The sequence below is a fragment of the Hevea brasiliensis genome, chromosome 11 (genome assembly GCF_030052815.1).
Source record: "Hevea brasiliensis isolate MT/VB/25A 57/8 chromosome 11, ASM3005281v1, whole genome shotgun sequence".
Classification (NCBI taxonomy): domain Eukaryota; kingdom Viridiplantae; phylum Streptophyta; class Magnoliopsida; order Malpighiales; family Euphorbiaceae; genus Hevea; species Hevea brasiliensis.
The window spans coordinates 69665525-69737613 of NC_079503.1; the positions used below are offsets into that span (position 1 = coordinate 69665525).

The window sequence follows — 72089 nt, forward strand, 5'->3', positions numbered from 1 at the left end:
TACAGGGGGGAGGAGAAATAAGACTTTGATATCGGAGAGAATAAGACTCTAATATTGATAAAAAAAAATAATAAATTTGTTCATAATAGATACAAATATATGAGGATAAAAGTCCAAATTTATTCTTCATTGACATAAATACACAAACTTCTCATAAGGGAAATAAAATATAAATATAGACAATTAAAATTTTCTATTTAAAGATTATTTGAGTATAGGTAAATAATCTTTCAATCATTTTTTATTTTGGATAACTTAAAAAATTTTCTATAATTCTGCACTTTCAAAAATTTGTTACATTTGTAGCCTATAAAAGAACCTATTCCAATACTGCAAAAAAGTAAATAAAATCCCATTAAGGGAGGGGGGAGGAGAAATAAGACCTTGATATTAGAGAGAATAAGACTTTAATATTGATAAAAATATAATAAATTTGTTCATAATAGACACAAATATAAGAGGATAAAAGTCCAAATTTATTCTTCATTGACATAAATATGAGAATTTATTAAAAAAAGCTAACAAAACAACAAAAACAAATAAAGGTAAAAAAGTAGCTACAGGTGAAAAACTTATAAGTGACAGCTCAAAGCAGATATTAAAAGAAGTAGAGGAAAAGAGGAGACAAGAGGAGGAAAGTAATCATAATATATTTAAGCTTATAATGAGCTAATCATTTAGAAAGTGAAGTAATAAAAAAGATAGATAAATTTTATTTTTAAGTGAGATAAATTTTATCACTTTTATTTTAGAGACTGAAAAACCAAAATTAATATGATGTTTAATTTTTTTAATAAAATAACTTTTATCACTTTTATTTTATAGATGAAAAAATAAAATTTGAGTTAATATAATTTTATGAGTTTTTATTGGATAATTATTCAACTTAATTTATATAAAGATGTTGATATTGATAGTAATTTACTTAAAATAACTTAATTAAATTGACCTTGAAATATAATTACTTGAAAAATAAAAAAGTAAATTATAATTAGTTCATGAGAATTGAGATATGTCAAAACTTATAAGTCAATTTCTATATTTTTTATGAGAAATAATTTAGTTCTTAAAATTTGATTCCATTTACATATTACTATTTGTTGTTGAAGTTAATTCAATCTAAAATAATTTAGTTCTTTAAATAATTGATAAAATAGCTCTACAATCAAATTTTATATTTAAATAATTATATATTTTATAAAGTATTTTTTTAATTATAATTATTTAAATATAAAATAAAGCTTATAATTATTTTAATGTAAAGCTTATGATCATTTAAATATAAATAATTTAAAAACATTTAAAAATTTCTTAATTATACATCTAAATTTTAAATTAATTATAAAAATTACAGGAGAAAGTATTTTTTGTATTTCTTATATTAACTGGTGTAATAGTATTAAATATAAAAGCTTTTTAAATGATAAGTGATTCTTACCTAAATCTAGTGTATATATCTATGTAATTAATCTATGTAATTAAAAATTAATACATTACTAAACTATGATTGATTTATTACAAAATGTGATTTTTTTTTTAAATTTTTGATGAGTTGGATGTATAATTTTTTTTTATGCACCTGATATATCTAAGATTTTTCCTTAAATAATATCTAAGAAAAAATATTCTAGAAAAATTCAAAACAATTAGAGGAACTTATTTGTAAAGGGCCATTAGAAAACACATTTGCAAAAGTTTTTTATTAAATAAAAAAAATTCAATTGATAAGATTAAATAATATCTAAGAAAAACATTCTAGAAAAATTCATATAATTAGAGGAACTTATTTATAAAGAAATACTCAAAAACACATTTACAAAAGTTTTATGTCAAATAAAAAAAATTATAATTGATAAGATACACAATGAGCATCATATTTATACGATTTTGTACTTTTTAATAAATATAATCAATTGCAAAACACCTTTTTTATTTTTTTTCTCTATAAGATAGATCTATTATTTCAATTTATTATTCATTTTATTGTTGAATTTAATCAATTTACATTTTTATAAATAAATTTGTAGAAAAAATTTTCATTTAATTATTTTTATTTAAAATTAAATATAATTTAATTTTCAAGTAATTATTTTAAAAAATTAATTGAAAATATAATTTTTGACAATATTTATAAATTATAAATAAATTATAACCTTAAATGATGTATATATGGTTATATATTATCAAAATAAATTATATTAGATGATATAAAAATAAACTTTTCTGTTATATTACCATAAATAAAATAATTTTTTTACGAAATTATTGATCATAATATAAAATTTAAGAATTTAATAAAATCTGTTATTTGTTATTAATTTAATAATATATTATTATTTAATTAAATATTTTAAATATTTGGTATTTAAATAATTATAGTTATAAAAAATACTTAATATTTTATAAAATATATAATTATTTAAAAATAGAATAAATAATTATTTAAATATAAAAATTTAAATGTAAAAACTATGTTGTAAATAAAATAAAATTTTAAATTAAAACAAAATAATGAAATTGAATTTAAACAACAGGAATTAATCAATTAATAAAAAATTATAATTAAATTATTTTTCTTAAAAAATATATATAAAAATTGAATTATAGTTTTAAGATACTTTAAAAATTAATTTGTAATTTATCCAAAATATAAATATATTGACGAGTGGCAGGTCTGAGACGATACCAGTATCAGTTGCTCAAAAAACAGAGAAGCCTAAAAGGATTTGCCAATTGCCATGGAAACAGCTTCATGTTCGATTCTTAATTCTCTCCGTTTCTCAACCACCATAACCAACTCTAACAAATTCTACTATGAATCTCGTCCAAGAAGTAATTACAATTTCTGCTTGCGTCCTTCATGTGCTTTCACTTCCTCTTGGAAATTCAATTTTCTGGGGAAATACTTGCAACCCAATGAGTTCACTCCATTTTGTTCCCCCCCTAGCTTCCCAAACGAAAACCCATCTCCAGAACTTGCTGTTCTTCTCGAAGTTGATGGGTATTATTCTTTTATTTATTAATTCAACTTTTTTGTTGTGTGCTAGTTTTCCTTGCCATTCCCTGTAGGTGCCTTGGTATTGGAAATTTGAAATTAGTTTTAAAATTGCTTTTTTTTTTTGGGTTAAAAATTTTTTTTGATGTATGCAAGTTTGATACTTTTTTACTTTTGTGTTAGAGGTTATGGTTTATGATGAATTGCTGACCTTGTTAAGGGGATAATTGCATTATTTATTTTCATTCTACATTTATGTCACTAGTTGTATATGGCGAAATGTTTATTTAGTCTTTAATATGTTGTAGCCCTGCCAATGAGGGCAGGTTGAGTTTGGCAAGACCGCTCTCATTAGCTTGATAAACAGTGATTATCGTAAACTCTACTGCAGTCCCTCATTACTGGTATGCCCAAAAAAATGTTGTAGCCCTCTATGTTTGATTCCTTGACACTGTACCCATTTACTGGGCGTATGCATATTTATGTCTATTTGAGTTGTGGTTCATTGTTTGTGCCCCCTTCCCTTCCTCTTGCCCCAGAGTCTTTATTTTCTGCTCATTTTATTTCTACCAACCTAGATCATCACTGAACGTGAGTTTTTGTTTCAAATTCTTTCACCTCTTTTATTGGTTTGAATTTTCTACTTTTGACCTTTTGAGGATGCTGTTGTTTCTTATCAAGTTACTATACAGGTGCAAGCAATTCATTGATGTTTTGTTCTCTTAATAACAGTCTTCTTATGATGAATCATAGCTCAGGTTGTAGTTTTGGGTTTGGAATGTCTTGTACCTGTAATACTTAAACGGCTCAGCTCAACTGAATTCATCCTTGGTCCTAACTATATTTCTTGATCCAATATATTACAGTTAGCATTATGGATTCTCTTCCTTCATCCTGCTTGGTTTAGGGCTACACTTTCAGATCACTTCCGTGTTCTTCTTGTCTTCCTTGGTCTATGTCTCTTCTTTTCCTCTACTTTATCTTAGATATGCTATGCATTAACCAGTTTACATTTGACAAGGCAAAATCACCTTAGTTGCACCTCCTCCATTTTATCTTTAATGGTTGTACTTCCATAGTTCCACTTTTTCTACGCATGCACACATTTCTTATAATGTGGTTTTTTATTGTATATATCTGATGTGGTTTTTTATTGTATATATCTGATACATCTCTACCCGATCTTTATTGGATTTGCTCTTTTTTTTTTTCCTCACAATTCTGATGTTGCCGATAATCCAAATTCAGATCAGGATTTGTAAGTATAAAGTCTAAAAAAAGGAATAATATAAAGAAAAAAAAGTCTTTTTTCATTGAAATATATTTTTTTATTATCAATGACTTTGATTTGAAATAACAAAAAGATGACTAGTAATCCTTGTCCCTTATATCACTAAAGGGAATATCCTAGGATCCTTATCTTTGTCTAGGGGCGGCCGAACCAAATCGCTAGGGGATGGTTTTGAAGACGGTTTATGAACCGTCGATTTCGGTTCTAGCTCCGGTTTAAAACAGTTTTAAGGGCAGTTCAAAAAAGGACGCTTCAAGACGGTTTTGAGGACGGTTTAAGGGCGGGACTTAGACAAAAAAAAAAGATAGAGAAAAAATTTATTGATTTAGAATTTAAGTTATATTTGTAAAAATATTTTGATTTTTCTTATAAATCTTTCAATCAAAATAAAATTAAAAAAAAAAGAGAATGAAAATAATTTATCTCTAAGAAAAATTTAATAAGTAAAGACTTGAACTTGATTAAAAAAATTAGAGATGAAATTAATTTTTTTTAAAGAAATTAGAAAAAGGTGCATAAACCTAATTTTGCCTATGTATCCCTTTAGGATTTAGAGGAATTAAAATTTCTAGTTCTATTGCTTACCTTTTTTTTTTTTTAAATTATGTTATATGGTAGTGAGTGTTGGGCACTGAAAGAGTCGTATGCATCTAAGATAAGAGTTGCAGAGATGAGAATGTTAAGGTGGATGAGTGGCCATACTAGATTAGATAAAGTCCGTAATGAGAGTATTAGAGAAAAGGTAGGAGTGATGCCAATTGAAGATAAGTTGAGAGAAGGGAGATTGAGGTGGTTTGGTCATGTGAAGCGTAGACATACGGAGGCTTCAGTTAGACAAGTAGAGCACATTAGGTTAGAGGATAGAAAGAAAAAAAGGGGTAGACCTAAATTGACTTGGAGGAGAGTAGTACAACATAACCTAGAAGTATTACATATTTCTGAGGATTTAACCCAAAATCGTTCAGAGTGGAGAAAGCGAATCCATATAGCCGACCCCAAATTTTTGGGATAAAGGCTTAGTTGAGTTGCGTTGGGTTTATATTGATAATTAAAAAAGTATAAAAGATAATTAAAAAAGTATAAAACAGAAAAAAAATAAAATAGAGGGTATTGGAAATTTTATTGAGGATATAAAATAATAACAAAATAATTGAGATAGTGTTAAAAATTTCAATGAGCATATAAAATAATAAAATAGGGAAATTGAGAGAGTACTGAGAATTAAAAGGAGTGCAGAAAATAATTGTTCAGAGAATTTGAGAGAAATTGAAAAAGTATTAAGAATTAAAGAGAGTGTAGAAAATAATCGTGCAGAGAATTAATGATATATATAAATGAATTATGAGTGAGGTGAGGTATTTATTGAATTTTTTTATATTTAAAAGGCCAATTTGGTCCAGTTTAGAACCGTTGGTTCAATCCGGTTAGGAACCGTTGGCTCATGGTTCTTGAAAAATATGAACCTGAACCAAACTGCAGAAAGGCGGTTTCAGTCCGGTTTGAAGCCGGTTTTGACTAGTTTCGGTCCGGTTTTGACCGAACTAGTTCTGGTTCGGTTCCAGTTGAAATCGGACCGTGGCCATCCCTATCTCTTTTATTCTCATTTTGTGGATTTATTGTTTTTTCACCACCCCATATTCACTATTATAGAATGAAAGGGATCCTGTAAAAATATGATCAAATCATGTTTTGCTATTGTAAAGTATCAACCATTGAAGCACTGATTTTTCTCTCTTCTAGTTTTTAACTCTTCAACATTGTAAATAACTCTAGGGTGTCTTGCTTGTGTTGTCTATTTGCTTGCAGATTAACTTTTCTGCATTCTTTTTCTCACAGGGTCCTTATGGATGCATATCGCTTAGGAAATCGCCAAGCCTTTAATGTAGGTGCGGTGATGCATTAGTTATATACATATGGCATCATATTCGAATGCTTATGTTGTCTAATTATTTAAGTTGCATAAACTGACAGTTCTCTCTCTCTCTCTCTCATATTTATTTTAATTTTTATTTTTCAAACTATCAGCATTTATGAAGCTTGGACTTGATTGCGCAAATTGGACTGAACCTGTTTATGTAGATCTCAAAAGGTGTGAAGTCATTACATATGTTTCTTGTTCATCCTAAGTTTTCATCGTGCAAGAAATTAATTACTATCTAACTCTTATAATTAAGTTTGTTTCTAATCAATGTGCACTTCATTTTGACTTGGCTACAGTGCTAGGTCAGTTTTGGCATATGGATCACAAATTCACAGTTATGATTTTCTTTGAGTATATATATGTTCTTAAATATAATTTATGATTGATAAAAAATTAACATTCAAATTGAAGAAATATTTTCGGTTTCATTAATGTTAATTGTCCATGTTTACTAATTATACTTTTCTGTTTCTAGGAAGAGTGCTGGTGATGAGGAAAGGATGCTGATTTTATATTTTAATCAGGTGAATTTTGTCTAGAAATTATGCCTATTGTGTGATTTGTTTGGTTTATTTATCCTCTTTATTTGCTTGCAGATTGGTTGGCCTACTTCGTTGCCCACAAGTGAGAAAGGCACATTCATAAAAAATGTTTTGCGAGAAAAGGTATTATTTGAATGATTAGCATCATATTAATGAGATTCAGTTACTTGGTTTGATAAAAATATATTATCACGTCATGTTAGTATATACCTGGTGATTGATTAATGATAGAAGAAAGACATCATTACTTAGATGCTTTAATATGTACATTACTGGTTTTATCTTTTAACTATATAATGGGAAAAGAAGAAAGGTTCTAAGATTCAAAATTGTTAGAAAAATAAAAAAGGAAAATTTATTATGTTAATTATAATATATGGTCTTTAATTGGTTTGTTCAATTAATGAACTCACCTTTCTTTCTCAATTATATTTGTAGGGTTTGGCATTGGTTACAAAAATTTATTTTTATTAATACAACTCAAATAAGACATTTTTAATTGCATCTTTTTGTTTTTAATTTTATCAAATGACAAAAGAAATGCTTACCTTTATGCATTTTCAATTTTATCTAGTCCTTTTAATTTTTATTTATTTTATCCATATTTTTTTGACATTGGTGATTATTTTGGCTAGCTTATTGAAAAACAACAATTCTAACCAATCAAAGACCTATTTATTTATTTTTTGTTTCAAGTAATAAGTTAATAAATAAAGGAAGAGAAACAAAACAATTGAGTTCTACTTCCAAAAGTATTAAAAAATTTCAAAATTAAGTAGCCAACGATGCCAATATCTCTAGTGAGAGCACTTTTGAGCTTTATGTAACAAACTCCAATGTTTTCTCTCTGAACCCCATTATCGCATCCTTAACCATAGATTTTGGCATGGCCACTTTTGCCCTCACTACTCAATCAATGATAAAAGAAGTGGGGATTATTTGCTGTCAGTTTAATGGGAATGATCAATAAACTAATTTTAATCATTATCTTTTAATTGTTACCATTGTCAGAGGTTAAGGGAAAAATTTGATTAGCTTAAAAGGATTGGATGATGTTGAAATATTAGTGTGAATATTGTAAAATGGGTAGGCTTAAAATTAGCCAAGATTGTGTAGAGACTAGAATTGTGCAGTGATCATAGTTGTAAAATTAAAAAAGAGAGAAAGAAGATTGGAGTAAATTAGCTTAATTATTCCCTCAAGCCCTTTTGGGGAGTTAAATACTGTTACATGAACCCTAATTAGGAATACAATTACGTACGCTATTTAGGTCATATTTATAGGCACTATTTAGACATATAATTAGTCTACCTAATTACCATATAATTTTCTAATCTAAGGCATAATTATGGATTGTGAGTCATGTCACTTGGGAAAGAAACTTGCTTTTTGTTTCCCAAGCAAATTGATAATTGTTCTGCGTCTATTTTTGTTATTGTTTATTTAGACGTATGCGGTCTAAGTCTTGTTAATTTGACTTTGAGATTTCATACTTTTGTTACCTTTATTGATGACTATTCTTGTTACACTTGGTTATTTTTTATGAAAAATCATTCTGAATTTTCTATCTTTCAAAATTTTGTGTTGAAATTCGTAATTTCCCAATGCCCAAGCCTATCAATGAAGCATTATCCTGATGGTAAAATTGAATATCTCAAACCTCGCCTTGTTGCAAAGGAGTATACTTGGGTTTTTCAGACTTGATTACGGTGAAACCTTTTCTCTAGTGGCTAAGATTGCATTTGTTCGCTTTCTTATCCTTCTAGTTGCAATGAATCATTGGACATTTCATCAACTAGATATCAAGAATGCCTTTTTTAAATGGAGAATTAGCTAAAAAAGTGTATATGGATTATCCACTAGGGTTTGTTGTTTAGAGAGAGTCTGGTTTAATGTGTTGACTACGTCGATCTTTGTATGGTTACAAGTAGTCCCCAAGATGGTTTGGATAGTTTAGTACTGTTGTTCAGTAGTTTGGGATGCACTAAGTGAAGTAGGTCATTCAATTTTTATTGTCACACTCCTCATGGCAAACGTATCCATATGGCAGCATTGCGCATATATTGATGGTATTGTCATAACAGTTGATGATCATGAGGATATTAACCAACTCAAATAACATCTTTTCAATCACTTTCATACTTAAGATTTAGGGAAGTTGAAATATTTTCTGGGTATTGAGGTAGTACAATCCAGTACAAGCATTGCTATTTCACAAGGAAATATGCATTGGATATACTTGAAGAAGCTGACATTTTAGACAAGAAGCAAGTGGATATCCCATGGATTTAAATGTTAAACTTATTCTTGGACAAAGGGAGCCACTGGAAGATGTTGGTAACTATTGGAGACTTATTAGTAACCTCAATTACCTCACAATCACATAATGAAACATTTCTTTTTGCTATGAGTTTGGTCAATTAGTTTCTTCAGTTCTTGTGTGACAGTCATTGGAATGCAATAATTTGCATCCTTAGATGTATTAAAAGAGCCCTAGGACTAGATTATTGTATGTTTTGATGAAGATTGGGCAAGTTCTCCATTAGATAGACGATCCACTTCATGTTATTGTATCTAATTGGAGGAAATCTCATATTTTGGAAAAGAAAGAAGCAGGATGTCATAGCAAGATTAAGTGCAAAAGCGGAATATCAAGTTGTGGGCTTATTTACTTATGAACTTATCTAGTTGAGGCAACTTCAAGAGTTGAGATATAGAGATATCAAACAAATGAAGTTGATCTGTTATCAAGCAATACTACATATTGTGTCAAATTTTGTTTTTCATGAAAGAACAAAACATATAGAGGTAGATTGTCACTTTATTAGGTAGAATATTGAGTGAGAATGCATTGTTGCTGGCTTTGTCAATTCAAGTGAGCGGTTAGCATACATCCTTATTAAATCTCTCAGAGCATCAAGAATTGAATATATTTGTAATAGGATGGGTGCATAAGATATGTATGCTCCAATTTGAGGGGAGTGTTGAAATATTAGTGTGAATACTATAAATTGGCTAGGATGAAAATTAAGCTAAGATTATGTGGAGACTAGAATTAAGCAGTGATCATATAGATTGTTTATGTTTCTATTTCTATTGTAATTTATCAACATAAATCCCCTATCAGCTTAAGGGAATGATCAAGCAAACATTTCTCTAGATTTTTCTTTTATTTCTTTCTCTTTTTCTCTTTCTTTAGTTTGAAATTGAAATTGAAATAAATGTGCAAACATTGAATTTTTTTTTTTTTTTTTTTTTTTTGCAATGGATAAAACTAATAAAAGGAGCAGCTTGTTGGAATCCTACTTGATCGTAAATCCCTAAATTAAAGAGATAGTATTGTATTGTATTTCTTCTTTCCTTATTTCTTTCTTGTAGTTATCTTTCTCTTTTATTAGCTTCCTAGAATATCTAGACTTATTTTGTATTCAGGACTGTTGTATATAAATAGGAAGAGTGTATAAGGCAAATATAAAAAAACTATTTTCTCCAAGAATCCTTGTCAACATGGTATCAGAGCATAATCACTCCTTAATGGCATAATTTGCTTTTGAAAGGAACTAGGGTTTCTAAGTGGGTAAGCTTCTAATCGACCTATAGAAGGAGATTGAGCTGTCACCGCCTGCCTTAGGAGGAGGCCCACCCTTTGATCGGTATGTCACCAAAGACTCGTACCATCCGGCAAAGCGCTTGGCCTCACGCGTCGGCACAAGATCTCAACAGTCTTTCGTGTGCCCACGCATGAGCCCTCTTTTGGCAATTTTTTCCGACCGAATCTTTTTTCAGTGTTCTCCCCTGACCATCGTGCCTCTGCTCAACTTGTTCCTCTCGCCTAGTTTGCACCTTGATACCTGGACCTATTTGTTTTTGAGCTTATACTGCTACGTCTTTTTTTGTTTTTTTGGTACTGTTATCCTACCATTCTCTTTCTAATGGTTGAGGGATGTAGAAAGAGATGATTCTCATTGATTTCAATTAATCTGTACATGGGTATATATATACAATTGATTCCTATAATTGTGTTCTACTAATTAGGAAGAAATCCTAAATAGGAATACAGAATACAAAATATACAGAGAAATAATATAGTGATTGACTTTCCATAACATAGTGATTGACTTTCTATAACACTCCCCCTCAAGTTGGAGCATAGATATTAATCATGCCCAACTTGTTACAAATGTAGTCAATCCTAGCTCCATTCAGAGCTTTTGTGAAAATATCTCCTAACTGCTCTCCAGTTTTGATGTGTCCTGTTGAGATGATCTGTTGTTGAATCTTTTCACGAATAAAGTGACAATCAATCTCAATATGTTTGGTCCGCTCATGAAACACCGGATTAGAAGCAATATGAAGAGTAGCTTGATTATCACACCACAATTTTGGCAGGCAGGGAGGTCTTAAAACCTGTCTCATTTAGTAATTGAAATATCCACATTACCTCATATACTGATTGTGCCATGGCTCTGTATTCGGATTCAGCACTAGATCGAGAAACTATACTCTGCTTCTTGCTTCTCCAAGACACCAAATTTCCTCTAATAAAAACACAATATCCAGTAGTTGACCTCCTGTCAACCTTAGATCCAGCCCAGTCGGCATCTGAAAAACATTCAACATTCAAATGCCCATGATTACCATATAGCAAACCTCTTCCTGGAGCGCCCTTCAGATAACACAAGATTTGTTCCAAGGCTTCCAAATGTGCAACTGTTGGTGAAGACATAAACTGACTTAACACACTAACGGCATAAGCAATGTCAGGACGAGTGACTGTAAGGTAGTTCAATTTTCCTACCAATCTCCTGTATCTCTCTGGATCTTCAAACAACTCACTATCCCCTGCTAACAATTGTAAAGTTGGAGTCATTGGTGCGCTACAAGGCTTAGCACCTAATTTTCCTGTCTCTGTCTATAGATCGATGACATATTTTCTTTGAGACAAGAAAATACCCTTCTTACTTCTCATAACTTCGATACCCAAGAAATACTTTAACAATCCCAAGTCTTTGGTCAGGCGAGTTTGGAGGAAGGTTTTAAGAGATGAAATACCTGCAGAGTCACTCCCAGTGATGACAATGTCATCCACATAGACTACTAAGAGAATTAGACCAGCCTCAGATTGCCTATAAAATACTGAGTGATCACACTTACTCTTTTGCATACCAAATTCTTGTACTGCTTCACTGAATCTCTCAAACCATGCCCTAGGACTTTGTTTCAAGCCATAAAGAAACTTTCGAAGCCTACAAATTTTACCCAACTCCCCCTGAGCAACAAACCCAGGTGGTTGCTCCATATACACCTCCTCTTGAAGATCACCATGAAGGAAAGTATTCTTGATATCCAATTGATGCAGGGGCCAATCATATGTAGCTGCTAAAGAGATAAACAAGCGAATAGAAGTAAGTTTAGCTACAGGAGAAAAAGTATCAGAGTAATCAACCCCATATGTCTGAGCATATCCTTTTGCTACAAGGCGTGCTTTTAACCTAGCCACAGAACCATCAGGATTTATTTTTACTGTATATACCCATTTGCAACCAATAGCTTTCTTACCAGTGGGCAAAGGCAATAGTTCCCATGTACCATTAGCATCTAAAGCCTCCATTTCCTCTTTCATAGCATCACACCAGCCAGGATGAGACAAAGGCCTCATCAATGGTATTAGGGATAGGAACAGAGTCTAAAGAAGTAACAAAACACCGAGAACAAGAAGACAATTGATTATAAGAAACAAAAGAAGAGATAGGGTAAGTACATGAACGTTTACCTTTACGAAGAGCAATGGGTAAGTCTAGATCAGAATCATGATCAGTATAAGGTACATGATCTCCCAACGAAGTAGCTGGTGGAGGATCTGAGTCAGGAATCTCCAATCTCCTGGAATAAACATGAACAACAGGAGGTCGAGTTGGTCTAGAGACAGAAGGAACAGGCTGTGGGAGAGGACTAGACATTGGTTGGACAGTATATATTAAGAGATCATCCTCCTCCCCCTGACTCTCATACACAGATGATGGAGGAAAAAATGGAGTGGACTCAAAAAATGTGACATCTGCAGAAACAAGATAACGATTAAGAGTAGGAGAGAAACAACGGTACCCTTTTTGGAGCCGGGAGTACCCAAGGAAGACACATTTGAGAGATTTTGGATCCAATTTAGTAACCTGTGGACGAACATCACGCACAAAACAGGTACAACAAAAAATACGGGGTTCAATAGGGAATAAAGATTTTGTAGGAAACAAAGTAGTATAAGGAATATCCCCATTAAGGACAGAAGACGGCATACAATTGATCAAAAAACATGCCGTAGAAACTGCATCCGCTCAAAAGTGTTTAGGTACTTTCATCTGAAAAAGAAGAGCACGAGTTACCTCAAGAAGATGATGATTTTTTCTTTCGGCCACGCCATTTTGGGATGGGGTATCCACACAAGAAGACTGATGAAGAATGCCATTTTGTGTCATATAAGGCTGAAATTGTGCTGAAAAGTATTCTTTGGCATTGTCACTTCTTAATATGCGCACAGAAATATTAAATTGAGTTTTGATTTCATTACAAAAGGCACAAAAGATAGAAAACAACTCAGAACGATTCTTCATTAAATATAACCAGGTAACACGAGAGTAATCATCAACAAAAGTAACAAAATAACGAAATCCAGTTTTAGATGTAACAGAACAAGGACCCCAAACATCAGAATGAACTAACTCAAAAGGAGATGAAGCCCGTTTATTGACTCTAGACACAGAAGGCAAACGATGATGTTTTGCAAACTGACACGACTCACATTCTAGTACTGATAAAGACTTAAATTGAGGACACAGCTTCTTCATGGTAGACAAAGAAGGATGACCCAATCTACAATGAGCTTCAAGAGGTGTTAAGGTACTGGAGCAAACAAGCGACCGCGGTACATGATTTTCCAGAATGTAGAGACCACCTGACTCGCGTCCTCTACCAATAATCTGCTTCGTCGTAAGATTCTGAAACAAACACTGGTCAGGAAAAAAGGAAACAGAATAATTTAAGGTATGAGTAAGTTTACTAACAGAAAGTAGATTAAAAGAGAATTTTGGTAGACACAAAACAGAAGACAAAGACATTGTTGATGTCGGGTTCGCAGTTACAGAACCCATGACACTATAAGTGGAACGATCAGCTAAAGTAACAGTAGAGGAAGTGAGATTAGACTAAAAGCGATAGAAGACTAGAATTACTGTCATGTGATCTGCCGCACTGTAATCAATAACCCATTTGGATGAAGAAGACACAAGGCATGTAGTGGATTTACCTGACTCAGCGATCGCAGTGACAAGGGAACTGGTAGGCTTTAGAGATGCCTGATACTGGAAAAATTGTGCAAAATCCTCTGCAGATACTAAAATAGTTTTCTCAGAGGAAGATACTGTAGAATTCTCTGCTGCCATATTTGCCATCTGTGATCGCTGATTTTTTCTCTGAAGTTGCGGACAATTATATTTTGTATGGCTGTGCTCATGGCAATAATAACAAATGACTCCTCTTGAGTCTGATTAGAACTAGCCTCTCCATTACGCTGATTATACATTGCACTGTAATTCCTCCTCTACTTCCTCTTCTATTACCCTGTTGTCCATTTGGATTACAGCTAATAAGAGCACTACTGGCAGGCTGTGAAGATTGAGTACTCTCTGTACGAAGGACCCGTGTGAACGTTTCATGCAAAGAGGAAATCTCGAATCGAGAGGATCTCGAGATTTAGCGATCTCATACTCAAGGAAGGCTGCAAGAAAACTCATAATGACCATTGCTTCCGTTGGGCCTGCTGAACTTTCACATCAGGACTAAAAGGCAACAATACATTAAGTTCCTCATATACCCGTTTAAAATCCATAAAATAAGCCGTGAGAGACTTATCCTCTTTCTCAGCATGGTAGAATGCCTTACAAACATCATAAATACGGGAGATATTCCCTTTACCAGAATACAGAAAATCTAAGTAATTCATCAATTCCTTAACAAATTCACAGTGATTAATTAAACTAATTACCTCACTATGAATCGAGTTTCGAAGCTGCAAAAACAACCGAGCATCCTCCCTTAGCCAAGTTTGTCGTGTATCATCAGTGGGTGGATCTTTAGTAAGGTGGTCATCCTTATCAATGCTACGCAAATAGACCCTAACAGTCTTACTTCATTCCAGGTAATTCGAACCATTAAGTTTGTGTTCCGTGATCTTAGTCATCACCGGAATCACATCAGAAATAACATTCTTATTGTCTGCCATTTGTTGAGACAAAGAAAACTAACCGAAACGCTAATCCAAAGTGCTTATAGCAGCAAAATAACCCAAAATCACAAATCAAGCAAATACCAAAATAGGATCTGAGAGCCAAACCTCAGAAGTCCTTTAATGGTTATACTGGATCAGGCAACAGCACACAGTGGTGGAATGAGGGGGTTGAGACGACGCCGGCGATGTTGATTGGCGTTGAAACGGCCGCTCGGCGGCCAAGGTCTCTCCTGAGCTGGGTAGTGAGAACAAATAGTCACCCTAGATTGATGACCTACTCTGATACCATGTAGAAAGAGATGATTCTCATTGATTTCAATTAATCTGTACATGGGTATATATATACAATTGATTCCTATAATTGTGTTCTACTAATTAGGAAGAAATCCTAAATAAGAAATCCTAAATAGGAATATAGAATACAAAATATACAGAGAAATAATATAGTGATTGACTTTCCATAACATAGTGATTGACTTTCCATAACAAGGGAAAAAAAGGAAATTTCATAAACTAAGATGGGTACTATGACTGACAATCCTTCTTTATAAATTAGTCCTGTAAAGCTTGACGGCACTAACTATCTTGCATGGTTGAGATCTTATTGGTTGTTCATTCAGGCTAGAGGACTGCAAGGATATGTCAGCGGGGATAAAACAAAATCGGAAGCTGGGTGCCACTTGTAGTTAATGGGAATCAGAGAATTCTCTTGTGATGCCTTGGCTTATAAATTCGATGCAATCTTAGATAACCCGTGGATATTTGCTGTTGAAACTTATTCTCAAATGGGCAATGATGCACAGATCTATGAGCTTCGAAACAAAGTTCGTAGTACGAAACAAGGAGAGATGACCATTGCTCAGTACTATGCTGAATGGTGTGGTTTGTGGCAAGAACTAGACTATTACCAAGACTTTTAAGCCTCCTGTATTGCTGATGCTATTAAATTCCAAAAATTAATTGAGAAAGAATGGATCTATGACTTTCTTATTGGGTTAAACATAGAGTATAATCAGATTCGGGCCCAAGTGCTTGGTAAGGATCCTGTGCCTTCTCTAAGGCAAACTTATTCATATGTACAGGAGGAGGAAAGCAGGAAAAGTGTCATGAACTGTTCTTTACCTACTGACAAAGCAGGGTTAGAAGTTGCTTCCTCTCCAGAATAGGTCCATTAGATAAGGATTATTTACCCTGTGATTATTGTGGAAAATCAAGGCATATAAAGGAACATTGCTGGAAGCTACATGATTGCCCATCCAAAGGGCCTGAAGGTAAATGGATGGGCTCAACAAGGCCACAAGCAAATGTTTTTGAGACAATTAATTTTTCTGAAAATAATGCTCCTACTGTCACCACTGGAATCCTCATCAATATAGTCCTTGAGGCATTTTACTATCACTGCTGGAATCTCAAACTGCTATAGTTGCGTCCTCTAATTTTGTTAAATCAGATAATATTTTTCTTGCTAATCTTGAAAAATCTCTTTGGGTTATAGATTATGGAGCAAATAAGCACATGACAAGCTCTTCAAATAAATTTACAACCTATTCCCTATGTTTAGGAAAAGAAAAAGTCTGCATAGCGGACGGATCGTTAGCTAATATCTCTGGAAAAGGTTCTGTTGAATGCACTCCTACTTTAAATATTGCTTTAGTTTTGCATGTGTCCAGTTTTTTTATTAACATTTTATCTGTTAGCTCAATTGCTAAAGTCTTTAATTGCAAAATTAAATTTATTCCTTCCCATTATGTGTTTTAGGAACTGAAAACAGGGAGGTAGATTGCAAGATGACTTGTATTTGCTAAATGATAGTAATGGTTTCTCAAACCCTAAAGCTTTGGTAGGAAATTCAATAAGAGCTGATCAAGAGATCATTCAATGGCATAGGAAATTAGAATATGCTTGTTTTTCAACCTTAGAAAGGTTATATCCTATTTTTTTTTGACAATGCAAATCAGTGTTAGTTTGTGATGCTTGTGAACTTGCCAAACACGCAAGGAATTGTTCTCATTCAATAAATAATAAAGCTTTGATTCCTTTTATGACTATCCATTCTAATGTATAGGGTCCTGCTCAGACAATCTCTTTATCTGGTTATAGATGGTTTGTCACTTTTATTGAGTGTTGAATTAAATTGACTTGGGTTTATTTGATAAGATCTAAATATGAAATTTTTTCTTGTTTTCAGCAATTTTATAAAATGATTTGCACTTAGTTCAATGCACAGGTCAAAATTCTAAGAACTGGCAATCGGACAGAGTATATGAACAAAGTTTTTCAGTCTTGTTTAGAGTTTCATGGAATCCTACATCAAATTAGTTGTGTGAATACAAGTGCGCAAAATGGAGCACCTAAAAGGAAAAATAGACATTTACTTGAAGTGGCTCAGTCACTCATATTTACAATGAACTTTCCCACATCATATTCGGAGGATGCTGTTCTTACTGCAGCATATCTTATTAATCAAATGCCTCTTCACACACTAAATTGTAAGAGTCATCTGGAAGTTCTTAAGAGTAATAATTCATACACTATTCCTCCAAAGGTTTTTACGTGTGTTTGCTTTGTTCATAGGTCAAATATTGAGAAACTAGAACCTAGGGCCCAAAAATGTGTGTTTGTGGGTTATTCTAGCACTCAAAAGGGTTACAAGTGTTATCATCCTCCCTCTAGGAAATATTTTGTAAGTATGAATGTTACCTTAAGGGAATATGAACGTTATTTTCAGCCACCTCTTCAGGGGAGCATAATAAGGAAGAGATGTCTTTTTTACCTTTCTTAGGGGGGTTTTTTTGGAACCCAATCATAGCATTGAGGATAAGGACCAACCATCACCATCAGTTCCTCAACCCCAACCTCAAACCACAGGGAGATTGAATAGATTGGATTTAAGAATCTACACTCATCGGAATAAGATAAATACAACCATTGAGCAGGATATGACTGATCAGTCAAAACCTCTGGATTCAGCTTTTGAACATTTTGAGCCTGAAGAATTATGTGGTGAGTCTCCTTCTGATACTCCTTTTAATACTTCTGTTGATGACCTTGATATAACCATTACTCTCAGAAAAGGAGTTAGGACTTGCACTAAACATCTTATATTCAAGTTTTTTTCCTGTGATTCTTTATCTCCTTCTTATAGAGTTTTTGTCTTGTTTGTTTCTTTTGTTTTTATCCCACAGGATTGGAAGGATGCATTCCTTGATCCAAATTGGAAGGTAGCTATGGTAGAAGAGATGAAGGCTTTAACAAAAAATGAGACACGGAATCTTGTTACTCTTTCTCTGAGGAAGAAACTGGTTGTTTACTATAAAGCATAAAGCAGATGGTTCTATTGAAAGATATAAGGCCAGGCTGGTGGCAAAAGGATTTATTTAGACATATAAGGTGGATTATCTAGAGACTTTTGTGCTTGTTGCTAAAATGAATACAATCAGGATCTTACTGTCATGTGCTACAAACCTTGAATGGGACCTACAGCAGTTTGATGTGAAAAATGCTTTTCTGCATGGAGATTTGGAAGAAGAAGTATATATGGAGATCCCTCCAGGATTTGAGAGTGAAAAGACCAAAGGAAAAGCCTGTAGATTGACAAAGACACTATATGGCTTGAAGCAGTCACCAAGAGCATAATTTGATAGATTTAGTAAGGCCGTGATTTCCTTTGATTTCTATTAAAGCAATGCCGATTATATCCTATTCATGAAAAAAACATAGAGGTAAAATCACATTGCTTATTGTTTATGTTGATGATATAGTGATGACAGGAGATGGCAACGAAGAGATTGCTCATCTAAAGGAGCGATTGGCTCAAGAATTTGAGATTAAAGACTTGGGTTGATTAAGGTACTTTCTTGGAATAGAAGTTGCCAAATCAGATAGAGGGATTTTTAGTTCTCAAAGGAAGTACATATTAGACCTCTTAGATGAGACAGATATGTTGGGCTGTAAGTCAGTAGAATCTCCTATTGAAACTAATCACAAGCTGCAAGTTGGAATTGGGGAGGCAATTGACATAGGAAGATATCAGAGGTTAGTTGGGAGATTGAATTATCTCCCTCATACTAAACTAGACATAGTATGTGTTGTAAGCCTAGTGATCCAATATATGCATAATCCTCAAAAACCTCACGTAGAAGTTGTCTTTCGTATTTTGGGGTATTTAAAATCTACACTTGGAAAGGGATTTTTTTTTTTTTCAAAGCATGGCCATCTCCATTTAAAAGCCGTTACAGTGCAGATTGGGCTGGATTTTTCGATGATAGGAGATCGACATCAGGTTATTGCACCTTTGTTGATGACAATTTAGTCACTTGGAGAAGTAAGAAGCAAATGTAACAATAAGATCTAGTGCAGATGTAGAATATAGAGTCATGGCTCTGGGTATATGTGAGTTATTGTGGTTGCGAAAATTGATGGAGGAAATGCGATTATAAGAAAAAAACAATTTGTCCTTATTCTGCGACAACAAAGCTGCTATCTATATAGTTCATAACCCAATTCAACATGATCGGACTAAACATATAGAGATTGATCAACACTTTATAAAGGAAAAAATAGTTTATGGGTCTTTAAGTGTCTCTTATGTGACTTCCAAATAACAAGTGGCCGATGTGTTTATTGAAGGTTTAAACAGCAAGATATTTCATACTCTAGTTTGCAAGTTGGGAATATGTAACATATATGAATCAACTTGAGGGGGAGTGTTGGAATCCTACTAGATTGTAAACCCCTAAATTAAAGGGATTGTATTGTATTGTATTTCTTCTTTTCTTGTTATAGTTATCTTTTTCTTTTATTAGTTTTCTAGAATAGTTAGACTTCTTTTATATTCAAGACTATTGTATATAAATAGAAAGAGTGTACAAGGCAAACATATACTGAAATAAAAAACTATTTTCTCCAAGAATCCTTCTCAACACAACTAAAAATTAATATTTAGTTTATTTGAGTAGGAAATAAAAATATTTTTCAACCAGTTTCATTGAGTTGGATAAAATTGTTATCAATGTCAAAGTTTTAGAGTAAAATTGCTAAAATTAAAAGGTTTAGCTAAAATAAAAATGCTGAACAAAGGTCATTGGATGGAGAAATAATGTGTAGAATTATAGTCCCGCTGGAGTTATGTAGGGATGTTTTCATTGCATATGCTAATCTAGAAATTGCAGAAGGTGGTTTTTATGCTCTTGATATTATAGAAGGCATTCAATAGAAGCTTTGTTTTTATATTTACTTCTTTTATATTCTTACCTCCTGCCATGAGAAACCACAAGATAGAATTAAAATGTTGTCATTGGAGTGGAAGTCAGGATGGTTTCTCTCTCTCTCTCTCCCCCCTTTTCTTCTTCTTCTTCTTTGTTTATCCCCATTTTTGGAAGTGTCATGCGTGTCCATATTATTTGTTTTTAGGTAGGTCCCATTTCTCTATACCTGTAATTGGTGCTACATGTTCCTTGTGACTTAAAACAACAGCTAAATATATACATGCATGCACAAGTTCTATAGAAGCTTAATGCTAACAATTATATATTTATATTATTTTCACATTTTTCTTTGGCAAATTAGGTGCATAGAATTTGTTATAAGTTTCTGAACAATTATTAGTTGTTGCCAGAAAGTTGCAATGGATGAATTTATGATGTCAGAAAGTTCACTTTTACGTCCTGGAGTAGAAGAGTGAGTTGTCTCATCCCAACCGAGTCCATGTGTTGTATGTATTCTCTTGCATTGGCTACCTCCATAAATTTGATGCCTCTGTTTGTCATTTAGGCAAATGTAATTAGATCTGAAACTCTTTGGTGATTCTTCTAGTTAGAAGCCAAGGTGGATGTGTCAAAGCTTCTAAAGGATGAGATCATTATTTGTTGTTGCCATAAGAATAACAGTTTTTTTTTATTATTATTTTTTTAATGGAAAGTCATGAGGCTGGGGTTCAAATCCTAGCCAAAGGTTCAGCAAACACTGTCATTGCCATTGGAAATATTGAAATCCATGTTTTCCAAATGGAAAGCAGGTATTTTATTTTAAAGTAAAACAATGGTAAACATGCTAAACCTGTTTTCCAAGGGTCAGTTAAAATTTTGGAAAAAATCAATTTTCTGTTTAGAAAAATGTTAATTTAAAACTCAAAACTCTATGTTCCTGTTTTATCAGAAAAATTTTCCAGAAAATTATCCTAGTTTTGTACCAGCAAACAAATTCTTAAAGATTCAGTTTTCACAGAATATTTGGCATTACTTACAATTCAAGTAGGGTTTGAATGTTTGTGGTTCATGCCTCAATTTTGACAAACACTTTTGCCTGCAAAAGTTGGTTTTCAAAAATTATGATGATAAACTGATTAACTATTTCTCAACACAATGAGTCTTTTGGAAAAGTATGCAGAAAGGATTGATCTTGGTAACCTTTTAAGAGGTATGTAAAATGTGACAAGAAAGGGGCATATTTGAAATTTATAGACAAGCTCAAAAGATTATATGGTGGCTTTCTTTTATTTGTCCAATAATGGTTGCCTTGTTTTAACACTGATGAAATTATTCAATGGACTCGTATACTCCAATTATCTTAGCATGAATGTTTTAAGTTTGCATGTGAAAATTTTTGTTTGCAGTTTTATTGATGATGCATCTAATCAAGGAATACCTGTGGTCATTCTAACGGCATATGGTAAAAGTGAGGAAAATATTGCAAGGTATGGCCACTTTTTGGGGAAAGATATTTTATAATGTGTTAAAATATATTGAGTATTGTGATTGGGGGAATGACATGTATTGCCCAGATGCTACTCAAGCAGCACTACTAGCCTACTTCTCCTTAAATTATGTTTTTTTTTATCCTCCTATTGGAAACTTAAGCACATCATGCAGTAGCAAAGATATCCTACATCACAACCACAAGGTAGAAAATTCATTTACAACAGCTCATAACCGTATGATATATCCACGCGCTTCATTTTGTTAAAATTGGTATTGTGATGCACATTGTTGTTTAAGAGTTAATAAAGAGCACATCAGGCTGTAACAAAGATTTCCTCCATCACAATTGCAAGATGGAAATTTTATTTACATCAGATCTTAACTGTATGATATATGTGTACATCATTCTATTTAAATTGATATTCTATTGCACATTTGCTGTTTACTTGTTAACAAAGCAATTGCACAAAAGAACTTGATATGGCTCATTTTATGTGTTTTCACCTAATCTTCCATCACTACAAGGAAAGTGGTGGTTCAGCTGCATCATACAGATTGAGTCAAATCAGGGCTTTAGCTTATCTGAAACAGTGCTTCCAGTGCAGAGGTTTTGTCAGCATTTATTTCTTGTAAGGATTGATTATGGACCAGATATAAGCATTACAATATCAATGTTATCAGACATTGATTATTTTTCAATGTTGCTCTGAATGGTGAATTAGTTTTAATGATTCATAATTATCAGAACTTCAAGTAAGTCAAGATCCTGCATGCATCGACTTCAATAGACTTGAACCTAGTATCAGGATTAGCTCTGAAAGGACTCACGTAATCTCATTCTTCACTTATGAACTGAAAATAGCTGCTTTGGTAGGTTCTTTGGCAACCTTAATGGAACGCGCCATTCTTCCATACTGAAATAAGTGAATACATGCATCCTTGAGCTTTCTGTCAATTAGTGACAATTCTGTATCCTTTTTGGGTAAAAATGGAACATGCTTATAGATTTTTTAATTTGTTGAAATTGTTAGATCCATTGTAAACAAGCTTGGGCATGAAAAAACTACAAAGATAAAGATTATTGGTAATGTGGAAGTGAAAAAGAGTTTATATGGACAACTTGTGCTTAGTAGTGGAGTGTTGTCTGGTTTGGATGAGCAGCTAGCTTTGGAAGCAAGAAAAGCAGGTAAATCCTAAACCTGGGTTGATTTTTACATATTTGCCAATAATATTCATTTTTTCACTGCAGAAGATTGGATACTAAAGGAGTCTGTTCTTGCTTTCTGGATCAGTTTCTGCTGAGAAACAAAAGATAGCTGAGGAGGTTGCATCAATTCTAAAGTTGAGTGTTCAGATTGATACTAGCTCAACTGAAAGGTTAGTCCACGTCTCTTATTTTTTTTTTCCACTTTTCATTCAATATCTTCACAACTTATCTACTACTAAATCTTTTGTGGTGCACAAAATTCAGAAATTACAGACAATGAGTAATAATTTGCCTGGGCATTTTTTTATTATTTTTAATATTGTTCATCTAAGATTTTGAGCAATTTATTAGTATTCTCTGAGCTGCTGGACAGTGGTGTCTGCTTAACTAACAAATAGTTGAGCTTTTCAGTGTTTGTTAGTAATCAATGGCATTAGTGTTGACATCGCCGTGCTCTGTGAAGAAGGAATAAGATTTTCAGGACATGGCTTGTGATATCATATAGCAGGAATATGCTAGTAACAATATTCATTTATTTATTTACTTATTTGTATATTTTTTATATTATTATATTTTGGTTTTCATTGGTTTCTTCATGTTTATGCGTGACATTTAAATCGTAAATTACAAGCATGTTTGACAAAAGAGTTTTGACAAGAGAAAACAAAGAGATAAAAAGTTCAGCCAAAAGGGCTCATTTTCTGGTTATGCAACCAGGAAAATAAACTACTAGTGATTGGTTTTGTTAATGTATGAAATCTGCCTATGACCTGATTAATGCACCCTTACTTATAAAATGTTACTACAAAAGGTCTTGACTGTAAAATCCTAATAGAAGAAGGTTTTGAACTTAAATCCAAATAGATTAGGTCATGACCAAAATAACAGTCATAGATTTAAGCTGCTTCTATAGCATGAATGATGATGTGCTACACTAATGTGAACATTAAAAGTAATTCAAAACTTGGCTCCTGGATCACTGTTGCATTTCAATTTTTATAACCCATTTGCCTTTCCAAAGCCTAATTTGATTTGATATATTGAGGTTTTTGCAGCCTAGTGAAGATTGTAGCTGCATTGCGTGCTGGTGCAGAGTATGTTGGAGTATCTGTAAACAATTGTGTCCTTGTTGCCGGAAGCCAATCTGGAGTGGCTGCAGCTGGGCAAATTGGCATGCCCTGTGTTGTCCTCCGGAGTAGGTAAATGCTTGCTTCTTATTTTGTTATTGCCAATTTCTGAGGTAACTTTTATATTTTTCTGGTCTACTCACTAGCATTTTTGTTAGTGAATAATATACCATGCATCATGGGCTAGGCCATTATATCATTAATTAATAGAATGGCCCACTTTAAATCACTTGAGAGTTGAAAATCTGAACACCAATTGTCCTACTCACATACATATTTGCATACACGTGTGCACGTACATGCATAAACATGTTTTGTGTGACTGTCTATTTTTATATATCATTTTTTCTTAATGCGATTAGTAATAAACTAGAAGACAAGATGTGAGGAATCTTATTGAGAACAATTTGTGATGTGCAATAACAGCTAGTTTTGGTTCTCCAAGAGGATAATAGTGGATTGAGGGGAGGCAAATACCCTTAATTTATCTATGATATATATAAACTATTTGTATACTGAGCTTTGTGCCATAAATTCTATATATTTAAAATTGAAAATTTAGTGTTTGAAATATATATATATATATATATATATATATATATATAGAAAGAGATGATTCTCCTTAATTTCAATTAGTCTGTACATGGGTATATATATACAATTGATTCCTATAATTGTGTTCTACTAATTAGGATGAAATCCTAAATAGGAATACGGAATACAGAATATAGAGAGAAATAATATAGTGATTGACTTTCCATAACACTCCCCCTCAAGTTGGAGCATAGATGTTAATCATGCCAACTTGTCACAAATGTAGTCAATTATAGCTCCATTCCGAGCTTTTGTGAAAATACCTCCTAATTGCTCGCCAGTTTTGATGTGTCCTGTTGAGATGATCTGTTGTTGAATCTTTTCACTAACAAAGTGACAATCAATCTCAATATGTTTGGTCCGCTCATGAAATACCGGATTAGAAGCAATATGGAGAGCAGTTTGATTATCACACCACAATTTTGCAGGCAGGGAGGTCTTAAAACCTGTCTTATCTAGTAATTGAAGTATCCACATTACCTCACATACTGATTGTGCCATGGCTCTGTATTCGGATTCAGCACTAGATCGAGAAACTACATTCTGCTTCTTGCTTCTCCAAGACACCAAATTTCCTCCGACAAAAACGCAATATCCAGTAGTTGACCTCCTGTCAACCTTAGATCCAGCCTAGTCGGCATCTGAAAAACATTCAACATTCAAATGCCTATGATTATCATATAACAAACCTCTTCCTAGAGCGCCCTTCAGATAACACAAGATATGTCCCAAGGCTTCCCAATGAGCAACAGTTGGGGAAGATATAAACTGACTTACCACACTAACGGCATAAGCAATGTCAGGACGAGTGACTGTAAGGTAGTTCAATTTACCTACCAATCTCCTGTATCTCTTTGGATCTTCAAACAACTCGCTATCCCCTACTAACATTTGTAAATTTGGAGTAATTGGTGCACTACAAGGCTTAGCACCTAATTTTTCTGTTTCTGTCAATAAATCGAAGACATATTTTCTTTGAGATAAGAAAATACCCTTCTTACTTTTCATAACTTCAATACCCAAGAAATACTTTAACAATTCTAAGTCTTTGGTCTGAAACTGGGTTTGGAGGAAGGTTTTAAGAGATGAAATACCTACAGAGTCACTCCCAGTGATGACAATGTCATCCACATGGACTACCAGGAGAATTAAACCATCCTCAGGTTGCCTATAAAATACTGAGTGATCACACTTACTCTTTTGCATACCAAATTCCTACACTGTTTCACTGAATCTCCCAAATCAGGCCCTAGGACTTTGTTTCAAGCTATAAAGAAACTTCCGAAGCCTACAAACTTTACCCAACTCCCCCTGAGCAACAAATCCAGGTGGTTGCTTCATATACACCTCCTCCTGAAGATCACCATGAAGGAAAGCATTTTTGATATCCAATTGGTGCAGGGGCCAATCATATGTAGCTGCTAAAGAGATAAACAAGCGAACAGAAGTAGGTTTAGCTGCAGGAGAAAAAGTGTCAGAGTAATCAACCCCATATGTCTGAGCATGTCCTTTTGTTACAAGGCGTGCTTTTAACCTAGCCACAGAATCATCAGAATTTACCTTTACTTTAAATACCCATTTGCAACCAATAGCTTTCTTACCAGTGGGCAAAGGTAACAGTTCCCATGTATCATTAGCATCTAAAGCCTCCATTTCCTCTTTCATAGCAGCACACCAGCCAGGATGAGACAGTGCCTCACTAACAATATTAGGGATAGGAATAGAATCTAAAGAAGTAACAAAACACCGAGAACAAGAAGACAATTGATTATAAAAAACAAAAGAAGAGATAGGGTAAGTACATTAACGTTTACCTTTACGAAGAGCAATGGGTAAGTCTAGATCAGAGTCATGATCAGTATGAGGTACAGGATCTCCCAACGAAGTAGCTGGTGGAGGATCTGAGTCAGAAATCTTTAATCTCCTAGAATAAACATGAACAACGGGAGGTCGAGTAGGTCTAGAGACAGAAGGAACAGACTGTGGGAGAGGACTAGACTTTGGTTGGACAGTATATATTAAGAGATCATCCTCCTCCCCCTGACTTTCATACACATATGATTGAGGAAAAAATGGAGTGGATTCAAAAAATGTGACATCTGCAGAAACAAAATAACGATTAAGAGTAGGAGAGAAACAGCGGTACCCTTTTTGCAGCTTGGAGTACCCAAGGAAAACACATTTGATAGACTTTGGATCCAATTTAGTAACCTGTGGACGAACATCACGCACAAAACAGGTACAACAAAAAATACGGGGTTCAACAGGGAACAAAGATTTTGTAGGAAACAAAACAGTATAAGGAATATCCCCATTCAGGATAGAAGACGGCATACGATTGATCAAAAAACATGCCGTAGAAACTGCATCCGCCCAAAAGTGTTTAGGAATTTTCATAAAAAAAAGAAGAGCATGAGTTACCTTAAGAAGATGCCGATTTTTTCTTTGGGCCACGCCATTTTGGGATAGGGTATCCACACAGGAAGACTGATGAAGAATGCCATTTTGTGTCATATAAAACTGAAATTGAGTTGAAAAGTATTATTTGGCATTGTCACTTCTTAATATGCGCTCATAAATATTAAATTGAGTTTTGATTTCATTACAAAAGGCACAAAAGATAGAAAACAACTTAGAACGATTCTTCATTAAATATAACCAGGTAACACGAGAGTAATCATCAACAAAAGTAACAAAATAACGAAATCCAGTTTTAGAAGTAACAGAACAAGGACCCCAAACATCAGAATGAACTAACTCAAAAGGGGATGAAGCTCGTTTATTGACTCTAGACACAGAAGGCAAATGACGATGTTTTGCAAACTGACACGACTCGCATTCTAGTACTGATAAAGACTGAAACTGAGGACACTGCTTCTTCATGGTAGACAAAGAAAGATGGCCCAATCTACAATGAGCTTCAAGAGGTGTTAAAGTACTGGAGCAAACAAGTGACCGCGGTACATGATTTTCCAGAAGGTAGAGACCACCTGACTCACGTCCTCTACCAATAATCTGCTTCGCCGTAAGATCCTGAAATAAACACTAGTCAGGAAAAAAGGAAACAGAACAATTTAAGGAACGAGTAAGTTTACTAACAGAAAGTAGATTAAAAGAGAATTTTGGTAGACACAAAACAGATGACAAAGAAATTAACGAAGTCGGGTTCGCAGTTCCAGAACCCATGACACAAGAAGTAGAACCATCAGCTAAAGTAACAGTAGAGGAAGTGAGATTAGACTGAAAAGCAGATAGAAGACTAGAATTACCTGTCATGTGATCTGTCACATCAGAATCAATAACCCATTTGGATGAGGAAGACCCAAGGCATGTAGTGGATTTACCTGATTCAGCAATTGCAGTGACAGGGGAACTGGTAGGCTTTAGAGATGCTTGATACTGGGAAAACTGTGCAAAATCCTCTGCAGATACAAAAATAGTTTTGTCAGAGGAAGTTACTGTAGAATCCTCTGCTACCATATTTGCCATCTGTGATCGCTGATTTTTCTTCTGAAGTTGCGGACAATTATATTTTGTATGGTCAGGCTCACGGCAATAATAACAAATGACTCATCTTGCGTCCTGATTAGGACTAGCCTCTCCATTACGCTGATTACTTCTGTTGCCTGTAATTCTTCCTCTACTTCTATTACCCTGTTGTCCATTTGGATTACGGCTAATAAGAGCACTACTGGCAGGCTGTGAAGATTGGGTACTCTCTGTACGAAGGACCCGTGTGAACGTTTCATGCAGAGAGGAAATCTCAGAACTGGAGAGAATCTGAGATTTAGTAGTCTCATACTCTGAAGGAAGGCCTGCCAGAAAACTCATAATAGCCAGTTGCTCCCGTTGGACCTGCTGAACTTTCACATCAGGACTAAAAGGCAACAATACATTAAGTTCCTCATATACCCGTTTAAAATCCATAAAATAAGCCGTTGGAGACTTATCCTCTTTCTCAGCATGGTAGAATGCCTTACAAACATCATAAATACGGGAGATATTCCCTTTACCAGAATACAGAAAATCTAAGTAATCCATCAATTTCTTAACAAATTCACAGTGATTAATTAAACTAATTACTTCACTGTGAATCGAGTTTCGAAACTGCAAAAATAATAGAACATCCTCCCTTAGCCAAATTTGTCGTGTATCATCCGTAGATGGATCTTTAGCAAGATGATCATCCTTATCAATGTTATGAAAATAGACCCTAACAGTGTTACTCCATTCCAGGTAATTCGAACCATTAAGTTTGTGTTACTCCATCCTTATTGTCTGCCATTGTTGAGACAAAGAAAACTGACCGAAACGCTAATCCAAAGTGCTTACAGCAGCAAAATAACCCAATTTCACAAATCAAGCAAATACCGAAATAGGATCTGAGAGCCAAACCTCAGAAGTCCTTTAATGGTGTACTAGATCAGGCAACAACACACAGTGGTGGAATGAGGGGGTTGAGGCGACGCCGACGATGTTGATCGGAGTCAAAATGGCGCGTCGGCGGCCAAGGTCTCTCCTGAGCTGGGTGGTGAGAACAAATAGTCACCCTAGATAGATGACCTGTTCTGATACCATGTAGAAAGAGATGATTCTCCTTAATTTCAATTAATCTGTTCATGGGTATATATATACAATTGATTCCTATAATTGTGTTATACTAATTAGGAAGAAATCCTAAATAGGAATACGGAATACAAAATATACAGAGAAATAATATAGTGATTGACTTTCCATAACAATATATATATATTTTATCAAATGGCTGCTATATATATTTTTCCCCCTAGTTTGTTTTTCAATTCTTTAATAAAGTGTTAAGTACAAAAATTGCTTATTATTGGGTTAGTTACTGTGTAACCCTTATAGTTTGAAACTGTGAAATTTGCTTTGACCCAGTGAGTGCTGACGACTATCAACATCGGTCCATGAGTTGAGCTTGAGGTTGCCTCCACTAAAATGAAGCCAATTTGGCGTGGCTTCCTCTTGCTTTATATTTTCTTCATTTTACTTGTTTTTCCTTGATATGGGACACCAACCCTTCCCCTTTAAGTCTAACTGGACTAAACTCAAGTTTAATGGTCCTGAAGAACGAATTGATTTTCATTAATTTTTATTGAGTAAATACACATGTATTTATATACAAAGTTATTCTACATTAATTAGGAAACTACATTCAATAGGAATCCTTATATGACTAGAAATGCTCACTATACAGGACTCTACAAGGATGACAACTCTATAACACTCCCCCTCAAGTTGTAGCTTAGATGTTAATCGTGCCCAACTTGCTACATATGTAGTCAACCCGAGCTCTATTTAGAGCTTTTGTAAAAATATCTCCTAACTGCTCTCTAGTTTTGACATGTCCTGCAGAGATGTTTTTTTGTTGAATTTTTTCATGAACAAAGTGACATTCAATTTTAATATGTTTAGTCTATTCATCAAATACAGTATTAGATGCAATATGGAAAGCGGCTTAATTATCACACATAATTGTGCGGGCAAAGAGATCTTAAGGCTAATCTCATTTTATAACTGAAGTATCCATATTATCTCACGCACTGATTGAGCCATAGCTCTATACTTTGATTAAGCACTAGATCGAGAAACTACACTCCGTTTCTTACTTTTTCAAGACACCAAATTACTTCCAACAAATGCCCATGATTACTAGATAATAAGCCTCTCCCTGGAGCTTCCTTCAAATAACACAAGATTTGTTCCAAAGCTTCCCAATGAGTAACAGTTGGGAAAGACATAAATTGACTCACCACATTAACTAAATATGCAATATCAAGACGAGTTATTGTAAGGTAGTTTAATTTACCTACCAGCCTCTTATACTTTTCTGGATATTTAAACAACTTACCATCCCCTGCTACAAGTTGCAAAATTGGGGTCATTGGTGTACTGCAAGTCGTAGCATCTAATTTCCCTATTTCTGCCAAAAGTTCAAGAATATACTTTCGTGAGATAGGAATATACATTTCTTACTTCTCATAACCTTAGTACTCAAGAAATACTTTAGTAGGCCCAATTCTTTTGTCAGAAACTAGGTCTGAATGAAGGTTTTAAGGGATGAAATACTTGCAGTTCACTCTCACTGATAACAATATCATTCACATTTACTACTAGCAAAATTAGGCTAGCTCTAGACTGCTTATGAAATATTGAATGATTGCATTTACACTTTTGCATTCCAAACTCCTATACCGCATCATTGAATATCCCAAACCAAACCCGAGAATTTTGTTTCAAGCCATAAAGAGACTTTCAAAGTTTGCAAACTTTACCCAACTTCCCCTGAGCAACAAACCTAGGTGGTTGCTCCATATACACCCCCTCTTGAAAATCATCATGAAGGAAAGTGTTTTTGATATCTAACTAGTACAAAGGCCAATCATATGTAGCTACTGGAGAGATAAACAATGGAATAAAATCCAATTTAGCTACAGGAGAAAAAGTGTCAGAGTAATCAACTCCATATGTCTGAGCATATCCTTTGGTTACAAGGCGGGCTTTTAATCAAGCCACAAAACTATCAAGATTCACTTTTAAATGTAAACACCCATTTGCAACCAATAGTTTTCTTCCCAGTGGGCAAAGGTACCATTTTTCATGTACCATTAGTGTTTAAAGCCTCTATTTCCTCTTTCATAGCAGCACACCAGCCAGGATGAGCTAATGCCTCAACAACAGTTTTAGAAATAGAGATAGAGTCTAAATAGCTAATAAAACACTGAGAAAAAGAAGACAAATTATTGTAAGAAATAAAAGAGGAAATAGGTAAGTGCATGTACGTTTACCTTTACGAAGAGTAATAGGAAGATTTAGGTTAGATTCAAGATCAGTTGTGGGAACAGGATCTTTAGACGAAGAAGTTGGTAGAGGGTCTGAGTCAGTGTTCTCCACTCTCCTGGAATAAACATGAATAATAGGAGGTCGAACTATTGCTGGTGCCGAAGGACCATGAGACTGGGGAGAGCTGGACATTGATTGAAAAGTATATATTAAGAGATCATCCTCATCCCCTTGATTTTCATACATAGGAGTTTGGGGAAAAAATAAACTAGACTTAAAAAACGTAACATATGCAGACACAACATAACAATGAGAAAAGCACCTGTACCTTTTTTGGAGCTGAGACTATCCAAGAAAGACACATTTAAGAGATTTTGGATCTAATTTGGTAACCTGTGTACGGACATCACGCACAAAGCAAGTACAAACAAAACTACGGGATTCAATAGGAAACAAAGATTTAGAGGGAAATAAAATAGTATAAGGAATGTCTCCGTCAAGAATAGAATATAGCATACGATTGATAAAAAAACATGCCGTAGATACTGCATCAGCCCAAAATTGTTTTGGGATCTTCATTTGGAAAAGAAGAGCTTGAGCTATCTCAAGAAGATATTGATTTTTTCTTTCAGCAACACCATTCTGGTATGGTATATCAACACAAAAGATTTGATGGAGAATGCCGTCTTATGTCATATAAGACTGAAAGATGTTCTTTAGCATTATCACTTTTCAACATACATACAGAAACATTAAACTGGGTTTAATTTCAGTGCAAAACGCACAGAAGATAGAAAATAATTCATAATGATTCTTCATTAAATATAACTAAGTAACACGAGAGTAATCATCAACAAAAGTGACAAAATACCTAAATCCAGTTTTAGAAGTAATGGAATAAGGACCTTAAACATCAGAATGGACTAACTAGGTGTAGAAGGTAAACGATGGTGCTTAGCAAATTGACATGACTCATACTTAAGAACTGGCAAAGATTGAAATTGAAGACATAACTTCTTCAACGTAGCCAAGGAAGGATGGCCTAGTCGACAATGAACTTTGAGAGGAGTTAAGACACTGGAGCAAGCAAGAGTCCGTGGTACATGTTTATCCAGGATGTAGAGACCACCGGACTTATATCATAACCAATAATCTGCTTCGTGGTACATGTTTATCTAGGATGTAGAGACCACCAGACTGATATCATAACCAATAATCTGCTTCGTCATAAGATCCTGAAATAAATAATACTCAACTCAACTCAACTCAGCATTTATCTCAAAATTTTATTGGGGTCGGCTTTATGTATTTTCTTTCTCCACTCTAAACGATTTTGGGTTAAATCCTCGGAAATATATAATGCTTCTAGGTTATGTTGTACCACTCTTCTCCAAGTCAGTTTAGGTCTACCCCTTCTTTTCTTTCTATCCTCTAACCCAATGTGCTCTACTTGTCTAACTGGAGCCTCCGTATGTCTACGCTTCACATGCCCAAATCACCTCAATCTCACTTCTCTCAACTTATCCTCAGTTGGTACCACTCCTACATTTTCTCTAATACTCTCATTATGAACTTTATTTAGTCTAGTATGGCCATTCATCCACCTTAACATTCTCATCTCCGCAACTCTTATTTTAGAGACATACGACTCCTTCATTGCCCAACACTTACTAACATATAACATGGTTGGACGTATGGCTGTACAGCAAAATTTTCTTTTCAACTTATTGAGAATCTTACGATCACATAAAACTCTTGTGGCACATCTCCACTTCAACCATCCAGCTTTAATTCTATGACTAACATCCTCTTACATCTCCCATCTACTTGAAGGATTGAGCCGAGATATTTAAAGTGATTACTTTGGGGCAATACCACTCTATCCAAACTAACTCCTTCCCTATCACCAGTTCGGTTTTTACTGAACTTGCAATGCATGTTTTCTGTTTTCGTTCTACTTAACTTAAAGCCCTTTGATTCTAAAGTACTTCTCCAAAGCTCTAGCTTTCTATTGATTTCTTCTCGCGTCTTATCTATCAGAACTATATCATTCGCAGACATCATGCATCAAGGGATACTTTCTTATATATGTTTCGTCAGTTCATCTAGAACTAATGTAAAAAGGTACGGATTTACAGCTGAACCTTGGTGTAATCCAACTGAGATAGGAAAATCTCTTGTGTCCCCTCCCACTGTGCGCACAATAGTAGTTGCTCCTTCATACTTATCTTTCAACACTTGTATGTACCTAATAGATACCCTCTTTTGTTCTAAAACTCTCCATAAGACATATCTTGAAACACTATCATAAGCCTTCTCCAAATTGATAAAAATCATGTGTAGATCTTTCTTCACATCTCTATATTTTTCCATCAAGCTTCTAATAAGAAAGATCGCTTCCATAATTAGAAAAAAAGAAACCGAACAATGTAAGGCACGAGTAAGTTTACTAAAGGAAAGTAAATTAAAAGAAAACTTGTGTCGGCATAAAATAGATGACAAAGAAATAGACGATGTTGGATTTGCAGTACTAGAACTCATGACACAAGAAGTCGGACCATTTGCTGAAGTAACAATAGAGAAGGAGGTGGGATGAGACTGAAAAGCAGATAAAAGACTAGAATTACCTGTTATATGATTTGTAGCACTAGAATCAATAACCTAGTTGGATGAGGATGACACAAGGCATGTGGTGGATTTACTTGACTCAGCTATAGCAGTGACAGGGGAATTGGAAGACTTTAGAGATGCTTGATACTGGAAAACTGTGCATATTCCTTTGCAGATATTAAGACAATTTTCTCAGAGGAGGAAGTAACAGTAGACTCACCTGCTGCCACGTTTGTCATCTGAGACTGCTGATTTCTCCTCTGAAGTTTCAAACAATTGTATTTTGTATGACCAGTAATAACAAATGATTCCCTTAGTCTTGATTGAAATTGGCTTCCCTATTACGCTGATTACTTCTATTGCTTGGATTTCCTCCTTTATTTCCTCCTGTACTACTCTGTTGTCCGTTTGTATTTTGACTAACAAGAGCACTACTAGTAGGTTGTGAATATTGGGTACTTTTTATGTGAAGGACACGTGCAAATGTATCATGCAGAGAGGAAATCTTAAAATTAGATAGGATTTGAGATTTAGCAGTCTCATATTCTGAAGAAAGACCTGCAAGAAAACTCATAACTACTATTTGCTCTCATTGAGCTTATTGAACTTTCACATCAGGATTAAAAGGCAACAAAACATTAAGCACTTCATATACTCTCTTGAACTCCATAAAATAAGCTGTGAGAGACTTATCCAGTTTCTTAGCATGGTAGAATGCTTTGCACACGTCATAAATACGGGAAATATTTCATTTACCAGAATACAAAAAATCTAGGTAATCCATCAATTCCTTAATGAATTCACAGTGATTAATTAAACTGATTACCTCACTATGAATCGAATTCCGAAGTTGCAAGAACAACCAAGCATTCTCTATGAGCCAAGCTTGCTTCGTATCATCATTGGGTGGATCATTAGTCAGGTGATCATCCTTATTAATGTTTCGTAAATAGACCCTAACATTCTTACTTCACTATAGGTAATTTGAACCATTAAGTTTGTGTTATGTGATCTTAGTCATCATCGGAATGACATCAGAAACAATGGCCTTATTGCCTGCCATTAGTAAATAATAATTTAACACACCCAACTATAGCCACTAAACCAAATATCCACAATTTTTTTTTTTGAACTCAATATCACTGTCCAAACCTTAGTAAAGCAAATACCCAAAACTCAATAAATTCGCAACACACAATAGTACTTAGAGAGTTCTAGAAAACAGAACCTGGAATTTGTTTTTCTTCACACAAGATTGCCCGAAGGGGAAAAGTGACTCAAAACCCTAGAGCACTTAACAACACACCCTAGACCAAACAACCACCACCTTGCCTGAAATCTGATTCTCAAATCTAAAACTAATAGCCCACCGGCTTTGATTCCATGAAGAACGAATTGATTTTCATTAATTTCAATTGAGTAAATACACAGGTATTTATATACAGAGTTATTCTACACTAATCAGGAAACCTACACTCAATAGGAATCCTTATATGACTAGAAATACTCACTATACAGGACTCTACAAGGATGACAACTCTATAACAGGTCCAGTTATCACTTGACTGCATGTAGTAGCCCATCTAGAGTTTGGTCTCTTCTTTTTTCAGTTTGGCTTTATGGGTCATTCTTTCTACTAACCCGTGGATCCACCTGAGTCTGTTTAGCTTATTGTGGCATTGCCCTCCATGCTTTTTGGGTCCCAGATTGTAGCCTGCTTTAGTACCATATTACTAAGTTGAATTGAACAAGTGGAGGTATTCTGAGTGAGCCAAAGTAAGAGTCCATGAAGAGTGCGATAGATTTACTTGGGCTTGGACCAAACATTGCTAAAAGGTTAGAATTAACCAATTAATTAGCTAGCGCTCCACCCTTATAAGTCCTTTGAATTCCTTACTTTTTTCCAATGTGGGATTCGGCGCTCCCCCTCAAGTGGCAATTGTTTTAGTTGACACTTGAAACCTTGAATTTTGATGTAGCGACAACACTGAAAACCTTAACACCTGAAATGAATCGGACCAGATCATTGCTAAAAGTTTAGAACAAACCAATTATTTAGCTAGCCTTCTACCATTATAAGTACTTTGAATTCCTTATTCTTTTTCAATGTGGGACTCTTGACAGAAATATTACAAATTGAATTGTAAACTAGTTGATTATTTCTATTGAAACCCTACTAAGTTTTTTCTTCCCTTCAATTTTGGCTAATTCTTTCGTAGAATTTTACAAATGAAGTGTTTAGAGTCAGACCAATTTTATTTTCAATTTGTATTGTCACAATTGATGAGAGGCTTAAGTTTCATTTGTAGTTAGTGAACTCATCATTGAATTTCAGCATGATCATTAAACTTGAATTTGTAATAGAATAATCAATTAATTTTATTTTATTTCAATATTATCATTCTTGACCGTTCTTATAGAGATTCGGCCAAACTTTTTGACATACTAGTATTTGTTTATTAATTCTAGTTCTATGTTGAAAAGGAAAAGGGGGGGGGGGTTGGGGGGGGGGGGTGTTTGGTAAGGGCGCGCGACTGGCTCTAAGACCTTGTTAATAACAAATTATTGTTGGAATCCCTTGATTTTAGGGATACAGATTGTTAGGCAATAATTGTATTTTTTCTATTGTGATTTAGTTTCCTATTTAGTTCTGATTCTTTGTGCATAAATAGGAACCTTGTACATCATTTTTTATGATTAAGAAATACACAAAAAATTCCCTCAAATATCCGTTTCTTTCATCATGGTATTAAAGCATTCGATTCATTAGGGCGGGCTTGAGTACTATTCATTTGGCACTGTTCACTTGCACCGTTCAGCAGTACTGTTCATACGCACTGTTCACAGTACGTGGACCTTTTTTCGGTTTTTTTAACTATTCCTCATGTATTGTGCCTCTACCTAACCCTTGTCTTCTTGACCACAAGTAAATATGTCTAAAACAGTAGATTACTTTAAAGGAACAAATGATGTTGGGATTTTTTCCAATGAAGATGGGATTTTTTCCAATGAAGAAGTTCAATCCCTAAGATGTTTGTTGTTTCGGCTTGAATCTCAATCTTCCACATTTGTCTCTTCTAATTTTGTCAAATCAGGTAATGTTTTCCTTGTCATCTCAATAAATGTTGGGTTATAGGTTCTAGAGCAAAAAAACATTTGATGGATTCTTCAAATAAATTCTCTACCTATTTTATATGCTAAGGAAAAGAAAAAGTCCGTATAGCGAATGGTTCCTTTACCACAATTTCTAGTACAGGTTTTATTGCATGCACTCTCAATATAAGTCTTAATTAATTTTTTTATGTTCTTAGCTTTCCTATTAATCTTTTATCTATCAGTTCCATCACCTAAGCCCTTAATTGCAAAATTGAATTTTTTTCCTACTCATTACATATTTCAGAATTTGAAAACAGGGACAACGATTGATAATGGTAGATTGTGAGATGGTCTCTATCTGTTAGATGACGGATGTAGTTTCTCAAATCTTGGAGTAAAATAGGCTTTGTTTGGAAAGTTTATGAGTGCTAATGAAGAGATTATCCAATGGCATAGGAGATTAGGACATCCATCTTTTTTTACTCTAGAAAGGTAATCTTAATTTGTTTAAGAATTGCAACTTAGACTAACTAGTTTGTGATTCTTGTGAATTTGCTAAACACACTAGACAGTCTTATTCTTCCATAAATAATAAAAGTTTAATCTCTTTTATGACTATTCATTCTAATGCGTGGAGACCTACTCAAATAATTTCTTTGTCTGATTATAGATAGCTAGTCACTTTTATTAATTGTTACACTAGGTTGACATGAGTCTATTTGATGAAAGTAAAATGTGAAGTGTTTTCTTGCTTTCAGAAGTTTCACAAAATGATTTGCACACAGTTTGATGCTAAAGTTAAAATTTTAAGAAATGATAATGGCACAAAACATGTTAATGTTGTTTTTCGTGCTTTTTTAGATTCAAATGGTATAGTGCGTCAAACTATTTGTGTCAATACTAATGAACAAAATGGAGTATTTGAAAGAAAAAAAAAAAGACATTTATTGGAGGTGGCTCTATCTTTTATGTTTACTGTTAATCTTCTTACACCTTATTGGGGGGATGTAGTAGAATGCCTTTAAAAACAGTAAACTTTAAAAATCCTTTAGAGGTTTTACTATATTATAATTCTTATACTGTCCTTTCAAAGATTTTTGGATGCTGTTTAGTCTGCAAAACAAATTTTGAGAAGTTAGAACTTAGAGCTCTTAAATGTGTATTTGTAGGATATCTGGTACTCAAAAGGACTATAAATATTATCATCCTCCTACTAGAAAATAATTTGTCAGTATGGATGTTACTTTTAGAGAATCTGAGTCTTATTTGCCTGTAAAGTGACCTCTTTATAGTATGTTTGGATGGAGTGAGAGAAGATTTTATAGAGTAAGATAAGGTAAGATAATGGGAGGTAAGGTAGCGAAACCTTCCCAACCCACTAATTTGGTAGGTTGAAAAAGTGAGAGTTTTAGTGAAACCTCCAAAAACCTTAACTACTTTAAAAAATCTTCCTCCCAAACAAATATAATACTTTAAAAACCAATTCCTTACCTCCAAAAATTCTCCCAAACAAGCTATTAGGGGGAGCATAAGGATTCATAACCGGGCTATTAGGCTTCAAGGGAGACTATTAGGCTTGGGTCACACCTTATTAATAAGCCATGTAAATAGAACCTAGTTGCTCACCTCCTCAAACTGCAGGGAGATTGGGTAGATTGGATTTGAGAACCTATATGCATAAGAATAAGACAGATACAATCATTGGGTTTGATTCAATTGATTAACCAACATCCCTAGAATTAGTTCCTGAAGAATGTAGCGAGTCTTCTTTAATTCCTGATGATTCTAATTATGTTTCTGAGTTTAACTCTAATTTTACTATTGATGATCTCGATGTTCCCATTTATAGGAGTATTGTTGAGAGGTTATTTAGGCTTTGCCTATGGAGAGTAGCTTTCAGCTCATAGAGCGGGGTTGTTACTCATTGTAGAGAGGGTTTTTATTAATTGTTGAAAATTTAGCTCTGTCCATTGATGAGGAGTTCTTAACCATTACAACTTCATTGTTAATTTTAGTTTTATATTGAAAAGGGCTTAAGAACTTCCTACTGGGTCAGCAATCAAAAAATGGCAAATTTCTCCAAGAATCTGACAATACTGAACTTATTAGAATGAAATCAAATTGAGTGAATTTTCTGTTCCACATTGAATCTTGGTGATTGTATTGATGCAACTTATACGTCAAATTAAAACTACTTAGTGTATAGGGCACTAAAACCATAAATCAATTTTTTTGAAAAAAAAAAAGTTGAGTGGAGGGATAGTTCACTTTGACATTTTTAAATTATTTATGGTTCAAACTTTAGGGTTTTAAATGGTATGGGTAATACTTCAATTGATTAATCCCATACTTATATGTCTCTTTGGTTCCTAACTCTTCAAATTTTGTTTTGCTTTTATGCTTGTTCTAATCATACCGCGTACAGTTTGACGTCTAGAGCTGAGTTCCCTTCAGCGAAAGCTGTAATGGATGGTTTTGGAGGTGCAGACCTGACTATTTCAAAACTACGGCAGAAGCTATGTTGATGAGGTAGATTCAAATGCTTTTAGTTGTGATCATGTCTGACCTGCAATTTTTCTGTTTCCGTAGCTTAATATTCAATCAGGCTTGGGGAGGATTGTTTCTCTGATGATTGTTTTGTGTATACATATCTATTTCTCCTTAGACTATTTTACATTACATCGATATCAACACAGAACAAAATCCTGTTCAATTATCAAAGCATTTGGAGACTTTTGTCTGAGTTAAAATGCCGAGTTTCTGGTGTTTGAAAGAATGCTAAAAATCTTTTGGAGTTGTAATTTCTTTGCAGTTTTTTTTTTTCTTTTTTTTGTTGTTTATCTTGATTTTAATCTGTTAATAGACAAAGTCGTTTTCTTGATTTTTGTTTTTGGCTTTTGCTTCACTTGCTTAAGTGCAAACTTAACGCTAAACAGGATTCTCATTGCTTTCCCAAAAGAAGGATCCCAAGTAGCAGCAATATGGTCACAGGCAGCAATGCAGCAGCATATAGGACGTTAAGTTTCATGGGGCTGTGACCTTTGAGAAGGTGTGGAAAGAATTGAGCAGCTTTGTAATCTTGTTACGACTTCAAGAGAACAATTTTCCTTTTAGAGAGAATTAGTTCTATCAGCAAAGCAAATGCGTATTCATTATTTTTAATTAGTGTTTTAATATAATAATTATCATAATGTATGCATGACAAATTTATAATTTTTATTTTTTAATTTAATTTTTAATTACAATAAATTTTTATTATTTAATTTAATTTAAATAAATTTTTATCTGTTATAATAATAAAATTTTTAATTAATTTATGATGTAATTAATCAAAATACTTATTTAATTCTTTTTATACATATATTTAGTAATAAAATTATTTCATTTGAAAAATAATTTAAAATTTATGAAATTTTATATTTTATTTTATAATTTATGTAAATTAATATTTATTTTTATAGATTGCACAAAGTATATTTGACTAATGAGAAAATAATATTATTTTAAAAATATATAAATATAATATTTTTTATTATTATTATAATAAAAAATATATTAAATTATTAATAATGAATTGAATTAATTAATTTTAATAATAATAAAATATATAATATTTTATTATATTATTTTCTAAATTTAAATTTTTTTAATTTGATATATTTTTTATAAAATAATTTTTGCATAAAAATGTTATCATTTTACATAAATTTGTGATATAAAATAGATATATTTTATATAGTTTTTACTAATATAATAAATAACTTTATATATTTTTATAAAATAATTTTTTCATCAAAATGTTATCGTTTTACATAAAATTTGTGATATAAAATATATATTTTTTATATTTTTTTAATAATATAATAAATATTAAAAATATATATTATTTTTCAAAAATAGATCTTATAATTTAGATATTGTAACTTTTTTTTATTTGGAGTTAAATTTTTGAAATAATCATATTTGTAATTTATTTTTGAAATAATTATATTGAAAATTAATGATAATAAAATATAAATAATCGAAATATTTGTTATAATTATATTCGATATATAATTATAATAAAAAAATATATTAACAAGTTTAAGAGATATTAAGTAAAAATTTTATAAAAAAATTAATAATTAAATAGATATTAATTAAATATATTTAAATAAATAACTTTTGAGAATGGTAGCTAATAACTTTTAAAAGAAATAATAAAAAAATAGAGTAAATCAAAAAAAGATTTGAGATCACTTAGAGAGAAGAGTATTTAATATTGTAGATCATTATTTTGTGATGAATATATATATTAAGGCTGTGGAAAATCCGATTATGAAAAATTATATAACTGTAAGATGTAATTGAGGGTATGGAGCTGAATTATTAATTCCGTGGCATGATATTGAAAAAAAAATAATAATATATTTTTTTGGGAAATAAATTTAATTAAATTTAAATAATTTTTTTTTGTTTAAATTTAATATGGGTAGTTTTTAAATGTACCTACTAAACTTAATTAGGTCTCATGGGCCTAAGAAAGTCTAGTTATGAATTTTAAATAGGGTCAATTTAATTTATTTTTTGAAAATTAAAATAAGAAAATATTTTTTCTCTCTCTCTCTCCCATAAAAACTCTCTCTCCCCCTTTGGCCCCACTCTCTTTCTCACTCTCTATTGGTGTTACCCTATTTCCCTCTCTTTCTATTAGTTTAAACACGTCACCCATATCCCAGTTTCACATAAATTTCTCAATCCCAGTTGTTTAAGTTATTTGAACCTGATGAGAATCAAGCTACATCCACGCCAAAGGATTTCATCCAAGGTCCAATTACTAGAGTTAGAGCTAAATCACTTCAGAATTTAATTTGTGAAATCTTAAGGAGTAAGGATTATAAGATGGAATGGTATGAAGAAAATTATAAAGGAATAAATTTGGTGAAAATTAAGCTTGGAAGTGACCAGGTGTCATATGGAGCATTAGGTTACATGGAATAACTTGTGGACATGCATGCACCAGATCCAACCCATGTACATGCATCTGTTCCACGCACATAAAGAGTGAAATATGCTGCTGGCACCTTTTTGAAGGAATATTCCTTGCTGTTATAACTACATCTCTTTTGAACTTAAATGCCCTTATTGCTGCTGTATTAAATTTACTTTTTGTTGGGAGTTTTTAGTCTTTTGATAGATTAATTTTTGTTTGGACTTAAATCTCATTGTAGCTGTTGCTAAAGTAAGGATATTTTTGTCTTTAGCTTTAGAGCTAAGAGACTATAAATACAAGTGTAATGAGAGAGGTGGAGCACACACCTTGAATATTAATGAAAGATTATTTCTGCTCCATTAGGGAGTAAATTGGCTGTTGCCTTTGTTCTTATGAAGCTCATTAACTTGCTGAGATTTCTATCTTGCAAGGTTTAATGTGCATAATATTATTGGTTTATTCATTCTCCATATGAATTAGGTCAAGAATCTCATTTCTGATATTTTCTTTGAATTACACAGCAATCTGATTGTGCAGGTTCAAATAATCAAATTCATACATCTTGATTTGGTGCTTTCCATATTGTTCATTTAATTCTTGAATGTGGGTTTTCAAGTTACCAATTACTTAAGGGTTTACATCAGTTTTGGTATCAGAGCAAAGGGACGTCCAAACAAGGTAGATTCTCTGTTTGCTTCTTATTCTTTTTACTTACTTTGTGTTTGTTACCTTTTTCATATTTATTGTTTGGCTTTAGTTCCATATTTGCTTCTTCTTCTTCATCTTGCACCTGGTTCTTTCTTGCTAAACCTTGTTTTGCTTCTTATTGTGTTTTTGTTATTCACATTTTTGTTCATTGTATGCTTGACCGAAATTGGCTCTTGGGGTTTAATATGATCTGTTTGTTTAAAAATTTGTTTTGTTCAGTTTGTCTTAGGGTTTTGGGTTAATCAAGCCAAAGCCATTATTCTAGCTATCTATTTTGCTTCCTTCATTTTGATATCAAGCATGAGAGCTTATTTGGGCCATTGAGTTCAACTTACCTATTTGGCCTGAAATTGTACCAACATTATTTGGGTGTGTTTAAGACATTGGGTGTAAATTTTGGGGGTTGTTTGATATTGTTTACCTGCTGAACCAAAATTTTACGGCAGACTAGATCAAATTAAGTTCACATAGCAAATATACACAAAAATTATTGAAAATTTATAGGTTGTTTATACCCCATTTTAGTAGTTCTCAAATTAAATTTCAGCTTAAAATTCAATCGTTTGTATGGAGAACCAAAATTTTGCGACATACTAGATCAAATTAAGTTCACATAGCAATTATACCCAGAAATTCTTGAAAATTTACAGGGTGTTTATACCCCATTTCAGTAGTTTCCAAATTAAATTTCAGCTTAAAATTCAACCGTTTTGTGGGGAACCAAAATTTTGCTGCAGACACGATTAAATTTAGTTTACATAGTAAACCTGCCAAGAAAAGCTTGAAATTCTAACAGCAATTAGTTAGTATTGGGTTGCATCTGGCTACTCAATTTTAGATCAAAATGCACTCGTTTGCTTGGTGATCCCAAATTGATGCAATTCTTGGTGTATTATGTGAATTGCTGGCAGTTGTGATAAGTTGGTAGTAAACTTGGATATTTAAGCTTGATATTACTTCTTTAGGTTGTCTCTTTTCCAGCTTACTATTTTTTTATTTTGGTGTCTTCTTTCTTGATTCCTTATTGCATTACATTTTCATACTTGAGCTTTTCTTTTCTTGACTTCTTGAGTCACATTATTGCTTTCTTGATTACTCGTTTTGATTAGTCACGTGCAAGAATTTTATTGTGTGTTAAATTTTTGTGAGTACAATCTTGGTTTGAGCTACTTGAGTTTGATAAGAACTTGTGGACATAGCAAAAGAGGTAAAAGGCACAAAGTGGTGAGTTCATAAGAGGGGAAAAGCCTTATTGAGTTAAACACGAGTGGTGTCCCCTGTTGAGTGTAAACACGTAAGGGAGTGAGTGAGGTGTTTTCTTTACACTAACCATTTTCTTGCAGGCCTGAAAACATGTCTAGAAGGGGTGATGGTAGTGAGGGGGAAGGTGAAAATCCATTCTATATGCAGACTATCAGGCAACAATTTGAAAGAATGAATGTTATGTGCAATGGAATCATATATAGGTTGGAAAGATTGGAGCAAAGAGATCAAAATGAGAGAAGGCCAAATAGGAGGGATCTTGTACCTCGAGTAGTTGAATCTGATGAAGATGAGGTTGATAACTATGATTTTAAGGTTGAAAGACCTAGGAGGGGTAGGTATGAGAGAAGAGCTGAAGATAGGAGGAATGAGGATAGGAGGATAAGAAGAAAGGAAAGAGAGAGGAAAGAGAGAGGAATAGGGTAGATGACAATATCAAAAGTATTAAAATGAGCATCCCTTCTTTCCAAGGGAAAAATGATCCGAATGTGTATCTAGAATGGGAAAGGAAGGTAGAAGCTGTCTTTGATTTTCATCACTATTCAAAGGAGAAGAAAATAAAGTTAGTAGTAGTAGAATTTACTGATTATGCTTTGGTATGGTTGGATCAAGTGTTGATTAGTAGAAGGAGAAATTATGAGCAATCAATTGCAACCTGGGGTGAGATGAAAACTATAATGAGGAAGAGATTTGTTCCTAGTCATTACTATAGAGAGCTACATCAGAGGTTACAAAGATTGACTCAAGGTTCTAAAAGTGTTGAAGATTATCATAAAGAAATGGAAATTGCTATGATTAGAGCAAATGTGGAGGAGGATAGAGAAGCCACCATGGCTAGATTCTTAAATTGGCTAAACAAGGAGATTGCTCATATTGTTGAGTTACATCACTATGTTGAGTTGGAGGATATGGTCCACATGGCTATGAAGGTAGAAAGGAAACTTAAAAACAATTCAAAATTCGAAGGAAATGCAGGTACTTCTTCATCTTGGAAGTCTAACTGGAAGAAGGAGGATAGGGAAAAGGCTGTTAGCAAATATAAGAAAAATGACAAAAAGAAAAAGAAGGTGGAGAAGAAATTTATAGAAAGTAAAGGTGAAATGGTTTCTACCCTTAGTTGCTGATTCCACTAAGAAGAAAGACCAAAGGACCGTCTTCAAAACAAGCCAAGAAACTCCCTTGAACCTTCAACCCTTCACCTTGAAGATGGAGAACTCAAAATATAATTCCCAAGAAAGACAGCCAAGAACAAGACCAATTCACCTATGCTGATGAACAACCTTGAACATATAATAAAACTTAACAAATCAAGGCAAGAATTTGCTAAGAAAAATAGAGAGAGTTCTAAGAAGAACTTTGAAGCAAAGCTCCAGCAATTTTGCTCAAAAAAATTACCATATGAATTCTATCCCCAAAATGAAACAAAAGAAGGCAGAAATATGGGTTGGTGTATTCTGCCAAAACATTTCAACAACCATGGGACATGTGCAAGTCTTGGTTAATACACCAATCTCTCCTAAAAATAGATACAAAATTCAAACATTAATAGGAAGGTCAGATTTGGCTGGCTACAAATGAGAGACAATTTGAAAAGAGATGTTTTGTCTTGAAGCTAAAAGTAGTAACTTTGCATTTCCTATAAATAGTTGAAGCATGGCTGGAGCTCTTGGACAAAGTTATGGCTTCCAATCTTTGCAAAATGGTCAAAAGCATCTTCAAAAGGTTGGTGGAGATGGGCTGCTAATTGTGTTGCCACCTAGGCACTCCACCTGGGCACCACATTGGATGCCAACTAGGATGGACTTACTGACGTAACTGCCACATGTATGCCACCTTGGATGGATGGCACTTGGTCTCTTAGCTCCTTAAATATGAAAAGGAATGTACAGCAAGGTTGGCTTCCCTCTTCCAAGTCCAAACCAAATACTTGCAAGAGGTTGGACTTGGTGATGTGCTTATGCACCAAGCCTTGAAGCTTCTTAGCCATTGCCCTAGTTATTAGCCCTTGGTGTGGAATTGGTGCAACCAGTTCCTCATCAACCTCTCCCTCTTCGAAAGAATTCATCCTCGAATTGTCATCATCTGCATAGAAAGGAGCAAGATCAGTCACATTAAATGTAACACGTACACCATACTCACCTGGAAGTTTTACCTTATATGCATTGTCATTAATTCTCTCTAGCACTTCAAAAGGTCCATCACTCCTAGGCTGAAGTTTTGATTTCCTTTGTGTAGGAAACCTCTCCTTCCTCAAGTGAACCCATACAAGATCACCAGGTTGGAACACCATCTTCTTTCTCCCCTTGTTAGCTTGGGCTGCCCTCCTCTCATTCACTTTCTCCATTTATTGCTTTGCTTTTTGATGCATTTGTTTCACCATTTCAGCTTTCCTTTTGCCATCTAAACTAGCAAGCTCATTAGTAGGCATAGGCAATAAATCTAAAGGAGTTAGTGGGTTAAAACCATATACAAGTTCAAAGGGTGAATAACTAGTAGATGAATGCATAGACCTGTTGTATGCAAATTCTATGAATGGTATGCACTCCTCCCAAGCTTTCAAGGTTTGTTTAATATTGCACGTAGAAGAGTGCCCATGGTCCTATTGACAACTTCTATTTTCCCATCCGTTTGTGGATGGCAAGTGGTAGAGAAACAAAGTTTGGTTCCTAATTTTCCCCACAAGACTTTCCAAAAATGGCTTAGAAATTTCACATCCCTATCACTAACAATTGTTTTAGGAATGCCATGCAATCTAACTATCTCCCTAAAGAACAAAGAAGCAATGTAAGATGCATCATCAGTCTTGTGACATGGTATGAAATGAGCCATCTTGGAAAAACGATCAACAACAACAAAAATACTATCATGTTCTTTCTTTGTCCTAGGTAAACCCAAAATGAAATCCATGGATAAATCTACCCAAGGTTCACTAGGAACACTTAATGGCATGTATAGACCATGCGGCCTTACTTTGGACTTTGTCTTCATGCAAGTCACACATCTAACAAACACTCTCTCTACATCACTCTTCATGTGTGGCTAATAAAAATGTTCCTTTAAAATTTCTAAGGTCTTTGCAACCCCAAAATGTCCCATTAAACCACCAGCATGTGATTCTTTAACAAGCAACTCTCTAATTGAGCATTTAGGCACACATAATTTATTTTCCCTAAACAAGAAACCATTATGCCTATAGAATTTATCATATGCAGCATGTTCACAAAAGGCAAACACTTTCCCAAAGTCATCATCATTAGCATAAATTTCTTTCACATGTTCGAAGCCTAAAAGTCTAGCGTCAAACATGGAAAGTAAAGTGTACCTCCTTGAAAGTGCATCAGCCACCACATTCTCTTTGCCTTGCTTGTATTGAATCACATATGGGAAACCTTCAATGAATTCACTCCACTTGGCATGGCGCTTGTTGAGCTTGTTCTGCCCCTTAAAGTACTTGAGTGACTCATGGTCACTATGAAAGACAAAGTCCTTCTGCCACAAGTAGTGTTGCAAGTCTCAAGTGCACGCACCAGAGCATACATCTCTTTGTCATAAGTGGAGTAGTTCAATGTAGCCCCACTTAGCTTCTCACTGAAGTAGGCAATCAGTCTCCTTTCCTGCATCAAAACAGCTCCAATACCCACTATAGAGGCATCACATTCAATCTCAAAAGTTTTAGAAAAATCAGGTAAAGCAAGTGAAGGTGCAAAACACAATTTCTCCTTAAGTGAATTAAATGCATGCTCTTGTTCTTCCCCCCACTTGAATCCCACATTCTTTTTTACAACTTCATTCAAGGGTGCAGCTATGGTACTAAAGTCCTTTACAAATCTCCTATAAAAACTAGCCAACCCATGGAAGCTCCTCACATCACTCAGAGACTTAGGTGTAGGCCACTCTCTAATGGCTTTTACCTTGTCCTCATCAATCTCAATTCCCTTGCCACTCACCACAAATCCTAAGAAAATAACTTTGTCCATACAGAAAGTGCATTTCTTAAGATTGGCATACAAGTGCTCTTTTCTCAACACCTCAAAGACTTGTCTCAAGTGCAGCAAATGATCATGCATATTTTGGCTATATACTAGGATATCATCAAAATACACTACAACAAATTTTCCTAGGAAAGCACGCAACACTTGGTTCATAAGCCTCATAAATGTACTAGGTGCATTGGTCAAGCCAAATGGCATGACTAACCATCCATATAGTCCATATTGAGTCTTAAAGGCAGTTTTCCATTCATCTCCTAATTTCATGCGAATTTGGTGATAACCACTCTTTAAGTCAATTTTAGAAAATATGCATACACCATGCAACTCATCAAGCATATCATCAAGTCTAGGTATGGGATGTCTATACTTTATAGTGATTTTGTTGATTGCTCTACAATCCACACACATGCGCATGGTCCCATCTTTCTTAGGCACCAAAAGAACAAGTAAGGCACATGGGCTCATGCTCTCCTTAACATGGCCTTTTGTTAGAAGGTCCTCCACTTGTCTTTGAAGTTCCTTAGCCTCTTCCAGATTGGTTCTATAGGCTAGCCTATTTGGGATTACAGCTCCAGGCACAAAATCTATTTGGTGCTCTATGCCTCTAATGGGTGGTAGCCCATTAGGTATTTCTTCAGGGAAGACACCTCAAACTCCTGCAATAAGGGCAAAGCACAACTAGGAATGGATGGGTCAAGGTTAGAAACATTGGTTTAAGCTCCCTTACAAATTAGCAAAACCATTGGCATACTAAAAAACTATGCAGTCCTCACATCCTTGGGTTTTGCTAGCAAACTGACTTTATTCCCTCCACTCTTCTCACAACTCTCCTTTTGCCCCGAGCCCTGTCCTTTTGGTTTCACTCTTTTTGAATTTTCTCTCTTCTTTTTCTCTCCCTCATTTTTCCCTCTTACTTTTTCCTCTTTTTCTTTTCTTTTTTTTTTTTTTCTCTTTTTGCACTTTTAGCTCGGCCTCTCTTTTTTTTTCCTCATTCATGGTCTGTTTTATCCTTAATTGATCTTCAAAAGCTTGTGCGGATGATAATGCTGCTAAAGTAACCCTTCGTCCATCATGATCAAAGGAGTACCTATTCCTAAATCCATCATGAACTACCTTCCTATCATATTGCCATGGTCTCCCTAGCAAAATATGTCCAGCATGCATTGGCACCACATCACACAACACCTCATCCTTATACCTTCCAATAGAAAAAGCTAACATCAATTGCTTGTTCACTTTAATTTCCCCACACTCATTCAGCCATTACAACTTGTATGGTCTAGGATGCTTGATGGTGCGCATGCCAAGCTTTGCAACCATGAGTGTGCGGGTAACATTCACACAACTACCACTATCTACAATCATGTTACAAGTTTTACCATTCACCAAACATCTAGTGTAGAAAATATTTTTCCTTTGTAGTGCATCTCCCTCTTCTTCCTTTGCTTGTACACTTAGTGCATGCCTAACCACCAGAATATTTCCTCTCACGGCATGCTCTACATCACTAGCTTCCTCCAAAGGAAGCATACTCTCACTAGCATCAACATCATCAACATCATCATCTGTTGATTCGATCTCCCCATTCGGCCTCATCACCATCACCCTCTTGTTAGGACATTGAGATGCATAATGTCCCTTCCCTAGGCACCTAAAACATTGGATATCCCTAGTTCTCCCACTGGAGGTATTCTGTCCCTTGCCTTTCTCAGTCACACTAGGCTTTTCTCCACCCCTAGTCTCCTCTTTCTTTTCCTTAGAAACAGCCTTGGAATCACTAGTTTCACCCTTCTTCCAATTCGGTTTCCATGGAGCATTGTTGCCCAAATTCATACCTACACCCATTTTGAATGCTTTCTTCTTCTTTAGTTATTTTTTTTTTTATCTTGATTGCCATATTTAACATGTCATCAAGCTCTACATAGTCTTGTAGCTCCACTATGTTGGCAATATCAAGATTCAGCCCTTTTAGGAACCTAGCCATAGTGGGTTCCCTATCCCTCTACATTGGCTCTTATCATAGCCATCTCCATCTCCTTGAAATATTCTTCCACACTTTTGTTTCCTTGCATCAGCCCTTGCAACCTTTGGTGCAACTCCCTATAGTAATGTTGAGGTACAAATCTGTCCCTCATGATTTGCTTCATCTCATCCCAAGTTTCAACACCCCTCATCCCATTTTTTCCTTCTTTTAGTGAGCAATTGATCCCACCAAACTATGGCATAATCTGTAAACTCAACTACTACAAGCTTCACCTTCTTTTCCTCACTGTAATTGTGACAATAAAAAATGAGATCCACCTTCCTCTCCCACTCCAAATATGCATCTGGATTGGCTTTGCCTTGGAATGGCGGAATTTTCATTTTGATCCCACTAATGTTACCATCCACTCTCCCTCTCTCTCTTGCTTCCTCCATATTACCTCTTCTCAAGTTTCTGCCTCCACCTCTTCCACCCCTATTACCTCTCATCCCTCTCGGTCTATGATGGTCATCATGTGCAGCAGAGTGCTAGTCATCCTCTTCATCAGAATCATCATCATTTTCATCCCCCCAATCATCTATAGGTGGTGCATTGTTCACTCTAGATCCCCTAGCCCTATTCTGCCCCTCATTTGTGTTTTGTCTACCATTCCCACTATTCTGCTCAATTCTTTCAATTCAGTCAGTTAGGTTGCTCAATTGTCTACTAATTCTTTTCAAATGTTAAACAAGTGCTTGTTGGTAAAAAGGATTATCCATATTAAGTCCACTAATTTGTTCTTGTGACATTTTTAATACCTGCACAAAAAGTTAGTAAAACAGAAAACAACCTCACAAATTCACTCAATTTTTGGTCTCCCAAGTGTTTGTACTCAGTTTATAGGCTTTTACCCTCTTGGAGTTCTTGCCACTCGATGCCTTTTTCCACTCAAGCTTACTTACCAAGTTCTTGTCAGAACTAATGCAATTCCAGCAAGTTTAAATCAAGTTTTAATATATGTTCAAGCACAAACTCAAGCAAAACGTGTGGAATAAGTGTTTGTTATAACACTTGAAGCAAGAAATGAAGACACCAAGCTCTAGAGCAATGAAGTGAAATAGGAGTCGAAATTAGCTTGCTATTTTTGCCTCTCCCCGAAAAAAAAGGCAAAGTTAGAATTTTGTAAAACTGTTTTAAGGGCAACAACAAGACATAATTTTAGTAGGGAAAATCAAGTCTAGAATTTCCAAAAAGAACCTTGATGCTTTGGATTTCTAAGCACCTCTATGAAGTTTTAGAATTTTCTGGGTTAGTTTGGTTATACCTCCCCCAAAACAGCCACTAAAAAGAAATGTTGAACTTACAATATTCCAGCACTCAGACATTCACTTTAGCACCTTTTTTTTTTTACCTTTTTTTTCTTCTTTCGTTTTGTTCTTTCTTTCTTTTTTTTTTTTTTATATATATCATGTAACCACACAACAGATACACTCAACACATCCAACACTAAACACTTCAACAACACACTTCACAAGCCACAAAGATGCAAATAACCAGGTTGTGAAGAAAAGGTTTAAGGTAGAAAACAACACAAATGTGACAAAACTAGGGAAACAAGGACAGATGCAAGAAAGACTCTAATATAACCTAGGATTAGTAGTATTGAGTGTTAACTCACTACTAGGCCTTGAATATGTTTAGATTTTCTTAAAAATACCAGAAAACACAAGGACTTGAAGAACCTTCAAGGCTTAAACACAAGGAAGATAAAAAAAGGGTCAAGGAAAAAACAAGAAGACAACAAAATGGATGATCAACCTGTTTTGAAGAGAGCCTAAGCTTTGATACCAAATGACACGGTTTCTACCCTTAGTTGCTGATTCCACTAAGAAGAAAGACCAAAGGACCTTCTTCAAAACAAGTCAAGAAACTCCCTTGAACCTTCAACCCTTCACCTTGAAGATGGAGAACTCAAAATATAATTCCCAAGAAAGACAGCCAAGAACAAGACCAATTCACCTATGCTGATGAACAACCTTGAACATATAATAAAACTTAATAAATCAAGGTAAGAATTTGCTAAGAAAAATAGAGAGAGTTCTAAGAAGAACTTTGAAGCAAAGCTCCAGCAATTTTGCTCAAAAACATTACCATATGAATTCTATCCCCAAAATGAAAAAAAAGAAGGAGAAATATGGGTTGGTGTATTCTGCCAAGACATTTCAACAACCATGGGACATGTGCAAGTCTTGGTTAATACACCAATCTCTCCTAAAAATAGATACAAAGTTCAAACATTAATAGAAAGGTCAGATTTGGCAGGTTACAAATGAGAGACAATATGAAAAGAGATGTTTTGTCTTGAAGTTAAAAGTAGTAACTTTGCTTTTCCTATAAATAGTTGAAGCAGGGCTGGAGCTCTTCGACAAAGTTATGGCTTCCAATCTTTACAAAATAGACAAAAGTATCTTCAAAAGGTTGGTGGAGATGGGTTGCCAATTGTGCTGCCACCTAGGCACTCCACCTAGGCGCCACGTTGGATGCCAACTAGGATGGACTTGCTGATGTGGCTGCCACATGTATACCACCTTGGACGGATGCCACTTGGTCTTTTGGCTCCTCAAATATGCAAAGGAATGTACAGCAAGGTTGGCTTCCCTCTTCAAAGTCCAAACTGAATACTTACAAGAGGTTGGACTTGGTGATGTGCTTATGCACCAAGCCTTGAAGCTTCTTAGCCATTGCTCTAGTTATTGGCCCTTGGTGTGGAATTGGTGCAACCAGTTCCTCATCAAAAGGAAAAGAGGTTGCAACTACTACCCGAAATAGAGATGTGAAGTGTTTTAGGTGTTTGGGCAGTGGACACATAGCTTCTCAATGCCCTAACAAGAGAGTCATGGTCATGAGAGAAAATGGTGAGTTAGAAACGGAGGATGAAATTGTGAGTGATTCCACATCTTCAGGGGAGGAGGATGCACAGGTAGAATCTATTGCTGAAGGAAGTGCTCTAGTGATTATGAGAGCATTAAATACTCAAGTAAAGGATGATGTTGGTGATAAATTGCAAAGAGAAACAATTTTCCATACAAGGTGTCTTATCCAAGACAAAGCTTATAGTGTCATCATTGATGGGGGAAGTTATGCCAATGTTGCTAGTACTATTTTGGTACAGAGATTAGGGTTGAGGACTTTGAAACACCCTAGACCCTATAAATTGCAGTGGTTAAATGAATGTGATGAGGTGAAAGTAACAAAACAAGTGCTAATTTCCTTTGCAATAGGAAAGTATCAAGATGAGGTTATGTGTGACGTGGTTCTAATGCAAGCTGCCCATTTATTACTTGGCCGATCATTGCAATTTGATAGAAAGGTGATCCACGATGGGTATAAAAATAGGTATTCTTTTGAAATGAATGGAAGGAAAATCATTTTGGCACTTATGACACCAAAAAAGATTTATGAAGACCAAACAAGGCTTAAGCAAGCAATGGGTGGGGTAAAATCAAGAGTGGCCAAAAAGAGAGCAGAGAAGAAAAGAAGGAGTGAAAAGATATTGAGTGAAAATGTTGTGAGTGAGCAAGACAAGGGTAGTTATGAGGAAAAAAAAGAGAGTAAAGAAAACATTCCAAGAGTGCTTGAAAAAGGTGAATCTTTGGTGCAAAAGGAGAGCTGTGCAGAAAGAGAGAAGAGAAAATTAAGCTTGTATGCTAAAGGAAGAGATGTGAGGAATGCCATGTTTGCCAACAAGCAAATGTTATTAATTATGTTTAAGGACTCTTGTTTATCCATATCTGACCTTGACCCCAATTTGCCTAGTGTTATTGTCTCCCTTTTGTAGGAATATGAGGATGTGCTACCCGAGGAGATGCTGGCTGGACTACCACCTATTCGAGGGATTGAGCACCAGATTGATTTTGTACCTGGAGCAGTTATTCCCAACCATCCAGCCTATAAAACTAACCCTGAAGAAACCAAAAAATTACAAAGGCAAGTTGAGGAATTGCTAGCTAAGGGTTATGTGAGAGAAAGTATGAGCCCTTGTGTTGTACCCGTCCTTTTGGTACCAAAGAAAGATGGCACATCGCGTATGTGTGTGGATTGTAGGGCGGTCAACAAAATCACTATAAAATATCGCCACCCTATACCTACATTGGATGATATGTTGGATGAACTTTGTGGTGCTTTTGTTTTTACCAAAATTGACTAGAAAAGCGGATATCATCAAATTCGCATGAAAGTAGGTGATGAATGGAAGACTGCGTTTAAAACAAAGCATGGACTATATGAGTGGTTAGTGATGCCTTTTGGGCTAACTAATGCTCCTAGCACTTTTATGAGATTGATGAATCATGTGTTGCGTGCTTTTATTGAAAAATTTTTTGTTGTTTATTTTGATGATATATTGGTTTGCAGTAGAGACTTGAATGAACATATGCATCATTTAAGAGCTGTATTCGATGTGTTAAGAAAGGAAAAATTAACTTGAAGAAATGTTTATTTTGCATGGAAAAGGTTGTCTTTTTAGGATTTGTCATTAGTGCTAATGGTGTTGAAGTTGATGATGAAAAAATTAGAGCTATTAAAGACTAGCCCATTCTAAAGTCTGCATCTGAAGTATATAGTTTCCATGGACTAGCTAGTTTCTATAGAAGATTTATTAAGAATTTCAGTATCATTGCAGCACTATTGAATGATCTTGTCAAAAAGAATATGACTTTTGTTTGGGAACAGAAACAAGATGATGTTTTTCACAAAATTAAAGGCATGTTATGTTCTGCTTCTGTGTTAGCTTTACCTAATTTTTCTAAGACTTTTGAGATTGAGTGTGACGCATTAGGAATAGGTATTGGAGCCATTTTAATGCAGGATAAGAGACCAATAGCATACTTTAGTGAGAAGCTTAATGGAGCAGCTTTGAACTATTCTACATATGATAAAGAGTTGTATGCATTGGTACATGCTTTGAAAATGTGGCAACATTACCTTTGGCCAAAGCAATTTGTCATCCACATAGATAATGAGTCATTGAAGCATATCAAGGGGCAAAATAAGTTGAGTAGGCATCATGCAAAATGGGTTGAGTTCCTTAAGACCTGCCCATATGTGATTCAATACAAACATGGGAAAGAAAATGTGGTTGCTGATGCCTTATCTCAAAGGTATAACCTTTCTTGCCCTTTTTGATGCAAAGTTATTGGGATTCGAATATGTGAAAGAATTATATGTTGAAGATGATGACTTTGCTAGAGTGTATGCAGCTTGTGAAAAGAATGCTTTTGAGAAGTTTTATAAGCATGATGGATATTTGTTTAGAGAAAATAAATTGTGTGTGCCTAAGAGTTCCATGCGTGAATTACTTGTGAATGAGTCTCATGCTGGTGGATTAATGGGTCATTTTGGTGTTGCCAAAACTTTAGATATGTTAAAGGAACATTTTTATTGGCCAAATATGAAAAGAGATGTTGAAAGAGTATGTGTTAGGTGCTTTGTGTGTGCTAAGGCTAAATTTAGAGTTTTGCCACAAGGTTTGTATATACCTTTACCTACCCCTAGTGATCTTTGGGTTCATTTGTCTATGGATTTTGTGTTCGGATTACCTAGGTCTAAATAAGGCCATGATTCAATTTTTGTTGTTGTTGACAGGTTTTCAAAAATGGCACATTTTATTCCACGCCATAAAACTGATGATGCTACAAATGTTGCAAATTTATTCTTTAGAGATATTGTTAGGTTGCATGGCATACCTAAGAGTTTAGTTAGTGATAGGGATGTTAAATTGCTTAGTCATTTTTGGAAGGTTTGGTGGAGAAAATTGGGCACCAAGTCACTATTTTCCACCACTAGTCACCCACAAACTGATGGTCAAACTAAAGTAATAAATAGGACACTAACTACTCTTTTGTGTGCTGTGGTTAAGCAAAATTTGAAGTCATGGGAAGATTGCATTCCACTTGTTGAATTTGCATACAATAGAAATGTGCATTCTTCTACTGGCTATTCTCCATTTGAAATTGTGTATGGTTTCAATCCTTTAACTCCTTTGGATCTTTTACCTTTGCCTGTGAACGAGCTTGCTAGTTTAGATGGAAAAAGAAAAGCAGAATTGGTGAAGAAAATCCATGAACAAACCAAGCTTCAAATTGAAAAGAAAAATAAAAAATATGCTAGTTAAGCCAACAAAGGAAGGAAGGAAGTTACATTTCAACCTGGAGATTGGGTATGGGTTCACTTGCACAAAGAGAGGTTTCCCTTTTGAAGGAAATCAAAATTACAACCAAGATGTGATGGACCTTTCCAAGTGCTGACCAAAATTAATGATAATGCCTACAAAATAAACCTGCCCGGTGAGTATAATGTCAATGCCACCTTTAATATTGTTGATTTATCTCCTTGTGTTGATGCAGGAACAGATTCGAGGACGAATCCTTTTGAAGCGGAGGGGAATGATGAGAATCAAGCTACATCCATGCCAAAGGATTTCTTCCAAGGTCCAATTACTAGAGCTAGAGCTAAATCACTTCAGAATTTAATTTGTGAAATCTTAAGGAGCAAGGATTATAAGCTGGAATGGCATGAAGAAAATTATAAAGGATTAAATTTGGTGAAAATTAAGCTTGGAAGTGACCAGGTGTCATGTGGAGCATTAGGTTACATGGAATAAAATGTGGACATGCATGCACCAGATCCAACCCATGTACATGCATCTGTTCCACGCACATAAAGAGTGAAATGTGCTGCTGGCACCTTTTTGAAGGAATATTCCTTACTGTTATAACCACCTCTCTTTTGGACTTAAACGCCCTTATTGCTGCTGCATTAAATTTGCTTTTTATTGGGAGTTTTTAATCTTTTGATAGATTAATTTTTGTTTGGACTTAAAGCTCCTTGCAGCTGTTACTAAAGTAGGGATATTTTTTTCAAGATTTAGTTCTGGAGATGTTCTTTTCGGTTTTAATTCAGTCTTTGGTCTGATTTTAGTTCGATTTATATGGTTTGGTCTTGGTTCAGTTTTAGTTCTATTGGTATGGTTCGGTTTTGGTGTGTAAAGGTAAAGGTAAAAAAAAAAGGGTCCATTCATGCATTGCATTCATGTATATAGCATGTTTAGGTTAACCCTTAAATCCTACTTTTTTTGAGCCAATATAGCCTCAAAACACACCAAAGAGACTTTCGACGAGGTCACTTGGGTTAGGGAAGGGAAGAGACTAGTAAGGATTTCATCTGCACTACTTAAGATGGAAGAAACTATAGTCATGCTTGATGAAATCTTGAATGCCAAGATGTTTGAGCTGAAAGAGAAACTTGTGATCAACCTTGGAAAGAGGCCTCGAGGTAGGCCAATTAAGTGACATTAAAGTTATTGAGGTTCAACTTGTGTCTTGCACCCCAAGGAGATTTTTCCACTTTAACCAACCCTTATCTAAAGTTTTTTAGTGTCTCAAAGCTCGAGACCTCCTGCAGCTCTTAGCACCCGGACCACCACCAAATTCACTCCCCCCTAGCTATGATATCAACCAAAGTTACCAGTTCTACCAAGCCCATGGTCATGACACCGACTGATGCTTCCAACTTAAGCATGATATCTAAGACCTAATTGCTGCCAAAAGGATAATTGACCCAGAAAATCAACCAAAAAACCCACACTAGCCTTATGCCTAACCAAAATTTCTACCTCTATCAGGTCTTTACATGATCTCCACCACCCCAAAAACCCTGACAGGATTATCGACTTTATCCAACCCATCCAAAAGCCCAATGAACCTATCCAACCCATCCAAAAGCCCAATAAACCTCAGTCTATAATGGTTGTTGACATTTGTGATAATTCTAGTTATGATGAGGGTCCTTTGGATGTTTGGACCAATTCTGATGAGGAGGTAGTCACATTACAAGTAGATGGTTTAGCTTCACCAATGTCTGGTTTTCAAGTTGCTCGGATTTATGAAAACTTGATGGATCCAAAAGTGGCTACTGTGAAGAAGGAGAAGAAGTTTTTTCTTGGCATGGGACTAGGGAAACATATAGATGGCCTGGTAACTTTTTCTAAGATCAAAAAGCAAACCACGAGTTATGGTTTGGGCTATGAGCCAATTGAACAGGAAGAAGAGCCAAAGCCTCCTAAGTTCTTAAAAGAAGGGACATTTACCTAGAGATATGATTTGGGGTTACCACATGTGAAAGAGCTAGAGCATAAAATCAGCACCAATGATTTAAAGACTACGTGAAAGCCAAGCACTTAAAGCTATACCCCTAAGTTTAAGTCTATCTTTTGTAATGCTCACAGGAGTGATACTGATGTTCCCATACTTAATGTTGATTTTGAGGCGAATATCAATAATATGACCAGTCCTTTTGCTTACTTGTTTAGTGTTTGTTCTAATGGGTATATGCATGACATTCATAATCATTTAGAATCTATTTCTGTTAATGCATCAAAATCAATCTCTATTAATTTGGGTATACCAGATAATCCTAAAGACATTAAGTTAGCTAAAGATTTAACCCAAGAAGAAAGAGATAAATTTGTAGCCTTATTAATAAAGTACTAAAAAAAAAAGCATTTGCCTGGTCTTATAAATATATGTTAGGAATTGATTGAGATGTAGCACAACACAAGATCCCTACAGATCTGAATATGAGGCCTGCATCTATAGCCTAGAAGCATTGATAAATGTTAGGGCAAAGAAAGAAGAGGTAATTGGAGATTCGATGCTAGTAGTCTCTTAAATTAAAGTTGAATGGGAATTGAAAGAAGGAAAATTGAGGCGTACTTGGGATATATAAAGAAAATATTAGCTAATTTTTGATAAGGTGACCATGAAGCACATGCCTCGAGCTTAGAATCAGATGGTCGATTCCCAAGCCACACTGGTGTCCCTATAGGAAAAGGGTGATCAAAAGTTGACTTAGCTAGTTATCCTATGAGGAGTAAAATTTCGTGCTATAAAGAATTAGTAGTAGCACATGTGGACCTAGAGGGAGAAGGAAAATGGTATGAAGATATAAGGAGGTCTCTGGAAGTAAGAGAATACTCGCAATCAGCCAACGAAAGAGATAGAGCAACAATTCATAGATTAGCCACTCAACTTACTTTAGCTGAGGGGAAATTCTACAAACTCTTATGTGTGATAGAAAAATAGGCTGAGCAAATAATGAAAGAAGTACATATAGGAATGTGTGGTCCCCATATGAATAGAAAGGTTTTAGTTGGAAAAAAATGTTTAAAACATATAAGAAATGGCTTGAAAAACTCCCTTATGTTCTTTAAGGTTATCATAGTATTACAAGGACATCCACGAGGGCAACCCCATTCTCTTTAGTGTATGGGACTAAAGCAATGCTATCCATTAAGCAAGAGGTCAGATCCTTAAGAGTGATGCCAGAAGCTAAGATCCTAAAAAATGAGTGGGCTTAGAAGAGATATGAAGAACTAGTTTTGATTGATGAAAAAAGAATGTGAGCCTTATATCATATGCAAGCTTATCAGAGGAAGATAGCTAAGGCCTTTAATAAGAAGGTGAAGCCAAGAAAGATCAAAGAGGGAGACATAGTTTTGAAACAAGCTCGGCCAGTCCCTTTTGATTTAAGAGGAAAGTTTAACCCAAGCTAGGATGGTCCATACATAGTAAAAAAAATCTTACCACTGTAAGAATATCAAACCTGGATGAGAATGAATTTCAAGAATGAGTCAACTTAGACAGGCTCAAATGGTACTTTGTGTGAGATAAGCCCGCTAGGCTGAAAACCTGCAAAAGGCTATCTAGGTAAAAGTAAGGGTCAAAAAAATATGCTGGATTGAAAACCTGTAAAAGGCAGTCTAGGCAAAAGGAGAAATGAGAGAAAATCTAAATGGAAAACCTAAAAAGGCCATTCGGTAGGTTATAAAGTTTATTTCTAACTTTGGAAGGTTGAAAATTTGGCAAGACTAAATGTAAGAGGGAGTAGTGGTGTACTTGAATAAATAAAGAAGTTTTTAATTGCATTAACTAGGAATAGGTTTTTATTTAATTATGATTGTGAATGTTTGTGTTTTAAGGGATACATCAAATGATTAAGTGATTTAACTGCATTGTTTTGATTTAATCTATGTCTTGTGAGCATGACAAAATAGGTACTTGATATGAATGCCCTAGTAATTGTCTAATTTCAAAAAAAAAAAAAAAAAAAAAGAAGCTCACTAGGTGAAAAACCCGAAAGGGCCGCTTAGGCAAAAGTTAGAGCAAGCTCGCTGAGATGAAAACCTAAAAGGGCATTTTAGGCAAAAGTTAGGGCATAGAGAATGAAGTTCATGGAAGAGAAATGAGTCAAGGTAGAAACCATGGGGAGAGAGAAAAAAAAGAAAAATTAGAGGGAAATTGTGTTGTGACCTTAAGGAAGTCTTTTTCGGTGAACAATTCTTCTCAAAAATTTTAAGGTTACAAGAAAGTTTTTGCAAAATGAATGTAATGCGCTCACTCTAGATAGTCCGTACATTCTACTGTTTCGATGACTAATGTCTGTTCAGATAGCTAGGATGTCTGGAGCTACACTCAAACTAGAGTGAGGAGCCATAAATTGATTGAATAAAGGCTAAGGAAAATTAAGGATAAATAAAAGAAATGAAGTGCAAGTAGGTTAAAGGAGCCAGAGTCACGACGATGGGCAAGTAGGTTAAAGGAGCCGGAGTCACGACGATGGGTAACCCTATCGGGAAGTGACTGTAAAAACAGTTGTCAATCCCAGACCTGTGGGAAAACCCTATAAGATAAATAGTGGGACTTAATTAAAAGAATTTCTATGAATTAGAAGTCAAGAAAATGAAAAGAAATAAGCACAAAGCAAGGAAAGATAAGGAATTATCGGGTATTATGAAAAAGATAAACATAAACCCGGTAAGGGCAAAACTTGGTCAATTAAAAATTTAAAGGTCCCATATTGACAAAAAATGAGAGTTATTAATTTAATGAAGCTAGATTAATTTAATTAATTGAGATTATAAAAATTAAAAATAATTAATGAAAAGTCAAATTATAATGATTATAAACTTCAAAATATTTACAATTTTGCCATCCTCCATATTTACAATATTGCCATTAATCATTAAATTAAAATATAAATGAATTATTGAGCTGAAATTTTCAGATTTCCTTCAACCTCATTCCTGTCCATTGTTCTCTCTCTCTTCTCTTTCAAATTCAACCATTGATACATCATCATCCAAGCTCCCAAACACTTACCTACCTTCATTAATTTTGTTGGAAACTTAGAGAAACCTTCATATCCATCCTTGAAGTGAAGAAAACACTCTAAAATCTCAAGTAAGAATTCTGCCAAGAAGTGGTTCTATGAGGGGAAGTGGAGTTTTGATTGAATTGAAGGTTGATTTAAGCTAAGGAGAGCTTGAAGACAAGGTTAGTGCTAAAAATCCCTATCAATTTTAAAGTTTTATGAATTTTTGTTAGGGTTTGCTATATTTAGGGAGCTTCTCATTTATGCCCTAATTAATATTGTTGAGACCAATTTTTGATCATTAGAAGTGCTATGAATGCTAATTGAAGTTTGGGAGTTAGGAGAAATTGAATTGGGAGTGTTAATTTTTCATGCAGGAATTCTGGACCTATGGGTCCAACATGTTTGAACTGCCATAACTTGAATTATGTTGCTCCAATTGATGTGAGGCCAATTGGAGATGAAACTAGGGACATAATTCCCCATTTTTCATGAAGAGACCATGCCCAAAAACTGTCCCTAACTTGACCTAAAAACTGATTGAATCCAGGTGACCCTAATCTGGAACTACGAAAAATGATCAAATAAACAGTAATTGTTCAAATAGCCATAACTTACTCTAGAAAGGTCAGAATGACCTGATTCTTGAACCATTGGAAAATTTAGACATAGGAACACATTTTTCATGACGATCATAGAACCTAGTTCTGCCTCTAACCCAACCAAATTGCTAGCAAATTTTAGATCACCAATTCTGTCCAGAACCAAACTGTCCAGAAATTCTGAACGTAGGCCTACCCGATCAGTTTTGGCAAAAAAGTCATAACTTGGTCTACAAAATTACAAATATAATGAAACTAATGCTAAAATTTTTATAGGAATAAATCTACAATATTGATATTTTGACCAGAACCCAAAACCAAGGGAACTAGGCCAAATTGGCAGAACAAGTCAACACATCAAAATCTGGAATTTGACTAAACCACCACTTGACCCCAGAATAGTTTTTATAGCATATCTCCCACTAGGAAATCCCAAATGGGATGAGTCAAACTATTTTGGAAACCTAAGAAATAGGGATCTAACTTTGATTTAGAAACCTTCTTCAAATTGTGAATGTAAGAACCCTAAAATGGGATTCAAATCTACTGACTTGAACCTGGAATCCTGTAGACACAGGGTACTTGAGTCCAGGCCAGTTAATTTGCCATAATTAATTCTAAAAAACTTGAAAAATTATAATTCAAAATTTTGAGTGATCATAAGACATAGGGTAACAACTTCTATGGAGAACATTAGGCCTAAAAGTGGCTATAACATATCCAAATAATTAGGGAAAAATGGTTTCCAGAATCTGCCTGATTCTGAAATTAGAGTGAGTTAAGGAACCAGTTTTAGTTATTTGACCATAACTTGAGTTCTAAGGCTTCAAATGACATGATTCAAAAAGGAAAGCAAAGATAAGACATAGAGGGACAACTTCCATGAAGGAAGTGTGGCCAAACAGTGGCCACATCCTGATCTAATTGTTAGGTGAACTTAAGACATCAAATATGGACCTTGAGAAAGGTTCATAAAATGACTTAGCATATGATATGAAATTAATCAAAATAATTTGTTAAACATAAAAATGATATGAGTATATACGTGGGACTTATGTTTCCCATTACAAGTGACATGAAAATGTTATGAAACACAGTTAGTACATAACATGAATTAATGAAACTATAAATACTTAATAATACTAATTTGCCTAAAGTATACCTAGACTTATTTATATAGCATGGATCGATTAGTATACCAATTAGGGACTACATATTACAGTACTGCCCACAGGAATAATCATTGATAGATAATATATGTCTGATATGATTGTTCTATTGGCTTTATGCCTGCCCGTTGACCATTGTGCCTAATTTTATTTCTGGCTTCATGCCTGCCCGCTGGTCTTGTGCCCGACATTACAGATGTATACATGTTAGACATATGAATATTTAACTAGTATACTCCTGTGTATCCAGTCTTTATAGTTTGTTATAAGTTACTTGGGCACGGATATGAGTAATAAGTCTTAAATTTAAATAATTACATGAAGAGACCATAATATGAGCAATAAGATTGAAATGACATAAATGAACAAGGAAGATCATAATAATTTACTTGTTCCCAAAATTCATAAAATATGTAAATGACTTAGAAATTTATGAAATTACATATAGAATAATTATTTTAATTGTTCAGTTATTTTTTCTTTATTTTATACACCACTAAGCATTATGCTTAGCGCGTTGGTTTTTCCATCGCATAGGTACTGGAGAGCAACATCAGCAGTAGCAGTAGTAGTAGAGCGCAGATAGAGAATTGATCAGATCTACTAGAAAGTTGGTCATCTCATCAGTTATTTTGGTAGGGCTCATGTATATTTAGGTTTTTGCATTTTGGTTATTGTATGTAAGTAAACTATGTACATCATTTTGTGAATGTAAATAAATTGTAAATTATTGTATACAAATTTTATATGAATGTATGAAGTTTATATGAATGAAATGAAATTTATTTTCTTGAAATTTTATATGAGCTATGATATAATATAATGCATGAAAAATTGATATGAGCAACGAGATGATGTATGAAAATATGAAAATGATATGAAGTTGTTTGTAACAAGTAAATAATGGAATCCGTTATGCACTAAGAAAACAGGAGAGACTCTGTCTAGGTCTCCACAAAAATAAGATTTGAGAAAAAAAAAATTATACACTTAAGACAATATAATTAAATAGATATTAAATTAATATTGTACACGACAAGACAGTACAGGGTGCTCCAGCACCGAAAGTAGCATGCCTTGCTCGGCTACACTGTAGATGGGTGAGGGATGTTACATTTATTGGTATCAAAGCAAAGGTTTAGGCATTCCTAGGCATAAGTAAATAGAAAAAGATAGTGCACATAACATGCATGAGCCTTTATTTAGGAGTCGAGGTGACACTAATGCAGATGTGTTTTCTTGTTTATTTTATAAGATGGATGGAGTCCGATCCTTCTGAGCAAGGATGTTACGGACCTAAGGAGGAGGAGATTGGTAATCATGTACTTGTTCGTAGTCAGGGGCAAGACAGGAGAAAGGAGTCATCTCGTGGTGCTACGGGTAGAGCGCAGTAGGCATTTTTGGAACAAATGACATATATGCTCCTCTAGGTTACCGGAGCCATTCCACAGTCACAGCCACAGCCACAACCTGTACAGCAGTCACCACTAGAGAAGTTGAGAAAATATTGGGCTGTCGACTTTATGGGTAAAAAGGAGGATGACCCAGCCGCTGCTGAGCATTGGCTAGAGCAGACTGAGAGAGTGTTGAAGCAGTTACACTGCACACCAGAGTAGTAGCTAGAGTGCATTCTGTCGTTACTACAGGAGGAAGCCTACCAGTGGTGGGATACAGTGTTCAGAGCGGTACAGCCGATATCGCTTGCCTGGAACTTTTTCTTGGCTGAGTTCAAGAAGAAGTATATTAGTCACGTGTATTTAGAGGCCAGAAGGAGAGAGTTTCTGACATTGAGACAGAGACGGCTGACGATCTCTGAGTACGAGAGGGAGTTTGTGAGGCTAGGTAGATATGCCCAGGAGATAATGCCTACAGATCGGTGCCATAGGTTCGAGGATAGATTAAATGATAATATTAGACTTCTAGTGACGGCACATGGGTATACAGACTTCTCACAGTTAGTGGCTGCAGCTCTCAATATAGAGAGAGTACGAAATGTCACACCCACGGATTACCTTTTGAGAGATTGCCCACAGAGGGGTGCTTCCACTGTTCTACCATCGACTGAGAGATCTGCCCCTGCGGCCCAGAGGGGTAGATGACCCACGATGCTAGAGGTGACGGGTACCTCACAGAGACCAGTTTTTGAGACAATTGAGTGGCTCGAGGCCCGAGTAGCACCTCGAGTATATGCTAAGGTTTGGGAGGAACCAGATCTAGCAGATGTTAGCAGAGTTATATTTTCTTTTATATAATACTTTAGTATATGTATTGATAGATCCTGTAAATGAGATGAGAAAAGATAAGTCTACAACTAGTTGAGAATAAGATCGTAAAACCAGAACTAGTGAGACAGACTAAAGAGATAGTAGTTCCTTGACTATTTATATGGAGTAAATATCGAGGACAAAATTTTTATTAGAGGAAAAGATTTGTAATGCCCTCACTTTAGGTAGTCTGTATATTCTACTGTTCCGATGATTAATGTCTGTTCAGATAGCTAGGATGTCTAGAACTACACTCAAACTAGAGTGAGGAGCCATAAATTGATTGAATAAAGGCTAAGGAAAATTAAGGAAAAATAAAAGAAATGAAGTGCACGTAGGTTAAAGGAGCCGGAGTCACGACGATGGGTAACTCTATCGGGAAGTGACTGTGAAGACAGTTGTCAATCCCAGACCTGTGGGGAAACCTTGTAAGATAAATAATGGGACTTAATTAAAGGAATTTCTATGGATTTATAAGTCAAGAAAATGAAAAGAAATAAGCACAAAGCAAGTGAAGATAAGAATTATCGAGTATTATGAAAAAGACAAACATAAACCCAGTAAGGGCAAAACTTGATCAATTAAAAATTTAGAGGTCCCATATTGATAAAAAATGAGAGTTATTAATTTAATGAAGCTAGATTAATTTAATTAATTAAGATTATGAAAATTAAAAATAATTATTGAAAAGTCAAATTATAATGATTATAAACTTCAAAATATTTACAATTTTGCCATTCTCCATATTTACAATATTATCATTAAACATTAAATTAATATATAATTATTGAGCTGAAATTTTCAGATTTCCTTCAACTTCATTCCTGTCCATTGTTCTCTCTCTCTCTTCTCTTTCAAATTCCACCATTGATACATCATCATCCAAGCTCCCAAAAACTTACCTACCTTCATTAATTTTGTTGGAAACTTAGAGAAACCTTCATATCCATCCTTGAAGTGAAGAAAACACTCCAAAATCTCAAGCAAGAATTCTGCCAAGAAGTGGTTCTATGAAGGGAAGTGGAGTTTTGATTGAATTGAATGTTGATTTAGGCTAAGGAGAGCTTGAAGACAAGGTTAGTGCTAAAAATCCCTATCAATTTTGAAGTTTTATGAATTTTTGTTAGGGTTTGCTATATTTAAGGAGCTTCTCATTTATGCCCTAATTGATGTTGTTGAGATCAATTGTTGATCATTAGAAGTGCTATGAATGCTAATTGAAGTTTGGGAGTTGGGAGAAATTGAATTGGGAGTGTTAATTTTTCATGCAGGAATTCTAGACCTATGGGTCTAGCATGTTTGAACTGCCATAACTTGAATTGTGTTGCTCTAATTGGTGTAAGGCCAATTGGAGATAAAACTAGGGATATAATCCCCATTTTTCATGAAGAGACCATGCCCAAAAACTGTCCTTAACTTGACCTAAAAACTGATTGAATCCGGGTGACCTTAATCTAGAACCAGGAAAAATGACCAAATGAACAGTAATTATTCAAATGGCCATAACTTACTCTAGAAAGGTCAGAATGACTTGATTCTTGAACCATTAGAAAATTAAACATAGGAGCATATTTTTCATGCAGAGCATAGAACTCAATTCTGCCTCTAACCCAATCAAATTGCTAGCAAAAGTTAGATCACCAATTCTGTCCAGAACTAAACTGTCCAAAAATTTTGAACGTAGGCCTACCATACCAGTTTTAGCAAAAATGCCATAACTTGGTCTAAAAATTTGAAAATGCAATGAAACCAATGCTAAAATTTTTATAAGATATAAATCTACAATATTGATGTTTTGACTAGAACCCATAACCCAAGGGAACTAGGCCAAATTGCTAGAACAAGTCAGCACATCAAAATCTGGAATTTGACTAAACCACCACTTGACCCCAGAATAGTCTTTATAGCATATCTCCCACTAGGAAATCCCAAATGGGATGAGTCAAATTATTCTGGAAACCTCAGAAATAGAGCTTTAACTTTGATTTAGAAACCTTCTTCAAATTGTGAATGTAAGAGCCCTAAAATGGGAGTCAAAACTACTAACCTGAACCTGGAATCCAGTAGACACAGGGTACCTGAGTCCAGGCCAGTTAATTTGCCATAATTAATACTACAAAACTTGAAAAACTGTAATTCAAAATTTTGAGTGATCATAATACATAGGGTAACAACTTCTATGAAGAACATTAGGACCAAAAGTAGCTGTAACATGTCCAAATAATTATGGAAAAATGGACTCTAGAATCTGCCTGATTCTGAAATTAGAGTGAGTTAAGGAACTAGTTTTAGTTATTTGACCATAACTTGAGTTCTAAGACTCCAAATGACATAATTCAAAAAGGAAAACAAAGATAAGACATAAAGAGACAACTTCCATGAAGGAAGTGTGGCCAAACAGTGGCCACATCCTGACCCAATTGTTAGGTGAACTTAAGACATCAAATCTGGACCTTGAGAAAGGTTCATAAAATGACTTAGCATATGATATGAAATTAATCAAAATAATTTGTTAAACATAAAAATGATATGAGTATATATGTGGGACTTATGTTTCCCATTACAAGTGACATGAAAATGTTATGAAACATAGTTAGTACTATAACACCCTCCCGGTAGCAACTCTGTACATTCTATTGTTCTGGTGACTGGTGTCGGTCTGGACAGTTAGAACGTTCGGAAAATTATTTAAATTAAAGTGAGGGACCAAAATTAACTCAAATATTAATAAGAAAAATTTACTAAAAATTTTAGAAATAAAATACAACTAAGTCAAATGAGCCGGTGCCCAAGCGATGGGTAACCCAGAAGGAAGTTGCGGTTCTCGCAACTAGGAGCCCTAGACCCGGGGAAAAATTCATGAAATAATTTTTGGGACTCCAGAGAAGGGGCATTGAGGTCCCTATGGCATTAGAATGCCAAGAAAATATTTAGAAAAAGTTTTCAATCGGTACAGACAATTTTGACCCGTTAAGCCAAACGGAGGGCATTTTGGTCATTTCGCCTTCAGAGGTGATTTTTGGCCGACTTGTCCAGTTGAGTAAATAATTATTATGACATAAAATATGAATTAATATTGATGAAAAAATAATTTAAAGTTAGTAGAAAAGAAAAGAAAAGAAAAATCAATATAATGCAAATAATGACATCATTATGAGGTCATTTAAAAGTTCCCACCAATCACAATTAAACAACCATTTAATTAACTAATAAAAGAGACAAAAAAAGACCAAAGAAATTAAAAAGCAAACAGCCATCTTCTTCCCCAAATTCCAGCCGCACCATAGCCAAGGAAATCCTCCATTTTTCTTCTTCATTCAAGCTTAAAAATCTCTCAAACCTCACCCCAAAACCCTAAGTCACCTTCACTAAAACTTATCCACACACTCTAAGGAAGCTCTAGGCAGCCTAGAAAAGGAAAGAAAGTGAAGTCAAGCTTGGGAAAATTCTGCCCTATAAGAGGTTAGTGCCTATTATGCATACATCTCTCTTTTTCCATGTTAGAAACCTAAAATAAGTAAGAATTTGTAAATTAAGTGGATAAAATCTATGTGTATGTATATCCTAGAATTCGGCAGCCCTAAGGAAGGAACAAGATTGAGTGTTTTTGATGGACTTGGAGTGAACTAGAGATCATGTTTAAAGTATATAAATATAAGGATAATGAATTAGTTAGTTAACTAAGGTAACTTGTGTGAACCTTGAATTTGAGCTAGGGTTTGGGAGTGAAATTTGGACTTGGCTTATGAAATGATGAGTGAACATTCTAATGGTCAATTAGTGACCATTTGAGGTAAGTTGACCATAATTTGAAGTGAACTAGAGTGTTACAAACTGAAATGGTATGCTGCCTAGTGAGGGCAGCAGGTGAGGCTGTGATTCCAGCCCACTTGGACAGCCATAACTTTGGCTGTGTAGGTTCAATTGGTGTTTGGCCAATTGGACATGAAACTAGACATAAAATGGCACAATTTTTCTGAAGAAACCATGCCCAAAAGACCAAAGCAAGTGGACCAAAAATTGGCCCCAATCCGGATACCCTGAAATCAGATTCTGCAGAATGACCAAATGAACAGTAACTGTTCATTTGGCCATAACTCACTGTAGAATTGCCCAATTGACCTAAAATTTTTACAGAAACAAGATAAGATATAGACAAACAACTTTCATGAAGAACCCTACCCCAAATTATGACCAGAACCTATCCAACAAGGCAGTGGCAGTCACTGTTCACTGCACTGTAGATATGGTCAATTCTGCAGTTTTGCAATCCGGCCAGCTGTGGTTTTTGGACCATAACTGGAGCTACAAAACTCCAAATGGAGTGATTCAAAAAAGGAAATTCAACTAGACAAAATAAGGAACAACTTTCATGTGTACCATTTCCTCAAATTCCCACTGTAACAGTCACTAATGGAACAGTAAACTTGGGGTACAAAAACTGAAAATTCTGCTCCCTTAGTTCTAAGCTTAAAAATGGTATTGGTGATTAATTCCAACAAGTTTTGAATGCAAAATGTGGTACATTGGGGGTGTTAAAACCAATGTACCTATTTTCTATCCAAAAGTCAACATTTTTGTTGACCAATGAGGTGAATAGTGACACCAAAACTTGAAATTCAAAAATTGAAGAATTCAAAAGTATCAAATGCCCTAGTATACCTAACAAGATTGGTTTGGATAGTTTGGCATGCCAATAGGGTTCAGTTAGCAGTACTGCACATGGCATTATGCCATTCTATGATTTTATGGCTTTTAGCCATTCTGACCTTGTGTTGATATTTGGCCTTGTGCCTATTGTCATTACAGCTTATTAGCTGTTCTGTTGCACACCGGGAGATGCATACGTGACCGATGGTGTGACGGCCCGAGGTACTAGATACCCAGCGCCAGTATACCCGTTTATCCAGTCCAGTCGTCCAGTATAGGTTACTTGGGCAACCAAAAGAATGAAAGTGGATAAAGTTAACAAAATAAATGATTATAACAAGTACAAAACCAGTAAAACATCGATACATTCAATACATATTTATTTTCTGCTATTCCTTTTATTTTATTATTGCACCACTAAGCATTATTGCTTAGCGCGTTGCTTTTGCCACGCGTAGGTTCTGGAGATACTGATCGAGAGCCCAGTAGACCACAGACTGGGTGAGTCCATCCTGCAGCTCTGCATAGTGTCCGTGTCACCTCACCATCTTCAGTGCATTGGTAGGACACTAGGTTTCATTTTGATATTTTGTAACTAATTTTTATTTTCTCATATGTAATTGAACTTATGAAATGTATTTTGATGTTCATGTAAATATTGAGAATTGTGTTTGTGAATGGAAAAGTGAATGTTTATCTGTGATTTATACATAATTATCACATGAGATGAATGATTGAGAAATGAAATTGAAAAATGTTGAGATTTTGATATTGGAGTTTGAGATGATTGAATATGATTATTGGAAGTGTTTTTCACAGGTTCCGAAGAACTATTTTCTCCATTTTTAGCCGGTACTCTACCGGATTTTCTATAAAATTTTCGGAACCTCAAATAAATTAAAATTTCAACAAATGACTTAAATAGATTATATTTCACAAATTATGTTCAAAATTATGATGAAAATTAATTAAGATAAAATAGAGTGTTCCGGTACACCATGTGACATAGCTTACTTGGATATACTGTAGACGGGTAAGGGGTGTCACATTTAGTAGTATCAGAGCACGGTTTAGGCGTTTCTGGGCCTAGATTGAGTCCATACCATGCATTGCATTTGTAAGAGTCGAGGTGACACTAATGCAGATCTGTTTGTCTTTCTTACTTTGAATAGGATATAGACCCTACATCTCAGAGGGCAGTTGAGGAGGAAGTGGAGAGTCATGCTCCACCTGCAGCAGCTGAGACTGGGGGTATGGAAGAACCTGCTCCACCAGCTCAAGCAGAGCCTGCTCAGCCTCCACAGGCCATGTTCCAGCAAATGGCCGAATTCTTCAGACAAATAGCTGGGGTAATGCCAGCACCACCACCACCACCACCTCCACAACCAAAATCACACCTGGAAAAATTGAGAAAGTTTGGAGCAGTGGACTTCTTTGGCAAGAGAGAAGATTATTCTGTTGCAGCCGAAAATTGGTTGAACAGAACAGGCAGAGTTTTAAAACAACTCCACTGCACTCCAGAGCAAAACTTGGAAGCTGCCATATCTCTGTTACAAGATGATGCATATGAATGGTGGGATACTGTGTCCAGTGAAGTACAACTAGAAATAGTAACTTGGGACTTCTTCCTCTCCGAATTTAAGAAGAAATATGTGGGTAGTGTATACCTGGAAGAGAGAAGAAGAGAGTTCATTAATCTGAGGCAGAGACAGCTGTCAGTGGCCGAGTATGAAAAGGAATTTGTCCGATTAAGCCGCTATGGAAGGGAGATAGTCCCTAATGAGACCGAAAGGTGTAAGAGATTTGAAGAAGGATTAAATGATAATATAAAGATCATGATCACTGCCTTGGGAATCACCGACTTCACCAAGTTAGTGGAAGCTGCAATAAAGGTCGAAAAGGTTAGAATAAGTGAGCAGACCAGAAGAGAGAGACAGCAGAAGAGGGGCCCAGGTCAGTCTAGTTCATCTCCTGCATTTGGGAAGAAGTTCAAGGGTTCACCTGCACAGAGTTCAGGTCAACCACAAGGTCAGGGTCAGTCTCAGGGGCCCAGGCCACAGTTTACCCCTAGGAGAGGTCAGTCCACACCATCAGTGGGCAGCTCTCCAGGGATGGGGTTCAGAGGACCAGCC

At 34.9% G+C, this 72089-nt stretch overlaps 1 protein-coding gene across 4 annotated transcripts; it reads left to right on the forward strand.

Moving 5' to 3' along the window:
- Positions 1-2674: 2674 nt before the first annotated feature.
- Positions 2675-40429, forward strand: LOC110668803 (CBBY-like protein). Of its 4 annotated transcripts, none has more exons than XM_021830173.2 (12): positions 2675-3001; positions 6123-6172; positions 6312-6375; positions 6683-6731; positions 6804-6872; positions 20648-20709; positions 21644-21724; positions 22760-22914; positions 23021-23105; positions 23991-24134; positions 39592-39695; positions 40082-40429. In XM_021830173.2, exons 1-11 carry the CDS (start codon positions 2739-2741, stop codon positions 39689-39691), a joined length of 1122 nt encoding a protein of 373 aa, XP_021685865.1. In that variant the 5' UTR covers positions 2675-2738; the 3' UTR covers positions 39692-39695; positions 40082-40429. The 4 variants fall into 4 exon arrangements, with proteins under 4 accessions (XP_021685865.1, XP_021685866.1, XP_057986087.1 ...); XM_021830174.2 differs by having other exon boundaries at positions 40103-40429; XM_058130104.1 differs by having other exon boundaries at positions 40126-40429.
- Positions 40430-72089: the final 31660 nt, after the last annotated feature.

Excerpts from the sequence above, each read along its gene's own strand:
- LOC110668803 (XM_021830173.2), top strand. The coding sequence starts at position 2,739 with ATGGAAACAGCTTCATGTTCGATTCTTAATTCTCTCCGTTTCTCAACC. Across the intron at positions 6,732-6,803 it reads TGATTTTATATTTTAATCAG|ATTGGTTGGCCTACTTCGTT; the intron begins GTGAATTTTGTC and ends ATTTGCTTGCAG. Across the intron at positions 21,725-22,759 it reads AGTGAGGAAAATATTGCAAG|ATCCATTGTAAACAAGCTTG; the intron begins GTATGGCCACTT and ends TGAAATTGTTAG.